The sequence below is a fragment of the Podarcis liolepis genome (assembly GCF_965112155.1).
Source record: "Podarcis liolepis genome assembly, chromosome: 3".
Classification (NCBI taxonomy): Eukaryota; Metazoa; Chordata; class Lepidosauria; order Squamata; family Lacertidae; genus Podarcis; species Podarcis liolepis.
The window spans coordinates 54,193,583-54,265,671 of NC_139557.1; the positions used below are offsets into that span (position 1 = coordinate 54,193,583).

At 41.8% G+C, this 72,089-nt stretch overlaps 1 long non-coding RNA gene across 1 annotated transcript; it reads right to left on the reverse strand.

Moving 5' to 3' along the window:
- Positions 1-8,607: 8,607 nt before the first annotated feature.
- Positions 8,608-43,007, reverse strand: LOC310704464. Its single transcript, XR_014524784.1, has 3 exons — positions 42,687-43,007; positions 41,896-41,972; positions 8,608-8,877 (listed from the first exon to the last, which is right to left on the reverse strand). It is a non-coding gene; the product is annotated as an uncharacterized lncRNA (long non-coding RNA).
- Between the last annotated feature and the right edge of the window lie 29,082 nt (positions 43,008-72,089).

The following is a 72,089-nucleotide window of genomic DNA, read 5'->3' on the forward strand; positions in this document are numbered from 1 at the left end:
ACGCTTCAGGTTACATATGCTTCAGGTTACAGACTCCACTAACCCAGAAATAGTGCTTCAGGTTAAGAACTTTGCTTCCGGATGAGAACAGAAATCATGCTCCGGTGGCACGGCAGCAGCAGGAGGCCCCATTAGCTAAAGTGGTGCTTCAGGTTAAGAACAGTTTCAGGTTAAGAGCGGACCTCCGGAACAAATTAAGTACTTAACCTGAGGTACCACTGTAAATACAGTGACTCCATGCTGCAGGAACAGCAACTGACACTCGGGCAATTAAAAGGGGTTATTAAAGGTGCTGGTGGTGAGAGGGGATTCATTCATTACTTGTCCCCCAGCTGTAATCAACAGGTAGTAATAAAATAGGCAAGGTATGCAAACAGGAAACTCTTAATTAACATAGGAGAAGAACTTTGATGAGCTGAACCTACTTGTTAGAAACACAATAAAAGTATATTGGCTTTGAAGAAGGCAGCTCTGCCTTATATTGCACTATATTAAATATGTTGTGTGAAATCTGTTTTAAATCGACATCCTTCTATTATGGAAAAGCAATGCATCAGCAGTGCAAAGGCTCTGGTGTGGAAGCAATGACTGTGTTTATGCAAAGAGTGCCTATGATGTTACCACTGTGCTTCTGGATCCAGTCATGAAGAAATCAGAAACTGTACCACATATGCAATGCATCAATTAATCCCAACATCCGCTTATCAGCCATTCTTCTGTCTGAATAAATATCATCTTATCTTTGAGCAAAAATAATGGTGGCTTGAGTATGCTCAAGTGTTAGCAGATACAGATCCATCTGTTTTAATGACTTATATCTGCTCAGGCAGCAAATGGGCTTGAATTTCCTATCCCGATTCAAATCCAAGTTTAATCATAATGATGTAATAATTGCTATGTGATCACTGCAATCACACTTTCCATTCTAAAACACTCCACCCTTTCCGCATAAACTGCAGGTTTCAATGCAAAAAAGTGCAAACAAAAACACCTCCTTTCTTTTTCTTTTCTCTTTTCCGCTATTCTGATGCGCGCACAAAGTCTGTAGCCTCATTGATGCCACACTGCTGCGCAAAAATGCTCTCGCTCAAAAGCCAGCGCTCAGCGTAGAATCACATCATGCTTTTAGAATCAATTGTTGCTTGACTGTGTTTTCAGTGTGGGAAAGGAACATTTTCAAAGTTATCTTTTATTTAGAACAAATGACATCTTAGAAATGCTTTTAGAGTCCCGAAAATAAAAACAAAGCACTTTTTTCAAGCGACATTTCACTGTGGCTGCAGTTATTTTTCAAATCCAATTTCCTTTGTCTACACATTTCAGTGCAGATGACATGCCGCTCACATCAACCTGAACATATCCTCCTATGAAATCTTCTTTTATTTATTGTGGTGTAACACTTATCCAAGTAATACAATGATTTCCATTCATAGGGGAGTTGTGTGCAGATCACTCCCGTCATAAAATTGAGAATGTGGGAAGAATTTATGCCTATCTTCCACTTCCAAGTCAGACATGGATATTGCAAGCCACTCCCAGTTTTGGCATTCCTGTCTATGGTGGCCCCAGCCAACGTTATCTTTAATCACATGGGAGCTATTTCTGGGATGAGTCCAGAGAACACCACTCAGTAATGGCAGAAGTTTGAAATAACATGGAACAAACTCACAGTAAAGCTTCTTTCTCTGCTATTACAATGTGCCTCAAATCACACTTCTCTCCCACACTTCCAGGGGAAGGGATTTTCTGCTCAAGTCTTCAGGCTATATTCAGCCCACCCTTTAGGAATGCAGTATCAGCATGCCTATTAAAGGCAGATGTGCCTTCCTTTAGTGGATTACTGTAGCAACCCACCCTCCAATCTATATTTTAAGCAGCATAGGATTAGCCAGTGGCCCTAGGGATCCACTAGCAATGGTTGGGCTCCTATTCCTATCAGAATGGATGGGCTTGGATGTCAGGTTTGTTGTTGTTTAGTCATTTAGTCGTGTCCGACTCTTCGTGACCCCATGGACCAGAGCACACCAGGCACTCCTGTCTTCCACTGCCTCCCGCAGTTTTGTCAAACTCATGCTGGTAGCTTCGAGAACACTGTCCATCCACCTCGTTCTCTGTCGTCCCCTTCTCCTTGTGACCTCCATCTTTCCCAACATCAGGGTCTTTTCCAGGGAGTCTTCTCTTCTCATGAGGTGGCCAAAGTACTGGAGCCTGAGCTTCACGATCTGTCCTTCCAGTGAGCACTCAGGGCTGATTTCCTTAAGAATGGATAGGTTTGATCTTCTTGCATGGGACTCTCAAGAGTCTCCTCCAGCACCATAATTCAAAAGCATCAATTCTTCGGCGATCAGCCTTCTTTATGGTCCAGCTCTCAAGTTTAATTGGCCAAGGCTGGAGGGAAGGAGGGACATGAGGGGCAGTGGCTGTCCTTCCAGGGTTCCCTACCCTTGCATTGGAATAACCAGAGCTGTTTCAGCCCCAAATATAGGCTGGGAACCAGCATGGAATGTAGGGGTAGCCAACGAGAACCATGTACACCACCTTGAACTCAGTGGAAGATAAAGGTGGTATATGAATTTAATAAATAAAATGAAAAAATAAATAAAGCTCAAAATGCCCTCAAAATGTTTTGAACTACAGTTCCCATCACCCCCCGAACTGCAGGACCAAGAAGAAGGGAGTTATAGTCCATAACAACTGGAGGACACCATGTTGTTCACCCCTGGGCTAGATAATCGATGCCATACAAAAGTGATAGCGCAGATTGAGCTACCAAATACCAAATTCAGAGTGAAAATCAGGCCATGTCTTCAGCGGTACAAAACAGCAAACAGGGTTCTGGCTGCTCAGGCAGCAATCCCTCCCATGCACATGCCATGGCCGTCATCATTAAAAGCCTGGCTAATAGCTTCATTTCCTTACCCTTACTATGCCAGTGCTACTGAAGAGGCCAGAGGCCATCTTGGCTGGGAGTCCTGGAAGACCTGCTCCCTGCCTTGCAGGTCTTTTCCACCGGGCCTGGAAGGGCAGGTCCCTGGCAGACTCCAGCTATGAAAGCTAAGGCTGCTGAGCAAACTCTTGGGTGGAGCTCCTGTTTGTCAGGGAGCATTGTTGCTGTTGTTGATTTTACATTTTTTGTATCTTTATTTTAGGTGCCATTATGATTTATGTGGAAATTGTTTCAATTCAGTTGTACACTTTTGGATGTTTTATTTATTGTTCATGACTGCTTTGGTTGTGTATGTAATTTTTGGATTTTTTTTCATGTTGCAAGCTGCCTTGAGCACAGTTTTAACTATGGAAAGGCAGCATACAATAAAATTATGTCTGTCTGTCTGGACTCACTGGTCCCTGGAAATAGTCTGAAGGCATATGAGGGCACTGCCTTGCTTAAGCCGAAGCAGCTCTGGGTCTGGGAATCACATGTACATTGCTTGGGATCCATGATGGAAGAAAGGTGGAGAAAATAAATAAATAAATCTGGGAAATGTATCTCATATGATTTCCCTGTGTTACATAATGGAGGCAGTAAAACCTTGTGAATCAGGCTCTTTCTGATTTGGAGTTAAAATGATTCTGTTGCCATTGTTCATTGGCATTCAAGCAAATGCCACAACATGATATTCAAATCTCCATGTGTTTATTTCACTCAGCACTAATTGCCTTGCTGACAGCCACAACACTACCTCTGCAAAGAGCAGTGTGCATTGTTGTGGACACCCTGCACACTCAGCACTCCTGCCTGCTCTGGGTGCTCTAACCTTCCCAGCAGAACAACAAATCTTTTGATTTCCTTTTTTTCCTTTTTAACCAGCTTTGCTTGAATATAAAAAAACAATTCACTCAACACTTTCCTACATGATTAAAAGAACACAATTTAATCCTTTCAACAGAATGTGGTGTGTGGAGTCCCCCAAATGCTTCAAAGTCCCTTGACGCATGACTCACCACATCCTGATTCAGCTCAAGATACACGTCAAACCATTCACAATATCATTTAAAAGCACACCAGCATAATAAAGAAGGCAGTTTGTGTTTGTTTCACTGCATGGCTCTTTGAACTGGCACCAACATTGCCCCTTCAACGTTGGTGTTATGTACTGAAGTTCTCACCCTGGGCCAGCAGGGGGATACTGTAGATAGTTTTCACTCAGGTCCACATATGCAAATAAGGGATCAAAAGTGACGTTCAGTGATTGGATAGTTACAGAAAATGGTTACTGTTGCGTTCTAGTGGAGCTCTATATAAGCAGGCTGGCTGAACCCTTCAGTTCAGTTCTGTTCTGGCCTGTGAATAAACAAGAGCTGTTTGAAGAATTGCTGTGTCGTCTGATATGTTCACCCACAACCTAACAGTTGGTGTTCCAACTGCACCCATTTGGAGGAAGATCAGAACTTGCCGTGGTGACACAAGTCTTGAGTGCATTAAGATGGGCAATGCAATGCACTCTACATGGCACTGCCTTTGAAGAGTCTCCAGAAAATCCACTTGGTTCAGAATCCACCAATGGTGCTCTCAGGAACATGGAAACATAGCATATTATGCCAGGTTTAGAACAGCTGCATTGTTTACCAATATGTTTCCAGGCCCAATACAAGGTACTGGTTATAAAACCCTAAAAGGCATGACTTCTGGGTTCCTAAAGAACTGTGTCGTCTCATACCATCCTGCCCACAACCTAATATCTGGTGGAGAGACGCATCTCTACTTCCTAACACAGGCTATGGCAATCCTGGTCAGGAGGCATGAGGGGTTCATTGGCTGCACCACAGGTGTGGAATTCTCTTCCATGCATCATTTCCTTTGTGATTACTACTGCCTGGTTCAGATGGGTTTGCTTAGCTTAATGTGGCTGGTCTTTCATACTTTCGACATTCTCTGTTAGCCTATATAGAGACTCTGGTTTTCAACATGTTGCACTGTCTCTTTTATATCTTTCCTGATTTTCCGGCTACCTATCTGTTCCTGATTTTATGTTGCTCTTTATATTTTTAATTGTGTTTTTCCCCGCCTAGGAATGGAACTGTTAGCCATCTTTGTATCTCTATCTCTCCATACTAAAATGTGGTGTGTACTGTATCTTAAATGACTGGATTGTATCCGAGCAAAGAGCCTTTGGCTCTTTGCCCTCTTGTGTGTATTTATGAGTCTGCACCCTGATGACTTGTGTGTGCCCCACAGGTACCCCATAGCAGGCAGTATACTGCCACTGGCAAAGGCAGCGAAAGCACACAGCACCATAACCTAACAATTCAACAGTGCTTTTTTCCTAAAATAAGTATGTTTAGGGGTACTATCATCCTCAGTGTTGTTTTCATGGGATTGTTTCATTCTGCATTTTAATTATGGATGTTTTTAGTTAAATGTTTGTGTAACTGGTTTCTAGACCTTGTAAACCTATTTTGGCAATAAGTAGTATATAAAGTCAACTAAAGACAACTTACCATGCCCTGCCCCCAACCTCTCTCACTGCCAAGGAAAAGCAATAAATGAATAGAAAGAGAACCCACCCAAGTGATGCTAACACAAAACCCCCACACATACACTATGTAAAAGAATTTTATCAGCCCCACCCCTCACCCTTCCCTTCCCTTCCAACCTTATACTGTATACAATATAAATGTCTCACACTAAATGTAACAGATCAGTAGAAATGATTCTATGACCTGAAAAAGAGACAACACACGTACTTTTGTAACCCCCCCCCAAAACCCTTAATAAATATTATTTTTAAAAGAATCTCCCATGTGATTATTTGTCAAAAAAGGAAAGGAAGGAAGAGGTTTGTTCCGTTTTCCAAGAACAGCTATCAGAGCTGTACCCCACTCCCCATATTAGTCCTGAATGATATTACATTTTATATCCCAACCTTCTTCTACAAAGGATTTCAAGACACTATACCCACAGGGCTATACCCAGGAATTTCCCCTTCCAAGCGCCGACAAACTACGGACCAGTACAGCTTGAGCACATTTGTGGCATCAAGTTCCTCTAGACAATGCATGCACGAACGCTTCTGCTGGTAAGATTGAGATCAAGGGAAGAAAATCACTCCAATTGGTCAAAAGGGCAGTGAATGTACAAGACAAGACTGTACACCTGTACAACTCCTCCTACCAATAGCGCCTTGAATATATTTCAGCAGAACCTGATGCTACACTGGTAGTGGTTCACAGGGCAGTAGCTTCAAATGTAAATGACAGCCTGAGACTATGGATGTCCCATTTCCTGCTTTGTATCTCATAAACCTGCCTGGGTGATTTAGTGAAGCTTTGCTGGTATAAATGGTTATTAATAACCCATGCACAACAGTGACAGCTGGTTGTAGTTGCCAAACCAGACAAAAGCAAGCAAGATTTGTGGTCAGCATTCCTCAAACATTTAATGAGAGACAGCTTCCATCCCATAGAGTTTGGCTGCAAGCTGACTCACCCAAAGCTGACTCTCGAGTTTCATCTCTTTCCAAGGGACTCCAATCCCAGTCCCTTAATTTATGATGGGCTTCAGTCTAAGAGCAAAAGTGGTGGCGATATGTAAAAGGAGACAGGAAAGGGGGGGGTTATTTTTACTCTCCATACTCCATGGTTGTTGTTTTTTTTAAAAAAGGAATTTCCTGTTGCTCCATGTGGGTCCATTAACATTTCAGTTAGGAAGCAATGGAATGGCTTATTTGAAAAAGATGTATTTATTTTCCTTCACCACCTGGGGATTTCCAGTGTGGAAATGCAGTGCAATTCATGACAGCTGTCATTCCGTTTCACTTCCACTTTTCCTTTTGCTCATTTTGCTTATGTGAGCTACAAATAAAAGGTTTTAAAAACAAAACAACTAGTTGCCTGTAAATGTCTGGTGTGTGTGTGTGTGTGTGTGTGTGTGTGTGTGTGTGTGTCTGAGTGGAGGAAATTCCAGACTTGCTTGGACATAGTTTCTCACAGAAATTTCCTTGAAATGCAAAATTTCCTAATACTGAGGCCCATCAGCAAGACTCAGTCCCAGAGCCAACCCTACAAGAAGGAAGAGCAACCACAACACTGTGACACTTTAAAAGCTTAAGGTTGTTGGCTGTGACATTTCAGAGACTGTCACAAATGGTTACTAAGGATCTGTTTCACTCTAAAAGTGTCACGTCTGAATATTGTGAATGAAACGTCCGAATGGAGAGGTGGGGCATCTATTTTGAAATCGAATGTACATTTTTATAAATGTGGCTTTTGCATTTGAACCCAACATAACTCGTGTCACTGGTGTTAGCATCTCGCTTGTGATAAACAGCCTTCAATGCTTAAGGGTGGCTGATTGAAAGGTGTCAGTGAAAACGCAAGAAGAGCCCTGCTGGATCAGGCCAATGGCTCATCTACTGCAACATCCTGTTCTCACAGTTGCCAACCAGATGCCTATGTGATACCTGCAAGCAGGACCCAAGCCCAAGGGAAAACCATCCAGAGCAATGTGCACTGGAGAGACATAAGCATGGCCAAAGGGAACTGCCTGAGTATCAAGTTAGGCCATAGCCATAAAGTGTTTTATACAAAGTCAGAGAGTTAATCCATCTAGCTCAGTATTGGCTACACTGACAGGTAGCAGTTCTTCAAACAGGAGACTTTTCCAGGGGTGGAGCAGTAAAATTCTGGACTGTACCATTCAGATTGCAGGTGAATTCTCTCCATGCAAAAAGCTCCTTGCATATGGTTAGCAGGGTGTGTGTGTGTGTGTGTGTGTGTGTGTGTGTGGTTAGCTATATGGTTAACTATCACATCATAGAAAAAGGCTTAGCCTTCTTCATAATATGTTTGTGTAACTGCATGAAATGTGCATTTTAGGTAGATAAATATTACAAAATATGAGGCCCTTCGCCTCATAGTCTGATGTGGCACAGTCAAGAATTCAATTGCTTCAGTCCAACCTATTTTGTATAAAATATAGATCAACTCTCAGTGTTATGGTCCCCATAGGGTGGGCTCTGCAGCTGATTGCAACCCCCACCCCCCACCTTTCCTCTTGCCCGAACTCCATTCATATCCATATAGATCATTTCAAAGTATGGCCATTTCAAGTCCTATAAAAACTCAGTGTGAATGCGAATGCACCATTTGACAGCAAATTGAGTGGTCATCAGAACTTTCCCGCAATGTCTTAAATATTCATAGAGCATGAGGAGGTGCTGTGCAGTCATAAACTCCTTTTGATGTTTACATAAGAGATTGTGAAAGAACTATATATCTCAAAGTCACATAGCAAATACCACAGTTCCCAAAGGGCTTCAGGCAAGCTGCTTTTCCTTGAATCTAAAGAAAAGTCTGCTAGGACCCAAGAGAAGCAAAAACCTTCACAAATGCTTGCACAGGAAGTCCATCCTAACTTGTACAGAGAGATCCCCAGCAAACTCTTCACAAAGGAGAATGAAAACATTCCCACAGACTAAATAGCAGTGCAACTCTATACATGACTACTCAGAGGGGTGTCCCACTGAGTTCAATGGTGCATGCTTCCGGGTAAGTGTGTTTCTGGGATGTGCATATAGGATGTCAGTCTTAGTCAAAGGCTGTGCCTTTCCATATACATAGCCCGAGATTTCTATTATGAATGAACAATGAAGACAGATAACAGCATTTAGAATAGTCACAGTAGATTTATTCAGCCTCTTCTGCCTTCATGAGTTAGGAAGGCTATTTCATGGTACACATATGTTCATTTATGTAAATGTTTGTTCATCACCTTAACAATGTGTGTGTGTGTGTGTGTGTGTGTGTGTGTGTGTCGTGCACACACACATATATAGCTATTCCAGGCATTGTAGAAGAGGAGTTGGTAATGACAAAGACACTAGCCAGTCTGCACCTGCCACAGCTGGATTTGCTTCATTCAAACTGTATCTACATCTGTAGGAGACAGAGAGAAAAAGAGAGAGAGAGAGAGAGAGAGAGAGAGAGAGAATGGATAATGGAGTGAGATATGTTAGGTAAATGAGGAAAGAAGAGTACTTGCATACAATCACTTTAACTCCCAATTTGCTGCAGCTCCCTCCTGTGGTTGGCCTGCTTTAGGTGTCCTGCCTGGCAAGCACCCAGGAGGCAGTGGTCATCTGTCTTGCTGGCCTGGCCTCAGAAGATTCCCTGGGCATTCCCCAACTATAAAAGGTGGTCCTGGCAGCAAGGCCAGGCTTGCTTAGAACATGGCTTCCCCACCCACCCTCTCTCAAGATGAGGTCTTCTGCTGAGAACATGGGTTGCTGCTGCCTGACGGAGCCAGAAACAATTTTAGCTCACACCTAATTGGCCCTTGGTGGTGAGGATTTTGCCTTCCACCCAATAAAAGCTGTCCCAATAAAAGCTGTTTGCATTGTTAGGCATATTTAATACATATTTCTCTCACAGCTCCAGTGGGAAAAGGCACTAGGCAAGATCTGGACCTTAAGTGAGAGCCTCACATGGGGTCTTGGGGACAATGTGTTCGTCCTTGGTCTTTGCCCTGGTTTGGGTGGGGGAGCTTTTGCCGCACAGCCCACATTTCCAGCTGGAACCATGATGCATGGCCTGCACCCCAGTAGGGTTAGGCTGGCAACACCCAGAAAGGTGCCCCAGCAAACAGGTTGAGTGTAGGATCAGACAGTAGGCAGGCTGCACAACCATTGAACCTTGCCCAGTGCTGAGCTAACCTCATGTACTTCTGAAATCAATGGAACCGTGGCCTATTTTTGTCTTTATTTGGTCTGATTTACTCTAATTCTGCTCCTGGAGGCAAGGCATCAGTGCATATGGTGCACAATAGTAAGTATTCACAACATACTATTCAAGAACTGGATATGATTTCCCATTTACTATGGGTACACTCAAAGATCCCCTGAATATTATGGTCCTGTTCACTGGCTGCAAATGTGGGCGCCCATTTCTCTGACTTGCAGGAGGGTGGAATGTGCCCCTTGCCTTTAGCAATGGTGGCATGTGTGGCTTCTTCTACTTTTATCTTAACTTTATTTCGCTATCAGGACCTCCAGGTACATTGGCTCATGCCATGTTCGTGCTGCTGTGTCCTGGATGGGAGAAGAAGAAGAAGAGCTCTCTCTATAAAGTGCTTCTACCACTGCTGACATTCTCAAACAAGGAAATAAATTCTGTCTTCGCTTACCTGACCTGACTATTTCTCTTTTCAGCTTCGTGGCAAGCTACAGAAGAATGATGGTGGCAGGTGAGGCCTGGACCATGATCCTCACTTGCACATTTTTCTGTAATTCTCCCCTCACTATGGTGGCTAATGCTCATTGGGAGTGGTAGAATAGAAGTGAGAGGGGCCAACAATAGGTGGAGACAGAGTCAATGCCAGGTGGAGCCAATTTATTTTAGTTTTGCTCCCATCGTCCTCCTTGTTGAGTCCTATCAAGGCAATGCTAAGATGGAGGAGGAATAAGCTGACAACCATTCCCAGTGCCTGGAGTGGACATAAGTCAGAAAACAGGTGGGTGGGGACTCTGAAGACATACCGAGGTTGGTGGAACAGTTCCCTATTTGCTGTACTAGATCAGCCTCCACTATCCCCTCAGGGGTTGGATGCTGGAGGAAGAAGAAGGCCAACATTTGCCGAGTGATGCTCTGAATGCTCTGAAGAACTGGCCAAGCTGTTCCATCTTGGCTGGCTACTCAAGTGTATTATTAAAGGATACTGGGATATGTTCTCTGGCACACACTTTCAATTTGCTAAGGGAGCTGGCCAAGGGAGGAGCGGATTTGCCAGTCCCCTGAGCACATTGATATTGTAGCATTAACAACATCTAGTTTGAGAAAGGAGGAGTGGAAGAAGGATAGGTCCTCTCGAATCCTGTTTCACCCCAGGGGCTTTTGGTCACTGATTGTTTCATTTTATAACTGAATAAAATAAAAAGTGAAACTTCCTTCCATAGTAGAGAGGACCTGGCTTGCTTCAGTCTATAACAAAAGTAAATAAAATACGTTACAAGAGATTGGTATGCTAATACTTTATTGACGGGCATGCCAGTTAGTCTGAGCTAAAAAAACAACCCCACCCCTGTTCCTAATAAGAAGTTACAGCAGTTTCCCCCACTGGGTTAAAACAGCTAAAACCTTCAGGATTTCCCTTGTGTTTTGAAGCAATTTACTTCTTGAAAACAAATCCCTTACTTCCTCTTCTAGCAAGGGAAAAATGTTTTATTGCTGCACTGCTTGGTTTTGCAGTGCAATGGCATGCTGCCACACACACACACACACACACACACACAGTTTCAATAAACACAAAACAAACTGTCAGCATGGTCATATCTGTATAGTTAAAATGAAAAGCAGAACTTTGGCATTGACCATTAGCTTTCACCAACACAGTTTTTTCAAGATCTTTGTTCATGTGGAGAGCACCACTGGTTCTTCACACTAGTCTTTATGGTGAATCTTCAACTATTTCTATTTTCAATTAAAAAACAAACTGGGGGCAAAATATTACCTGCAGTATTTGTGGAATGCCTCAGTGGGTCATCTTTCCCCACTCTCTCCACTACTGTGTGTTCCCAGTGCCTCCTCCTTCTTTTTTCTGGTTAGGGTTTCTTTCTCCTTCCCTAGAGTAATCCTGGCCATTCTGAGTCCACACAGTGAAGTGGCGACATCAGGTTTGGCCATATGATGATGTCACTAAGGGGGACTGATGCAAATTTAAATGGAAAGCAATGTTTCCAGAACTGGTCACAAAGATGGTCCCAGACAACTGGACTGCCGATTTTCTTCATTTTGAATAAGTGAACACATTTGTTTTCTTTCACTGTAGTCTCTGAAAAATCCCTGAAAGGTGGTTGTCTGAAAATATCCCCATTCAGCAAGCAGCAGTGATTCACCTGCCAGGCGGTCAGGTAAACACCTCTGCCCCAACATGATGTCTCCAAATGTGTTTTAGTCTGTAATTCTCTGTTAAACTTTTGTTCTTATTTATTTATTTTTATTTATACAATTTATACACTTACTTAGCTATATCTAAGCCTTGTACAAAAAACTTAACACAATGAAAAGAAAAACCAGCTAAAATTATAAAAGTAGAAATCAGTTAAAATGCCTGCTAGAATAATAATAATAAAGCCTTCAGTAGGTGCCTGTTGTTTAACTGAAAGGGGGGCTATTTGACCTCAGCTGGAAGAGAGTTCCATAAAACTGGGCCGCATGGCTCCTGGTGGATACAAACCCTACATCTGAGCTATGGGGGAACCACTGACAGTCACACTGCCCCCAAGTACCTCCGTGATCAAGCAGGGGATGGATGGTATTCTGGACCCAAGTCGTTATGAGTCTTGGTAAATTAAAGCAAGAACCTATGCTGTTATCCACTTCAAGAATTAATTTCCAAACTGAAAAGTGGGCTCAAATATATATTAAGGAAATTAATAACCACATCCAGGAAGGCTTAGCTCATATAAAAGATGAAAGGGAAAATTATGTATTTCAAAAAACAAAATACAGGTCTGCTGATGAAACTTAGTCCCATTTTTTGTGGCAACCCTGTGTTCTTCGTAATATTAGATATGCATGGATTTTGTTACTTTATTTTTTCCTTTAAGAACATATTGTATGTTACCGAAGCCTCTAAACACCAAAGCCAACTTCACCAAATTACTGTGCAAAAATATTAGAGATTACCAGGGCTGATGTCTTAAATTTCCACCAAATTGTTTTTGCTCAAATGACATAATTTAACATTATATTTTCCAAAACTGCATATTACATAAAAGTCCGAGATATACCCTTGAGAGTAGTTCAGAGCTGCTCAGCTCTAACTGAGGTGGGATTTAATGCATTGTGTTTTCAGTTCAGAGTGGGGCTAGTTCTTTTACCGTTCTAGTTTGTCTGCTCCTAAAAATCACCAGTGAAGAGTTTCACTAACCAAATATTTGTTTGCAGAAAAAAGCTATTTGCTGGCGTTCGCATAATTGACCACAGTAATTATAGAGAAAGCTATTTGTGTGTTATTTATAATTCTGCTGGATAGCTTGTTTTGGCAATATATAAAATCTAAGTCTTTAATCCACAAGAAACATGTTTTCCAAAGCCTATTTTGAAAATTATGGGGGGGGGGGTTGGGGGGGAGGGGAGGAACTTGCAGTTCCTCATATATTCCATAAACTATACAGTTCTTACTTAGTACTTTGAATTTTAAGGAACTAGATAGCTGTGGATGTTGAATGGCAGTTTATTGAGGCAGCCTATAAACAGGTAATGTGAGCTACCATCACTGCCCAATCAATGTGCCTTAGCAATGACCTGGATGGGCTATATCCAAAGGTGAGAAGGTCATTCAAAATGTCAACAAGGCCAGCTGGAAAGCTTGGATGTAGACAACATCAACTCATTAATAGACTTAAGGCTATATTCAACAGTCATATGGTAAGAATTTTGGTTACCATACCAACCTAGACCAAATTCAAACCAGTGACCTAGGGCTGAAAGACTCCATATCATATTGCCACCCCCCTGGGCCATTCAGACTTTGCAATTGTAGCTTTTAATGCTTGGTTAGGAATTCATGCAAGAGACTAAGAAAATTAAAGCTGTCTACTTCCCTGGTAGTAAGGAAGCAGACCCCCTCCCAAAAGTAGACTCATTTAGAAAGACATATGGAACTTGTCAAGTTTTCGATATTGCTTTTGCATTTTGCTATTGAAGATACCTTAAACTCCACAGATCGGAGTGAAGAATAGTATTCTCTTTGTACACCAGTCATTTTGGGAACGGATTTCTTTCTTTCTTTCTGAATTAAAATGAATTACTAATGTTTTAGTAGCCGTGTTGGTCCCATAAATTAAGACACATAAACCAAAAAGTGCACTCTTATTAAGTTCCATTGTGTTAAATTCCATTGTGTTACTCCAAGGGAAGGGTGCATAGTTTCAGAAGTCCAAATATGGCAGCTAAGATTCCAAAACACACGGTCCTTTCTTCATAATGTAGTTTGCAGCAGGTTTACTCAGATGTCCCATTAACTTCAATGAGCCTCACTCACTAGTGAGTGTGTATAGGAATGCAGCCATAGTCTCTCAGTGGAATCAATATCTTATTTTAATTCCTTCCTGCTCCATGTAGGTGCCATTTTATAGCATTTGACAGATGTAAAAGATAGAATATATATATGCTAGGCTTCCCCCTCTATTTTTATTGTTGCTCTTGTCATTTCCAATTTTTGCTTGGGACAGTTGGTCTGAATGGAATTTCATTCTGTTATTATTATTGTTTATTGAATTTATATACCGCCCTATACCCGCAAGTTTCAGGGCGGTTCACAGCATAAAATCAAAATATAAAACCACCAAATACATAATCAAATTTAAATGTAAAAATGTGAGCAAATCCTGAATTAAGCTCGGGTTGGCTGATTTATCACAAACCACTAACCCACCTTTGAAAAGTGACAGTGTCCCACCATTTCTTCTGAAAGCCACCGCCACCATTCCCCTCTGTTGCAGGATGTTCATCTTTGTTGAAGCCCCCTAAGCTTGCTGGCTACCCCCATGTGAGGTGGAGAACACCAGGTATTCTCTAGTGTAGGACTTCTGCTTGTGCAATGGAATGTTCTCCCCTTCTCCTTCCCCTGTGCACCCCCAAAATCGGCTCTAGGGGTTCCCCCAACCCTCTAGAGCAGATTTGGAGAGTGTGCAGGGTGCAGAGAAGTGGAGAAAGTCTTGTTGCACAAGTGAAAATCCTTGTACTGTCTGGATGCATTCACTGCATATTGCCCTCTGTCCCATTCCCAGTACTGAAGTATGGTCCAACTGCTAGTAAGTTTGGCTTCTGAACATGGAATGAGTGGGTGTCATCTTTTCCTTCATCTCAAGCAGCAAAATGTCTTGGAACAACCCTGGGTCTCTGGGAATGTGCTGCCTATGAATAGTTGGATTAAGCTGTGAAAATTAAATTTGGGCCACCGGGAAATCCGAGGAGAATCCTGTGTGGTGTATTTTGCCTGTTGCACCAATTCCATCCCCACAGTTCTGCAAGGTGAAGATGGGAAATGGGCATAGCTCATGCAAGTCACCTTGTCCACAGGCCATCCTGATGCTAAGGCTTCAGAAACATTATGTGTGTACAAGGTGACAACAAACACCTCAGTAGTTCCAATGTGAGATAAACTGCAGAACTTTCCATTTCTTTGTAGGACAGAAAGGCTTGGCTTCAGGTTGTTTGTTTTAATTTGTTTGTCAGTTAATCTAATTTGCTGATTATTTAAACAGGAATTTAATTCTTACTGATGCATGGGAGCTTGTCTGTTGCAAGAGAAAGTATTTGCAGCTGTCATGCCTGCCAGCTTCTGTTTGGACACTAAAGCAGACTTAACTAATTAGGAGAGCTTTCCATCTGGTAAACTCTGTGTGAGCACAGCTCAGAGCCAAGTTCTGAACCACGGCTGCTACTGGTCAACTGACATAGGCCAAAAAGATGTAGAATGGAAGCTCCTGTCATTTCTTTCTGATATAAGACCACATGAAGAAATGTGGGAGTTAAATATTGTAAACAGCATACATCCTCAGAATAATAAGTGCTATATCACTTTCACCATATGCAAATCATGCAAAGGATCACATCCAGGTTCATTTGTCATTACATGAATCACTATTCTCTGCCTCTAATAGAAAGCTCATGTGCTGTTGACAGGATTGTAGCCAAAGCAGGACCATTGAGGAACAAGAGAGAGATAACAGTGTTCTTGGGTGAACCCCATTTTGGAAGTACTTTTAAAAAAGACACCCAATAGAACAAAGAAGATAAAACAACAGCAGCCCGGTGAGGTCTGAGGAGCCTCAATAGTCACAGACTATCAGTTGGAAAAGAAACAGCTCCCTGTTTGTGGAATGCTCTCATCAGGGAGGTTTGCCTGGCGCCTTCATTATACACCTTTAGGTGCCAGGCAAAACTGTTCCTCTTTCTCAAATTTCCAAATGGGGCTGAAGCTAAGTGATAATGATGTATACAAGACCACGTAGTGCTCAGAGAAAGCACAGGCAGAGCTGCACTGAGCCAGGGCTACATTCGCAGTCCAGGTTAGTTGATTATTCCTGCATTTACAAAAATAAAATAAAAATCCTTGCTGTAGAAACGTAGCATGTGGGATGCAGAGCAATCTATTCTAGATGTCTTCCTGACATACTAGATTTCCACATACAAGGAATTTCCCACAGGGGAAGCATTTCTTTAAACAAACAAACCTTCTTTGCATGCTGAAGTGGTTTAGTCTCAGGGTGGGGATTTTACTGGTAGTATAGATAAACTCAAATGCTATAATAGTGGACTTCCAGTTTGAAATCTATTTATAAAGCAAACATTAATATGCATTGCCTTCTGTGTTTAGAAAACCAGTATGTCAACGCCAAAACATTTTATTTTAGAATCAGAAGATAAAAGTGCTGATAAACAGTATGCTAATCATATTTGTGGAGAAGTAAACAAGTCAGCTAAAGGGTGACCTCACTCAAAGGGATGTGGTTTGGATACTATATGTAACACCCTACACTGAGTAAATAAAATAGCCCTAATAGCAGGAGTAAGAAATGCCTAACCGCAATTTGCATGTTACCAACAAACTTGATTACACTTGCTGCTTGATCCCATTCGGAAGAAAGTCCTGATGTGATCAGTTGGATTTAAGGGCAAATAAGAGTAATTAAAAAATAAATAAACTAGTATATAAATAAATCAAAAGACAAGAGGCTTAAAGCTAGAATTTATAGAAGGTCCCCAGTTCTCCAAATTCAACATCTAATTTCAAATGCATTTTGCCCTAACTGAAAAGTTTCAAGTCACACCTGAAGGTTTGTCAGGTGAATAATAAGCCATGATGTAGTCATAGAACAGTGGTATGTCCTAGGGATGGGCATTTGTGGCCTTAGTATTGAGACAAATCAAAGTCAAATTGTGATGTCAAACTCAGGGCCCCTAAAAAGCCACAGTGTTCTGTTGTTCTGTTTCTGTGATCCGTATGTTAACATAGCTGTATGCCTTCCTATATCTCTTGACTTTAACCAACTAAGTTTTACTCAGAGTTGGTTCACTGAAATTAATCGACCTAAATTAGTCATCTCCATTCATTTCATTGAGTGTATTCTGAGTATGATTAACAATAGAGAGAACACACACTGTTTCCCTAGATCACATCTTATTAGGCAACCAGTGGACATCTTTTAAGTGACTGTCATTAACAGCAGAACAGACTATGCTGTGTGTTGTATTATTTTCTATTCTTATCTCTCATTCATGGGATACAATTAATCTTTTTTCTGTGCAATATTTTAATCTGCCTCTGGCTACCCATAAAACCATTGTTTAAAAAACCCAATAGGCTTCATTTCCTTGCAAAAATTTATTGTAGGAAGAGGAAGACTAATTTATTTTACTAGTGGAAATGGTCACCCTTGTGTCTCCAATCAACAAAAATCTCATAGAACCATTCCCCTTAAGTAAACTAATAAGGCTGCAATCCTATACACTCTTTCCCAGGAGTAAGTCCCATTGAATTCATTGGTCTTACTTCTGAGTAGACATACATACATGGGATTGTGCTGTTAAACTATTAGTGATGATGTGCCACTTAATGGTGATATTTTATCCCATTTCAATGTAATTCCCCAAGGCAACTTTGATATATCTCATCATTCATGGCAATTTGTAAGTGGGAGCTCATTCTCAAGATGAAGGATTTCTCCCACTAGTTTATTCATGGTTGTCTTCATTTTTCCGGTATTCTAATTTTTCCATTGATTAATTAAAATCATTCTCGCTCCACAAACTTAGCTAAAAGAGAGAAAGAGAAAGGAAAGGAAAAGAAGGATAAGCATAAATGCCAAAACATATTTTTTCCCAGGGTTTTCACACAGCTCTAATTCACACTGCAGTCACAAACCAGGATGTGTCTGAAAGAAGTTTGGCGTTTCCTGCTTACGCGTGCTTGGAATGCCTAACCTCTGAGATGTCAAGAAGTCAAGTGGGTCATGGGTACAAGGCCTGATCCACAGGTTATGTTTTTGTGGTTTGCAGATATGAAGCACGTAAACAGCCCTTTGATGGTTTAGGTTTGATAGATTACACAGTTTAAGGAAACCACCAGATTAGCTTGTGGGTGTTTCTGAAAACGAATGGCGTATTTTGCGTTCCTGACTTCAAGGGAATTTTGTAGTTCGTAATGAAAACAAAACAAAAGACATAAAATAAAAAGGGAGGCATATTAGAGCAGGCATTAGATAACGGAGCAATACCTCATCACAACTACAGTTGGAAGAATGGGGTTCTGTTAATCCTTTCACATTTTTATGTGTATTTGATTCCCCCTCTTGTAAAGATGGCCATCAAAACAGATTCAACATTGCAATGAGACATGTCTCAGATATTGTTACACCCAACTGAGACTTTAGGAGCACCCCAGTGTAACTAGCTCTCAATTCATTTCCCTGGGGAAGGAATAAAGCTTGCACATATGAAGGCAAAACAAAAAAGGAGAGGCACACAGGATTGCACCTTCCATTGAAATAAACGAAGAAGCCTCGTTTTGGGGGATTTCATAGGCACATCAGAGTTTCTGCACTCCAAAGAGATTGCTGAATCTGAACAGAGATGTTTGATGCACCCAATGCTGGAAAATATACTGCGGTTTTGGATATTATTATTTTTTGCCTTAAAACGGTGCTCACACATAAAACACCGTGGGAATGAATCTTCAGGGCAACTGCCTTTGCTGGATACACACCCACTTCAAGCACTTCTGTCCCATGTCAGTCAGATGATATTTTTCTCATACATCAACTACTGAGAAGTTTGCTTTTAAAAAAAAATCCATAAAAGAACACTGGGCTGCAGATTACCAGCCTCTATCAAATGCCCATTGCTATTTGTGTGCCATGCACAGTTCTTTCACATACAAACTAAGGGCACATACCATGGGTTGAAGTTGTAAGGACTTTATTGTACTCAATATAACTATCTAATCACAACAAGCAATATATTGATTTGACTGCCCCTGTATTGATCTCCTTTAGGTTATAGATGGAGGAAGGAAAGAGTAGGAGACTGCATACACGCTCCCTTTTATGCTTCATCCAGCACATTCCCACCACTGGTTTGGGAAATGGTGAACATACTGTTATCCACAATGAATATCTATTTTGTCATTTCTTGTGCTATATGTGTTTTGATGCATTTTTATTTTGAGGATTAACTAAGAGGGACAACCATGAGGTGTTGTTATTCTTGTTGTTTGGAGAAAAGGTGGGATATAAATGCAATAAAAAATGATAAATAGAGAGTAAATAAGTCCCAATGAAAATCATGCACAAGGCCGGAATGTGAAGGTCTTAGGAGGCCAATGCTTCTTCTGGTTCAGTAATCAGCACTGGTAGGAGCGAAAAGTATTCACTCCAGCCTAGAAATTGTCCATCCTTTACCTCGTGCTAAATAGACCTTATCACATACCAAAAAAGCCATGGGAACAAGATGGAGCTCTGACAAAAACATCCATGATAGATGACAAATTTATGAGCCTCTTCTAAAATTACCCCATTACCTGGCCTGTGTTCTGGCTTGCCAAGAAAGGAATAGCAGCTCTAGCTTTGCGCTCTGAGGTAAGTTCAGCCAGACAACTCATTTCTTGCCTTTTCTGTCAGTCATTGAAGGCCATTCTATACCAGCAGGCTTTCACTTTAGATAGGGGCATGTTGAGGGCTGGGTTTTTCTTATTCTGAAACATCTGTCTAACTTTATGCTATGAATTTATTTTATTGTGATTTTAATTTATGTCTGCCACACTGAGTGGGGCATAAGCCTCAGAAAAACAGGGTAGAAATATTGGGAGCAAATAAATAATATTTACTTCAAGGCTTCAAATACACTCAAGAGCCTCCTGTTTTCTCCCCCAGAAGAGCATAATCAAGTGTCGTTCTTGTTGTTTTTCACATGACTTTTCATGACCTTCTTCACTCTTTCCTGGAACTTGAATAATATTTCTAAATGTTACTTCCCAACATGGTAATTATGATGTCTTATTTGCCTTTGCATTCGTTTTAATAATACCAATGCTTCATCTTTGTGGGAAGTGCCTTCACATAGCAAAATCTTCACCCCTCCTTCAACATACAGAAATCTAATAAGCCTATATATATATATATATATATATATATATATATATATATATTACCATTGAGAACCTAGCTACTCATGATGGTAATCAAAGGGAGCTGGTAGAAATGTTCAGTATATGTATTTTGTTCCCCGGGGAGTTAAAAAAACAAACAAACCCTCCATCTTCACAGAGATCTTCCAGCTGAAGTCAATGGGAATTTCATCACTTTATCGCTTGACCAATAATAGGATTAGACCCCTGGGCAGTATGTGGCATAAAACGGGTTTTGGTCATAGAACTCAACGTTAGAATAGCATTAGAAACTCTCCTACTGTGTTAGCATCTATCACATCAATACTACACACAAGTCTTTAGTTCCTAAGTAAACATTATTTTTTATCCAGTCAGGTCATATAGAGAGTTCCTTTATTTATAGGAGAGCACAGAAGTATTATTATAGGTCCTTAGAAATATTTTAATTATTTATCTTTCATTTTAAAAAGACTTAGGACTTTGAAATTTCAAATACAGTGGAATCTTGGTTCTTGAACACCTTGGTACTTGAACATTTCGGCTCCCGAATGCCAAAATCCAGAAGTAAGTGTTCCAGTTTTTGAACATTTTTCAGAAGCCAAACGTCTGATGTGGTTGTCGGCTATTGTTTCCAGGGCCTTGGTTTTCAAACATTTTGGAAGTCAAACGGACTTCCGGAACAGATTATGCTCAAGAACCAAGGTACCACTGCATACAATATACTGTGGCAGTCACACTATATGCTCAGTTAGAAAGCAGTGGCTTGCTTTGTACACATTAGAAGTGGATTATGCAACCAGTTTTTACGGGGAGATGTCACTGCAAGGTGGAGTCCTTTCTTTATTCATGATTATAAATGTACTGTCGCACAGTGGGAAATGGTATATGTGCACTGAACACTGATATATGTGCCCCTGGATGCAATAATGCTATTTTATTGCAATACACACAAAAGGGAAACAGAAAGGTCCATGGCTATTACTAGCTCAACTCTTTCCCCTATCAGCATTTTATATAATAATGACTTGCAGCCTGAAAATCCCACAGGAGATAAAAATAACACATGGGTTTGGATCCTAAGCCTTGATTCAATGAATGGAAGAGCTCCTTACATTCAAGGTAGGCTTTCAGTCCATGGTGGATCCAACTGGCAGAAGGATAGAGATAATTTCCACTCATTCCCCTCTTCCTCTGAAGCATCTCTTCTCCGTTGTTGGTAGAAAGATACTCCCACTGGTGGAAAGAAATGTGAACTCCAAGTGTCGTATTCAACTAAGTTGAGTAGACCCATTGAAATTACCAGACTTAACTTCATCATTTATCATTAATTAAAATGGGTCTACTCTGAGTTAAACTTAGTGGAACCTTCCATGTACTTTAGGAGAAAGCTCCCAAGAGGCATCACCCTAAACATCAGTGCCTTTGTGAAATTAAATACTAATCTTCACTCTTATAATTACATGGCCAGCATTTTTCATGCCTCGTGCTACAAAAAGGGTGAACACGGCCATTCCTGACAGCCTCGGAAGCAAAGGATCAAGAAGCAATATGGACACGAAGAGGTGAGCAACAGCCAGCACAGCCATTTCAATTCAATTTATGTATCACTTCACACTGCCGTAAATAGCCCTGAAGCTATTTACAGGGACAACAGCACACAAATAATCAATGAAAGTCCATTTACAGTGAAACAAATATACTAAAAGTATTTGTCGGCAAAAAACACCCAACAAAATAAATAATCACCCCATTCACATAAGGATGAAAATAACAAAAGACGTAATGAAAAGATTGATCATTGACACTGTCCAAATGACTGGGAGAATAGAAATATATTTGCCTGGTGCTGGAAGGATGACAAAGTCATCCTTTGAAATATATTTTTCTTTCAATGGTCTTATATCCTTCTCTTCCTCCTCCTATTATTGTTAGTAATGGTATATTAAACAAGTTATTGGTTTATTATACAAAAAGTTCTTCAAGTGACTTACAACATATTTAAATACAAAAGCATAAGTAATAGTATGTTATGATATGAACACATTTACACAAAAGCATGTGCAATTCAGTAAAAGCAATAATACCCCCCTCACCCCATCGCAGGAGCAGAAAGCTTCAGTGGCACACAAGCTACGAATGTCATCATGGTCTATCAAAAACCTGAGGGGAAATGTTAAGTTTTTACCTGATGAATGTCAGTGGGAACAGTGAGCGGCTAACAATATAAGTGAATCAGATGATCATAAATGACAATTAAAATAAATAAAATCATCATTCACACAACCAGAGGAGCCAACTCTTAGGGGCTGTGGGGGCTTTCACCACCACAACAAAATATTTGATGGGGCTGGCCCCCCACATAGTTGATGGGAGTCTCCATCGAATGGTGTTTGTGCACTGCATCATGTGATCGATTATGCAGGGTGGGGCTTACCTGGGCCCACACAATATTTTATTCAAGTTGGCACCACTGCACAAAATTGTAACAAAACTGCCACAGAGGTGGAAGATTTAGGGTTCATCCATATGTCCACTTGTCTCATACCTAGAAAGCACAGTTTTATACTTGACCCCCCTGATTCTTTCCCAAGGAAAACCTGATCTTTAGTTCTAAATCGGAGCAAACATCAATCCAGAGAAAACCCAGAGCGATTTTCCCCAGGAGAAAGCAGTTAGACAAAAGGAAGTATGGATGAGCCCTTAATAATTACATTCCAAAGGCCTGGAAATGTTTTTTAACTGTGCCTATGTATTGCTAACATGTGGGGTAGCCAAACCTAGCAATTCCATGCCCTCAGCGCCTAGTGCAAAGGGTGCCACCACCACGTTGACCAAAAAGGTTATTTGGGCAACTTCTATTTGTAATGGGGAATCAAATTATTTAGTTTGTTTGTGAGATATACAACTGGCTGGATATTGTTTTTCATTCAGGCTGATGGGAAAGTTTGTGTCACAAAATTAAATTGCAAGAGGCACATGAGGCTTTGGCCTTGAAAAATGTGCTGTCTCCCCAATTGCTTTCCTGAATGTGGCCAAGTATCAAAGAGCAACATCTGCCCTCATTTTAGCTTTAACAGCAAGATGTTGCTTTAGGGTGGTTCTTTAAGATGATCGCTGCCTTCAGGCTTAGTTAAGGCTTTGAACTATGTAGATGCTTGCTGTTCAAAGCCTTTCTTCTCTGCTTCCCCCACCCCCTCAGAAAAAGCAGAAGCTAACAGTTGCCATATTTTTCACTTTTACATCCAGATGCACTGCCCCACCTTTCATATCCTCTCTCTCTTCTCTCCTATTCTCTCTCACCTACCCACCCGACTTCTGCAACCAGGCTCGTAAAACTATCAACCAAACACAACTGAATGTCACATACACACACACTTAAAAATAACATTGTCACATTGGCTTCTTTCTTGTTATCTGGTTGACAGGAAGCAGTTAATAGAAACAATGTGCTCTGCCACTTAAAAAGAATTGGGAATTTTTAAAAAAGAAATCTATCAGACGCAAAAGTATTTCGTGCTTAACAGAGACATGCATCACACACAGAGAAACACACACACACACACACAGAGAGAGAGAGAGAGAGAGAGAGAGAGAGAGAGAGTTTTGATCTGAGTTAAGTAGGTGCAAAAGTATATGACATTGTTGCAATAATTTTGCTCCATGCCAGCGGCAGGGGAATGTGATCCACCACTAGCTATGTTTTCACAAAGGGCTTGGAAAATATTTGAGCAGGGCCTCTTGTATAGTATGCCATTTTTACAATCTAAGTTTTTCTTGGAAGCTACTTTCCGTGTTGGTGCTACTTAAAATTTTGAGATGTGAAAGTTGGATACAGGAAGTGGGGGTGGTGGGGGCTCTATATTTTCCAAGGCTCAAAAAAGAAAAAAAGAAAGGAAGAAGAAGAAAAAAGAAAAGGAAGGGGAGACTTGTTTTTTTAATGGTAGAAAAATTGAAATGATTCTTTTGCAGGCAGGGAAATCCAGAAGTAAAATAATTTTAAAGACTATATAAAGTAATGCTCCTTCCCCTAATAATATGGTTCAGGCTCCCATTCCTGCCAGAACACAGTTGAGTGGGGCCCTGTCAGTGTGCCAGCCAACCTGCAAACTCTTCTACACTTCAAGTCTACTTCTCTCATCCCTAGGTATGGACTGGATGGATCTTGATGCCTCCCCACCCCCCCAATTACATGCCATATTTGGACTTCCCCTGAAGACACGGGGTGTAAACACAGGGCCTAGGTACATTGTCTGCTTTTCAGATCTTTGCATGATTAGTGTCAAGTCTGGAAAGAGTTTTGGGGAATTTGGTTGGATAAAATTAGAAACTCCATGACTGAGAATTCTGAGAGAGGTTTTCAGGTGTGTTCTCCTGCTTTTCCTAATCACACACAGGTCTCAACAGCAGTCAATAAACCCAGGGATGTTTTGTGGGGGACTTGCATGCTTGCTTCCACCACCCCATCTATTTCTTTTACACGTTGTGCATTCTGCTGAATGCCTCAACATGGCTCCTTTCCATGCTGCCTTTAAGTTTTGAGATGAGGCCTTTGCAAGGTGTCCTCAGTGGGACCCAATCCATACCACCTTTCAGGGGGAGAGGACAAAGTGGGCAAAGAGTGTTGCTCCATAAGTTTTGATTTCACTTTGGAAACCAAAGTGAGTGCTGCTATTGAGTGCAGACCATTTTCCTTCCTCTCTGCTTTTGTCTTGTCTTACCCTCCACTGCATAGGAATCAGGTGTGATAGGTGAGGAACAGCTGGTTTGCACTGCAGACATGCCAGGGTTGCCCATTGCTTCTCATGAAAAAGAACTGATGCTCATTAAGGTGTGGAAAGGCAAACACTGCTCTGCTTTCCTATGGAAGACACCAATGCCTTCTGATTTCAGCTATAGATACACAGTTCCCCCAGTGCTTCCATTTAGAAAACTATTTGAAAGCATTTTTTTAAAAAAACATATGAGTGTCTCTAGATCCCCTGCACTCTTTACAAGCTGTAAGTTACATTAGCATGAGAATCGGTCATGCTGGGAATTTATGTAGAAAACACAGATCTTGGGCCATACTGACCTGCCAAGTTAAACCTTCATTTGTTTGCAATAACCATGTTGTGTAATTCCAGAAGCATGGAAGAAATATTACCCAGCCTCCAAACCATCTCATTAGCAAATGTGCTAACAGGAAGACTTTTCCACTGGGTTTAACACCTAGCTCCCAACAGCTTTAAACAAGGAAAGTGAGAAGGTGACACACAAAATGACTTACTGGACAAAGGTTAAGATTTGAATGTTCTAGGTTTTGATTACTGAAAGACTATTTCAGCACCTTAACCTTTCAACTAACCATCTTTAAATATCTAATGGGCTGTAACAAGGCAGATGGAGCAGGCCTGTTTTCTCCTTCTCCGGAGGGTAGGACCCAAACCAATGGATTCAAGTTACAAGAAAGAACATTCCAACTAACCATCAGGAAGAGCTGTTCAACAGTGGAACAGATTCCCACAAGAGGTGGTGGAATCTCCTTCCTTGGAGGTTTCTAAGCAGAGGCTGGAAGGCCATCTGTCATGTGTGATCTAGTTGAGATTCCTTCCTTGCAGGAGGCTGGATTCGATGACCCTTGGGGTCCCTTGCAACTGGTACAATTCTGTGATTCTATGATAACTGACCTATTCAAAAATCCAATTCCCACACAGAATTAGAATATCATGGGAATGGCTGGCCCTCCCCCTCCAACATGCCCTTCCGGCCAACCCTGCTTTCCTTCCCACATTAGAGAACAAACATCTGCTCTGGACAGCCTGGTTTACTTCTCGAGGTTTCTCGTAATTTTAAACTCTGGTCATGTAGTATAGTTATGGGGAAGGCTAGTGGGAGCAAGGTGGCTGGATAAATAGAGAACTACTTGATCCTCTGCATGTCCTGTTCTAGAATATACTAGAAGAGTCTATCCATGGCTTCAATTTGTTTTGGAGGGAATAAGGTCTACTTCCAATGTAATATATTCTTCCTCAGGTATTCTTCTGACAAAAAAAAAAAAAAACAACGGCCCTCGGTTTTCTGTTTGTGGTTATAGTTGCCTCACTATACCTAGCTCACTATACCTGCATAGAATTTCAGACTGGCTTTTGTGAGAAAGAATGTTGAATGCCATTTTATTATTCCTCAATAATACTTATACCCTACTTAATATGCAAAACCTTCATCTGTCTTGAGGAAAACAAAAGAATATCACTTTTAAAAAAAATCTTTAAGCAATACAAAGAATTACATCAATAAAAAGTTCAATAAACATTCAGCGAAGCATCAAAAAATAATAAAACAGAGCAGTTTTATGAATGTTTAGAAGACACATTTTATAGGTAAATCTAAAGTGGGCCACAAAGAAGCAAAAGAATAGCCAATAATTTATTGGTGGCTTTTTGAAGAAAAGAGAGCAAATATGGCATTCCTATGACTGCAACTGACCTTGTAAACAGGAACGAGATTTTCATACACTATCTCAGGGAACATATAAATCCATTCCTTTAGAGAACATTAAAACGTAAATCACAGTCACGCTCATTTGAGGGTGGAGGTTACTATTTAACCAGAACTCTGTGTGCATCATCATGAACAAGACAGAACACAGTTTTGGCAAGCAGAAACGCTGCACGTGTTGTTTTGAGTCCACAGTGGCTTCCAAAGTGCAGCACAATTCTTTCAATTTTCTGTGGTGGCCGAGACTGTATTACTAACAGGAGGGCTCATGAAAGGGAGAGGAAACGAAAAGAACAGAAAGAGCTTAACATGACCCAGGCTGGAATTTTAACAGGATGGCCAAACGGTGGGTCTTGTTAGTCAGTGCACAATGTGTTCTATTAATAATGATACACAAACTATCATTTTGGAATGGTATTAAGTTAGTACTAATAGAGTGGAATGGATACCTGTCCTGGAATCCCTGACCATTAGGTCCAGTCGTGGCCGACTCTGGGGTTGGGGCGCTCATCTCGCTTTATTGGCCGAGGGAGCCGGCATACAGCTTCCAGGTCATGTGGCCAGCATGATTAAGCTGCTTCTGGCGAACCAGAGCAGCGCACGGAAACACCGTTTACCTTCCTGCCGGAGCGGTACCTATTTATCTACTTGCACTTTGACGTGCTTTTGAACTGCTAGGTTGGCAGGATCAGGGACCGAGGAACGGGAGCTCACCCCATCGCGGGGATTCGAACTGCTGACCTTATGTTCGGCAAGTCCTAGGCTCTGTAGTTTAACCCACAGCGCCACCTGCATCCCTGGAATCATAGAATCACAGAATTGAAGAGTTGGAAGGGACCCTGAGGGTCTCTTGTGGACATCCAAGGAAGCTGAAGATTCAGGAGCCAAAAGAAAATACTTCTTCACACAGCAGATAATTAAACTTTTGAATTTGCTCCCACGGGCAGTGATGGCCACCAACCTGGATGGCCATAAAATACATATTCACTAGCCATGATTGTTATGCTTTTCCTCCACAGATGGTGGCAGTTGGCTTCTTAATACAATCGGTGGAAACTGTAGGAAGCCTCACTCAGGTCCTGCTTGGAGGTTTTCTAGAAGCATCTGGTTGATCATCATGAGAACAAATTGCTAGACTAGAAGGGCTATTGGTCTGATCCAGCATGATCTTATTTTGAAGCCTTAGAACTGATCATCATCATCACCATCACCATCAATATAAGATATTTTCTTCTGATGTTTGAAATGTGAGTCCACATTTTTATAAAGCCTTCAGTGAACAGCCAGGAAAGTGGTTCTTCCCAAGAGATATATAGAAGAAAACAAGGGAAAGAAATTGATTGCAACTCACTAACACCTAACACAATGCTGTTTATTTTTATACATTGTTTTTTCATACAAAAGTCTCACAAAATGGTTCAAGTTAATCTATACCCATGCCTGTAGACTATAAGCAAACTATTTCATATGCAGGAAGCATCTGTCGATGCTGGAGGGCAGGGGGTGAAGTGAGAAACAATGGTGCAGTTTAAGGGGGAATGATTGACTGCGGGGAAATCAGGAAGTTCAGGCTGGAGGTGAGATCCACAAGTCCCACTTTAAACATTAATTGCAGGGAATCAGAAGTGTAAGGTACTAGTGCTAATGCAAACTCTACAATTCAAGTAATGTATGAAAAGGCTTTGATTATTTTTTTAAGAAAAACGAAGAAGCCATGTCTTATTCAATAGTGCTTGCCGTCAGATGGAATTAAGCTCGGTTAGAAAAGCAGGCTGAAGTGGGTATTTCAGCACTGATGAGAGCAGAGGATAAGCATCAGTCTTGGATCATTACAGCAGACAACCCACTGGCGGTGCAAGGGCCAAACTACACGTGATGCTTATCTGCACGTACTTTGAGAACAAACTTTTTCTTTCACACAATGTCAGGTCAGGATGCAGGAGTGGGGGGTGAGATCTATGTGAAGACCCTGGAATGGGGTGGGAGGGATTCACTCCTTCCTGCCATGCAAACTGCATGTGGAGGGACTGTTGCAGATTGGTACTATAGCCAGGGACAAGGGTTAAAGCCCCTCACAAACATACCAGTTTCCCATTCTAGATCTGCGTCCCCATGCTGCCAATTTGTGATAAACGTGGCGTGCAGTTTGGCTCTTAGCAATAGAAGTAGCAGCAGCAGTACAATATTTGCACAGCTAAAATATTATGTGATTTGACTGCTACTTTGAGAGCCAACAGGCATTTGCATTAATAAGCAACTATGTGCATTCCACAGCTCAGAATTTAGCTATCATTCCTTTCTGCCTGGATTAAAAGTTATGTGAAACCTGACAGGCTGCAGAGGCTTTAATTTAAAATAGTTCAGTAAAGGACCATATTATTCCACAAATCTGAATTTTTGCTATACAAAAGCATCGCTAAGGGTTTTCACCAGTGAGGCCTAATGAAGTGTGATGTCACAACAGCAGCCTTACTAAAATTTAGGATGAGACATAGTCTCATGCTTTTTGTTCACGAAAACCTCCTATCTCTTCTCAAAACTATTTTAAGAGAAAAAGAAGCAGAAAAAGCCAGCGAACGCAGAGCCTGTAGGGCTCCAAAGGGTGGGGGGCCATGGCTTACTGACATGGCCCATTTCCTTGGAGATAGCTGTGAAGAGTTATTTTATTTTGGCAAGTCAGATGGGCGAGGGCTCTCTGTCAACATGGGACAGGCAATGAGGCAATTTACCGCCTCGTGAAGCCTGTGTAGAATAATGCACTGAAGTCAGAGTCAGTTTTTTATGGAATGTATGACTGGAACAAGAGGCCAGACTATATACGACCCATTAATTTCCCCGCCATCAGTGATATGATGCAATTAGGAATACACCCACAGCACCTGCGTGCATTGTAGCACAGCAGGGCACCTCTGTCAATGACCTTTTCATAGCTCTACACTGTATTTACACAGTCACTAACCAGATTAGGGTTGCTGTGCAGCTGTTTTCGTTCTATTGTTCATGGGTGGCTTTCAAATACTAGCCTTGCCAGGATCCTTGAAACAACAACAGGATGAATCTCCTTCAGGGATACTTCCAACCACATTCTTTCAGTGAAAGGAAGCGGTGTTTTCTGTCTTGCTGTCCTTGAACTCTCAGGCTTTTTATGTCCCCGACTGACCATAAAATGAAACAGATTAATATAATATAATATAATATAATATAATATAATATAATATAATATAATATAATATAATATATAAATTGGTCTGCCCCGCCTTTTAATGCACCCACCTTAAGATACAGCAAAGACATTTCAGATCACCAAGAAAACTGGCAAATCTAGAAACAGGAAAAGCCTCTTTTACTGAAAGCTGAAGGTTTGGGCCAGTGTAATGCCTGCACTCTCTTGGGAGCAAAAAGTTGTTGTGCCCCAAATGGAAAATGAAAGTTTCACCCATCCAGTTTCCCAACAAAGAGGGGACATAGTGAGCTAAGCTGTGCAGATGTCATCAGTCATGAACCCATCTGAGAATGACTGCTGCTGAAGCAACATCTGAGGTTGGATCTCACATGGCCCTGTCCAGGGTACCCTGGCCTTGCCTCTGCTGAAGTCAGTGATCACAACAGAACACACAGAGAGACCTTCATCCTCCATCTAGGCAAGCAAGAGGCATGACCACATATAAGGACACATTCCAGCCAGGCAAAGGTAGTCAAGGAGAGTGCAGAGCAGGGCCGGTGAGGAATGCCACCTGGAGGGTTGGACAAAGAGAACTGAAAGGCTACATTTGGACCCTAGAACTGTGGGTCTGTACCTCTGCTGTATATGTTTCCCACTATGTTCAATGGTGCCGACTCCAAGGTAAGTGCCATAGGATTTCGGCCTTGATAGGTTTGATTAATTGGTTAATCCTGCCAATCAAAATGCTACCCTCACATTTCCTGGCTGGTGTGGCTAATTTACTTCTATTCTTCCTTGCCTTCATAGTTTTTCTTACAGTATCTGACTTTTCTGACATAGGAAATAAAACTGCACAGAAGACATATACTGTATATTATTTCAAGATGGCAGTTCTGCTCCTTGCGAATGATCCAGCATTCCAGGCCACACAATGGCTGGCATTGTTATGACTTCATATTCATATTGTTGGGGTGTTAATGCATTGTTGTACATTTGGCCATCTTGATTACTAGGAACAAGGCCAGAGGGGGAAACATGGCAGAGCAGATCCCTGATAGCCAAAAGTTTTACATCAAATAATTTACTAAGAAGCCATGTACCTTTTACAAATTATTCTGAATAATATTTTAATTTTTAATTTTTGGTAAAAATAGAAAGAAAGAAAGAAAGAAAGAAAGAAAGAAAGAAAGAAAGAAAGAAAGAAAGAAAGAAAGAAATGATTTTTACCTCTGAAATGATTAGAGGCACTCTCTAATGACTGTACTTAAAAACATGCAACACGAGGCTTCTTCTTTTTTTAAAGATTCCCCTGCAATAGGATCTCTGAGCCAGAAAATCTTGGGCTTGATTCCCATGCTGAGTGTACACATTTCCTCTTTGGCAACAAGCAGTGCATCTTAACCTGTCTTGATTGCTTTAATGTCCTGAGGGAGCGCTTCTTATTTAATTAAGAATTAATTTCCTCTATTTAGCCATTTTGGGGCCAGTTCATATGCAATCAAATAGCATAAGATCTACAGTCTGATAAATCACAGCTCTCAGGTAAGGCCCCAAGAGTTCAGATGTTTATCAATACATTGCAACCCTGTAAAATATGACTGGAAACCAGGCCAAAATCAGACTTGCTGATGAAATTTCCAGTGTTTCCTATTTTGGTTAAGAATCTTAAATGTCACTCAGACTGTTCCCTACTCTTCCAAGGACATGGCAATTTGTTTTTTCAACTGACACCCTGATTGTAACACTTGATTGAAAACAAAGACTCATTGACTTCTATGAAACATATTGCCAGTTTGCCATATAGGCAAATGGAGGACTACATATGGAGAAGTGAAAGCGGATTATCAGGTATTGATGTCTCAGGGAGATCAAATTTTTCTTCAAATTTTATCTTAGTCAGCAATTATTTCGTGGTAGCAGGATATGTGTACAAAAAGTTGCTGACTTTACAACTCAATGTGTGCAAATGAATGGTTTTATCTAAAGTAGACCAGTAGTGAAGAGCTGGTTGAAGATAATTGGTATATCTGGTATAATAATCAGAAAAGACTTTGAAGCAATGTGCAAGGCAAAAGTAACATATCTTAGCCATGGGGTGAATGAATCCATACTGTAGGAGGTCATAAAATGTTTATCAAACAGCTTCAAGGCAGTGGCGGAGCTTCATGCTCCGGCACCGGGGGCAGAGAGCAGGTGGGGGCAGGACTGATGCCCGTCCTGGGGGCATAGTGCACCGCCAGCGGTGGCGGGGTGCCCAACGTGGGTGAGGGGACAGCTGCGATGGCACCCTGGGATCATGCTGCCGGGGGTGGGGCACTCCCCCCGCACACCTCTTCCTTCACCAGTGCTTCAAGGTAACTCCAGCTCAAAACTCAACCTCCATTTCACTCACCAGTGCCACACCAGTGCCTCTCCTTTCCTGAGCTTGTGGAATAGGAGCCGCTGTAATGCTTTGAACCCCTCCATTGTAGGCCGAGGTATAAATGTGTAAATAACCATATATCATAAAGACACCACAGTCTCCACTGTGCCTCATTTCCAAGGGAAACACAAACCCTGGTTAAGCGCCTGGAACCCCTGGACTCTTGTACTGCTCGGAGCGTGCAACAATATGTTGTGCTCCAAACTCGCATGAGCCCCAGCCAGCATGGCAAATGGTCAGAAGTGATGGGAGTCAAAGTCCAACAGCATCCAGAGACCTCCATGTTGGCTATGAATGATTTTTAAAGACTCGCAAAAAGAAAGGGCACTCAACTGTTAAACCACGCTCAACTGATTTTGTGAGGAGACTAACTCAGAGGAGGTATTCTCAGCTGAAATAAGTGCCTGCTGTACAAAGGGGGGGGGGATTTTACCTTCCCATTGGCTCATCTTCTCCATTCCCAGCACAGTGTGCTGACCGCCGCACTGTGTCACAAATCCGTCCCACAAGGCACAACACAGCTGCAACAGCAGCAACAGCTTAAAGGTTTGCAAGGCAGGAGGCAAACATCTAATAGAGTTTTCTAAAGCTTTGGAGTGAAGCTCCCACTGTACACATCCAGTGGCCATTGTTATCCAGGTGTTATTCTTATAACCAAAACCATTCCAAGTATTGATTTCGAAAAGACTCACTATGCCAATGAAGGGCAGGGAGAGGAATCACATCATGATCAACCTAAATTCAATAATATTCCATATTTATGTTGAAAGTCATAATTAGGCCCCTTTTCTCCATCCTTATTTGTTCAGCTGTCACAGGGGTCAAGAGGCATTTGATGCCATCAGGAAAATAACAGAAAGAGGAATCTTGGAGTTACAGATGTAATGCAGCCCCTAGCTACTAAAGAAAATAAATGAAGGCTGGAATTTAACATCCTCTTTGTTGGCTTGAAGTAATTGTAGAAGGTTCTTCGAAAGGTCATTTCACTTAAAGGGAAAAAAACCCCATTTCAGAACCATTTTTCCCTCCAGAAATTCCAGTTATCTTTGTAAACACCATCAGTCTTCTCCCACAAAGGGTTCATTCCCAGTTTTGGCTTATCTCTGCAATCCACCACTCAGGTGAAGTGTGTATACTCTACAGGCACTCAGGAGTAATTGATTCTTGCGCCTTTTCAATCCAGACATCTTAAATGGGAGTAAAACTCAACCATTACAAGAACCCAAGTTTTTTGTAGTATGGCTATAAAAATGCTGCTGGTTGCTTTTGCTCCCCCTGTATTTTAAAGATCAAGCTGAAAGTGTGATTTTTGTACACCTAGGCTATAAAACCTTATCACATCAGAGACAAAGGTTCAGCATTGTCCTCTCCTTGCTATTTTAGTTGCTACCTGGAGAGAATTCTCCATGCATAAGAGCATTCAAAATTGTTTTCAAAGTGGTACATTTAATTTTAGTAACTCCAAACACTTCCACCTCAATCTGATGCATGTGTAAATTCAGCTGAACTGTTGAAAAGGCTACTCTGATAAAGATCAGCAAAATGCATTGGGAAATAGTAAATAAATATGGAACCTTATTAGTTTTGCTATTGCATTTTTATTTTCTCATTTTCTTTTGGAGGGTGGTTCATTCCCCTCTTTGTCTGGTCACCTGTATGCAATCCCAGCACATTATTGCTCGTGCTGTGATATTACACGTCCTTAAATTGTCTCTTGAAACATGTCATGAAGGAGTAACTTTGATCCAATGCCGTGGCGACAACCTAAATCATTAAACTTGGCCAGATCACAAAATCTAGACTTGTTTGACTACTTGGCCTACAAAGTGGAATTTTTATTCAAAGACCACTTTGATGAAGTGAGCTCCATCAGCAATGTTCCCATGACACGGAATGTCTGATATAATGAAATATAGCTGAATACAAAGTTCAGTTGAGCCTGCCTCTAGCATCCCATGATTTGGCTTTGTGGAAAGCAGTAAGTGGGTGGCATTCCACTAAGCTTTACTCAGAGTAGCCTAAGGTTAATTAATTTCAGTAGGTCTATCTTAAGTCAAACTTAGCTTAGTACAACCCAGAATGTCTGGTAGCCTGGAAAGCTCAGTTCTGCTGCCTCTGGAAACCCCTCTCTTTTCCTGCTTGGCACCAAGATGTTCAAAATGCAGGGAAAGGAGGATAATTCACTCACCTTCCTAGCAGTTCTGCTAGGAAGAAAGGGTAGAGTGCAAGGACACACTCTAAAACGTATATACCCAAACACAGTGCACACTTCAAAACACTTCCATTCCCAAGCTTTTTTTATGCCTGTATGGTTTGTGGTGAAGTTTTACAGCTGCAAATGCAGTACAGTGTAGATGGTCTGTTCCTCTTTGTAATGTGGGTTTTCATCTCACCTTCCAGCCCACCTGGGTCCTCCTGATGACTAACAGCATAAGAACGTAAAAGATGACAGTCACATTGAAAAAAAATAACACCAAATAAAATAGTATGAAACTTTTTTTAAAGAATACTAATATACATATAAAACTCTCTGAATCCCAATGATAAAACACATTTTGAAAAATGAAGCTACAATGAGAAGTTATCTGAAGAAAACTTCAGCGCTCACTGAAACACATTGCCAGCCCAAGAGATGCAAAGCAAATCAAGTTATCAAGAGCAGTAAATAAAACCTGACAATCCATCAAGGGACTGGGAAGTAAACCTTCAGCTGACATATTTCCCCTGCTTTTCTGCTTTGAGGGAGACCAAATGAAGTTCCTTCCAGTCCATTAAACTCTGCTTGCTAAGAACATTGTCTTGGTTGGTTTGTTGAATCTATTGATTGGCTTCCTACAACTCATCAGGAAAAAAACAACTCTCTGACCTAAAATAACTTTGCATTTTAGGATCTTCTTTGCTAGAGACACTGCTAGCTGTAGCTCTATCACCAGTGTCATCTTCCTTCTGGTAGCAGTGCTGGACCTCAAAGGAAAGGGTGTTGCGGAACACCAAAGACTCACATGAAAAGTGACTGAGGACAGCCAGAAAGAAAAGAAGCCCGAAAGTGGCCATAGTTGTCATGCAGTAATTTTGACATAGTGTTTCTAAGGTGGTTCCCCCATACTCTCAGAAGGCTTGAGGGGGATTTTGAGGCCCCATACATTGGCCTTGCTGGAATTACCTGCAGTTCAGCTCTTCCCCTTACAGACCAGACTCCACACGACTTGCTTTTCCAACTTGCAGCTGTCAGAAGATGGAGACAGACAGCAAGGCTCTCACTCCTTCTCTGACCAGCCTGCACGCCTATATGCTGACATACATTTCATGTTTCATCATGGTTATTCTAATTTATGCAATGTGATGATGGAAATGTTTCTCTCCTTCCTTTTGTTTTCACAGCTTTCGTTCAAATTGGAAGACATTCTGACAGGGATATAGTTTATCCTTTGTATGGTTTTAGGCAATTAATAGGATGGCCATATGTCCTACTTTACAGTGCATATAAGTGTAAAATAAACCATATATATTAAAACACTGCAGTCTCTGACATGCCTGAATTCTCAACAGAAACATGCCTGGAAACCCCTGGAATCTTGCTACCACTCGGCAGAGTTTGGGGTGGTGCACAACCACTGTTGCAATACTTACACCAACTGCTTTTCTTCCAGGCAGCCTGAAAATGGATGCAGGGCTCTCTGGCTCAGGCCTAGATCAGTTCATAATTCAGGAAGGGGGGTGACATGGTGCCATCTAAATATTTTGGACTACAAATCCCACCAGCTCTTGTCAGCATGGACAATGGTCAGGGATGATGGGAGCTGTAGTCCAGCAACATCCAGCTGTAGGCATCACACTAGCTACTCTTGTACATAAGTGACCACTCAAAACATATAATCAACTTAAAATTTCTCACAGAATGTACCTTTTCTTCTTCTTAGAAACACTCTGCAAATGAGATTACGCATGGTGTGGAATACTTTAACTTAACTCTTTCATTAACTGGCCTAAAATCTATAAGGCTTTCCTGCGCTTCTGAATATCACATGAGAAAGAGCTTTCCCTTTTTGTTTTGTTTTAGTAGGAGAATGTTCTTTGCGTACCTTTCCAACAGTGTCCCTGTAGCTTATTCTTCTTGCATGCCAAGAAGCTTTTGGTTTTTTACATTTAACAACAGCCCAAGAAGCAGCAGCACAAATTGCTTCTGAAACTCTCCTGAGTTTTATTTTTAAAGTTTGCCATGTAGCATGAGGAGCTGCCTTTCAACAACACAAGGGAAAACTCCTTTTGGAAGCATAGAATTACTTTCACAGTTTTTTGGTTCTGGGCGATGGAGGAGGTCACTGTTCCCCACCCCTGGTGTCTTAAGAAGAATATTTTGGTAGAAAGCTATCAAAATACCATTGCATATGACCATCCACATTCAGTGCCAGCAGGCCCTGCTCCAGATGTTGGGGTGGTGGATGCTGGGGGTCCTGCCAGGGTGCATTTACCCCAGCAAATGTCCCAGGATGCCAGGGGCTTATGCTAGACTTGGGTGCCAGCTTCCCTGTAATGAATGAGAGCTATGTAAGAGCACTGCACCGATATTAATCTAACTGATTTGCAAGATTTTCTATGCTGCCAACATAAGAAAAAAATACAATGTTGGTAAATAGCAACCGTGAAATCACATTTATAAAACAAGTACAAATGAGTACACCATGAACCAGTGAAGACATCATCATAGCTGGATCATCCCTCAAGGAAAGCCTCGTCAGTCAGCGAAGACTTTAAAAGGAAATGAAAGAGATTTTCAATTCTGTACAAAGTTTATCTGTAGTTTTGAAGCCTCCACAAAGTTGCCTGGGCTTATGCAATGGCAAAGGGAGAGAGGGAGATGTTTGTATTGTTGCTTCTGGAAGAGGCAGGGGAGTTGTCAGTTCTGCTGTGATTAAAACTCACAGGGGGCACAGCTGAAGGCTAGGAAGAGGTTTTTAGGAGATGGGGAATTTCCTTTTCCCCACTCCCTGCACTACAATGCAATAGACCAGGGGTGTTCAACTTCCAAGAGACTGCGATCTACTCCCACTATAAATAAACTGGCAGTGATCTACCCATTGGATTGACCAGAAATGTTGAGCTTTGGGGGGGTGTCACTGGAGATCACACGATCAACCGGGATTGACCAGGGACAGCCCACGATTGACAGGTAGATCTCAATCGACTGGCAAATCTAAAAAAATGCAGTATAAGGATGTAAAATTGGGAAACACTGGCCTGCGAGTGCTCCAATTGGAGAACAGCCTTTGCCAAAGGTGCCCTGGACTTTGAAGAAGCATGAACTCAGAATGAAAGGCAGAAACGAGTGAAGAGGAAAGCATGTTTGGCAAATCCTCACCATGATCAACTCCTGCCCGAAAACCTATGTCCCCACTGTGGAAAGATGTGTGGATCCAGAATTGGCTTCCACAGTCACTTACGGACACACCATTAAGACTGTGTTCATGGAAGACAATCTTACTCGGCCACAAGTGATCACCAAAGAAGATTATCAGCAATTGGAAGACTGAATTCTAAGTCTTGCACAGTACTCCAGGGGTGTTTGTCTGCCTTTTTTAAATTAAAAATGTCATGTGGCTATTTAGGATTGTATCCAATGTCATCATATCATTAGCAGATATTACTGCAGGCTTCCAACTGCACAACATCAGCTCCTAAGAAGAGCCTGCACAATCAGTGGCCCATCTCGTCTAGCATCCTATTCTCACAGTAGTCAATGAGATGCAGTAAGACTTCTCCTCCCTCTATCTCCACACACCCCTACAGTCAGTGCTTTCTTTCCTGGGGGTTCGCAGGGGTACGCATACCCCTAAACATTTTGTGAATCTAAGTTTGGCCTCATTGAGGGGCAGTATTTCAATACGAGTAGGAAAATAAGAGTACCCCAAAACATTGTTTTTAGGGGGAAAAGCACCGCCTATAGCACCCACTAAAATATGCTCCAGAGAGTTGGGGAAACCTCCAGAGCAGATCTGAGTGGGACACATGCTGGGGAATGCCAGGCAGAAGTCCTGCAAAGTCATGGGCATGTTGCCTCCTTACAAAACTTTTGAAAGTGGGTTTTAAAAGATTTTGAGGTGACTGAAAAGATGTTGAGGGAAAAGAGAGGTGGTGGAGAAGTTGCTCAGAACAAAGTGTGGCTAAAGTGAGTGGGCCAAAATCATCAGTAATTTGAAAAACAGGAACATGAGGTAACAATCATGGCCGGAAAAGTGTAGAGTAAGGATGAGCAAAAGCAATGCATAGAACCTGAAGACAGAAACTGTTGCGTGCTTGGCAGAAAAGGAGGCAACAGGTAAGGAAGGGTTAGAACAGAGTCTGACTGCAGAATCCTGCCAACTGCTGCACAGCAAGCCAAAAAGATTAAGCCAGAGCAATAAAGGTGACTGGACTTCACATATTAATTTGAATTACCAACTACATAACCAATCTGGCTGCAAACTTCTAGCACTCATTGTTGTCATTAGCATATCTTTGCATGACAAATAATATTAATAACTTTAACTTTTTTGTTTATGCTTTCTTCTATAGTTTGTCTTTTCAAATGTAAAGTGTGTTGTTGTTATAACAAATGGATAATTGAGCAGTTCAATTAATAGTAAAATCCCAATTGTACAATGGATGTCTAGAGTTGTTTCGCTCTGTAAATTCACACAAGCAAACTGATATATGTTTAAGTGGCCAAGGCTACAAACATGATTTAAAATATCATTATAATTCTCCAGTTTCTGAATTTGAAGCTCCCAAAACCCAGTGAAAATTGAATATACCCAGTTTTGCACATTGGACCGTTTTCATGTTTACCAGTATAGATTCTATACATTGCTTAGGGAAACAAAATGTATAGCGGTGTTTGGTCTCATTTCATGTCAGAATTGTCAACAATCTTGAAAATATGGGTAGTAAAGCTAATAAATAATTAGAATGAATTTGCTACTATGAAAGCACAAAATATGTTGTTTATATGCTTGTGAAAAACTAGAAATGTGTTTTTATTGACAGAATGAATTATATCAATATTAGAACTTCCAAAGCTTCTGCTGTACCACATGCTTGTTTGTGCTTGATAGAAAGAGAAAAATAATTTGCTAGTTATCACACTGTTAAATACATGAGCATAGTTAGCAGCTCATGATGTACATTGCAACATTCAGTAAGACAGTAGGATTGTGTTGGCATATTTTTTATATATAAATGTGTGCAGCTTGAGGATACTGTATGGGCAAGATTTCTGGAGGTGTGTGGCCCACCACATGCATTCTCAATCCTTGCCCTTTCTGGCTTATTTTGTCAGATCTAAACTGAGGTGCTTGGTCACTGAGGTAATAAGGAAAGGTGAAGTCTTGGCAACTTTGAAACAGGTCACAAGAAAACTTCTTCTTTAATAAACCCTGGTGTCATACTTCATTTGTGTGCTGGAGCCTACAATGTCTAGCTTTTAAAAACAGGGGATATAGAAGTGCAGCAGGTATATAGAACACAGCCAGACTTGGCTCATTAGAGAGACTGGATATCATATTATTTGCCTTTTGGAAAATTAGCATAAATGGATGGAGTGCAGTAAAGCCACTTCAGACAGATTGTTTGGGAAAGCCACCAGAAAAGAAAGCAAACATTTTGAATTCGCACAATCTAACTTTAAAATACGGCTTTTAAGGAAATAGCAGTCTATAAATTTTCACTTGTGCTTAAATTATGATACTTTTTTACCCTGTGCAGAAGAGAAGAGACACGACAGAAACACAGCAATTCACATTACCAAAAAATATCCAATTGGCACCAACGAGAGGTTCCCCACCCCCTTATTAATTGCTATGTGTGGAAGCAGGTGATTTTATTTGAGATCACGTCTGGTGTGGGAAGGGTTAAACCTCATCTCCTCACACATCATGGTGCCAATGATAATTGCTCCCTTGCCCCGAATGCACCTAGTGTTTAAATAATAATAATAGTAGCACAACCTGGGTTGCCATATGTCCTCTTTTTCCAGGACATGTCCTCTTTTTCATGGTATGTAAAATGAGAGTTGTCTTAGTGATCTATAGTTAAAAGTAGAAGTCAGCAAATTGTCCTCTGTTTTGCTCTTTAAAATATGGCAATTAGACCTTCAATGGTCTTATGGGAGGCCCTCTTTAGAGGCAACAGCAATTATTGAAATTATAGTGATACCTCGGGTTACATACGCTTCAGGTTACATACGCTTCAGGTTACATACGCTTCAGGTTACAGACTCCGCTAACCCAGAAATAGTACCTCGGGTTAAGAACTTTGGATCAGAATGAGAACAGAAATCGTGCAGCAGCCACGCAGCGGCAGCAGGAGGCCCCATTAGCTAAAGTCCTCCGGAACGAATTAAGTGCTTAATCCGAGGTACCACTGTACTTCAAAATATGGTAGGCCATATTTTGGTGCCTGTATGATCACTGCAGATGGTGACAGCAGCCACAAAATTAAAAGATGCCTGCTTCTTGGGAGAAAACCATTGACAAACCTAGACAGCATCTTAAAAAGCAGAAACATCACCTTGCCAACAAAGGTCCGTATAGTTAAAGCTATGGTTTTACCAGTAGTGATGTATGGAAGTGAGAGCTGGACCATAAAGAAGGCTGATCGCTAAAGAATTGATGCTTTTGAATTATGGTGCTGGAGGAGACTCTTGAGAGTCCCATGGACTGCAAGAAGATCAAACCTATCCATTCTGAAGGAATTCAGCCCTGAGTGCTCACTGGAAGGACAGATCCTGAAGCTGAGGCTCCAATACTTTGGCCACCTCATGAGAAGAGAAGACTCCCTGGAAAAGACCCTGATGTTGGGAAAGATGGAGGGCACAAGGAGAAGGGGACGACAGAGGACGAGATGGTTGGACAGTGTTCTCGAAGCTACCAGCATGAGTTTGACCAAACTGCGGGAGGCAGTGGAAGACAGGAGTGCCTGGCGTGCTCTGGTCCAGGGGGTCACGAAGAGTCGGACACGACTAAACAACAAAAATGGCACCACTTGATAAAAGATGAAATTAAGGAAGTCTATGGGCCTATTCAGGCATTCAAACCTCTTGCATTGTGAATTTTGTGAGGAGAAAAGTGGGGCCATGCTGATTGCAGCCCACCTGCATCTGTGTGCCGCAGCTGAGTGGGAGATCTGAAGCAAGGTGCCTTCTCCACTGGTCTGCAGAAGTCTAAACCAGGCAGTGAGCTTCAGACCTTTCCTCACCAGGCATGTGGATAGTGCAGCATGTGCGGGGGAGGGGGGGAGCAGAACCATCAGGGATATGTCTGTGGGGATGAGGGCAGTGAGCATGGCCCCTCTGCTCCCTTCATAGGGATCGTAACTTATTGCTATAAAATATTAGCACATAATTGTGCTTTAAAAAGGCTATGTAAGCAGCTGTCTTCATTCTATTGTTTTCAACACCTCCTGAAACAAACCAACCCAGACTTGAATGCAAGTTTGTTCATATTTTCCAAACAGTTGATTTCATCTATATTTTGATAATTTGATTGTCTGCCCTTTTATCATCATTTTGAACGACTGTTTTGCACTATTATGTAAACTCCTTAGATATTGTTTTGTTAAATGGTATATAAATCTTGCTGAATAAATCTGTATGACACATTGTGGTGGTGGTGTTCTTACCAGCAATTTAAAAATACAATATTAAATCGGTTTAAAACAAACAATAGTATTCTTTACATAACTCACCTTGATTTATGTCACCATCACTTAGTCTTGAAAGGCTTCCCTCCATAATTTTCTTTACCATGTTTGAATGCCTGATTCTAAGAAATGAGGGGTAAAATTTGGGATCAAAGTTAAATTGGTTTTGTGACATTAGTTCACTTTTACTGGTAAATAGGCATCATTATGGAGATTTTGCCCTGCAGACTTTCAGCAACTAATTTCTGTTTCTTTTCTTTCTTCTTTTAGGGCAGCTGGCAAATAATATGCCGAAAAAGAGCAGTGTTCCCAAGACTTCAGAAAGGGAATTTCCATCCCGTGGTAACAAAAATGATGTAAACTGCAGTTCTTAAGAAATATATTAAGACTAATGCTTTCAAAAATGGGGACACGTCATTTTTAATCATTTGGGCATTATTGCAGTTCAGCTTTCTATCTTGACTTATGGGCAAGTTCTCAGGGTGAAAAGCCTCATAGTATGCAATTCCATTGGAATCCTGTTTAATGAAAGCTTCAGTGTTCATTCAAACAGAGGAACACTGATACAGTCATCATGACACCATTTTTAGCAGAGCCACTCATTTACTAAAAGAGGTTATTTTTAAGAAAATGTACCAAATGTACCAAAATGCTTATAGGAAGAGAGAGCAGTTTGTTGTTTGAAACTGACTTAGAAATACAATGTTAAAAAAATTAAAATTAAAATGGTGTCTAAAAGCAATAAAATCCAGTAGCAATAAAAAAAAAGAAAACAGTAAAAAAAAATCAATGTACAGTCAAGAATCTATCCCAACATCTTGCTGGAAAAGGGTTACCTTGGCCAGGCACCTGAAGGTCATCAAGAAATGAACAAAGGCATCCCTTGGGAGGGCGTTCCATTGTTATGGTACCATCACAGAGGAAGAAGCCTTTTCCTGCTTCACTTAACATTGTGACTTCAAATGCAGAGTGGGCACGATTTACTTCAGCAAGGAAGGAACTAAGCATGAGCATAGCTCTGCCACCGAAATAAATTTGGTTGAAAATTACTTCACTTGGGATGGATGGATCATGCATGCCTATACTTTGTATTGCCTTGAAACTGGTTATATACAAAACAAGAGAATGAGGAATTGTTACAGTATCACCTCCTACAAAAAAAAAAAAAAAAGTCCAGTGCTTCTGTTCTTTAGAAGTCAGGAATTTCCCCTTCTCCCCCTCTTGTTTTCTAGGAATCATAAGACTTTGGGTTGTGGTTTTTAGGAGGAGGAAGCAATCCTAGCAAGACAGCTGCCTGTTTCATGACTCTGATGCACGGCACTAGATCATGTGCTGCTTGAACCTATTTCTACAGTGCCCTGCATTAAAATTTGAATATCCTGTGGCAAAAATTAAAAATGCTTGAAAATGAATAGTATTTAGGTCAATTAGAAACAACTTTTCCCCAAAACCAAACAAACCACAAACAAAGAAACAGTGTATGTACACTGTACTCCAAATGCATTGATGTGAATTCATTTTCCTCGGCCAACCACATATTAGAGCCTGCTGAATAAGCAGTAGACTTTTATCATTGCCTTCTATGGATGGAACTAAGCATTACACTTAAATGCATAGAACTAAATCTGCATGGCAACTTTTGTTCAAGAAAGGCAGGCTGGGGAAGGTACCTCACTTTGAGGGACCTTTCGATTGAAAGGTGGTCTGGAAGTGACCTAGGTAAAGAAATAAGATTTGGAACTGGGAATGTGTGTATATGTTTCTTCATCTGCTACTTCCTTCTGTCTTCCCCACCCCGTGCTATATCAACAAACAGGTCACAGCTAGAGGTTTGTGAGCTGAAACATCTCTCTAGAACACTATGGGAGGTTGGAGAAGACTTAATGGGTGGGGAAGGGTTAAGTATCCCACACACACACACATGCACACTTATTTTCTCCAAAATTAAAAAGGAGGGAGAAAACAGCCTTTTTCTAACAAAAGCGGTGATTCAAGTTTTGATACCTACCTTTGCAAGTAATGTTTAGTTCTGACTCAAGCAAGGCTCAAAAAACTGTTACTGCTTTTTGCCTAGAACGAGCAACTGTTTACATTCTGGAGCATGCTGAAGAGAAGGAATCAGAGTCTGTTCATGAGACCAAGAGCCTTAGATCCAAATCATATATTTCTAATTATACCCTCTGAGATGAATTTAATAATGACAAAGGCTGGAGGTCATTTTGGCTACAAACTACTCAGAGTTAGACGTACTTAAGCTCATTGAACTCAGAGTAGGGCATGCTTAACTATGTGAAGGATGGTGGCCATGACATTGTTTTCGCAGTTTTGGATGATTTCCACAAAACACAAACTGCCTGCCTCTAGAGAATGTGTCTTGTGTAGCATGTACAAATATGAAGCAGAAGCAGAAGAAGCAGTTCCTGAGACTGAAGGCCACCACCTCCCCACAGCTGCCTAAGTCCTTCCTCTCCAGAGTTCCCCCCCCAAAATCCACCAAACTCTTCTCTTCCCTTTTCAAGCCTCTTATGGATCTGGGAGACAAGCAGGAGGAGAACTTGTCACAAAAGGAGGAGGAGCCACCCATGACTCATCCCATTCTCCTGCTTCAGCTTCTGCCTCTGATTCTGGACTTCTCTCTGCCACAAACTCTCCCAGCTCACTATGCTCTGTTACCTTTTCTGCTTCCAACACCTCCACCTCCCGGTCTGCTCCCTCTTCTCCCTCTTCTCCCTCTTCATTGTCCCACCACCAATCTGTGGGGTCTGAGCCTTCTTCCCTTAGGGGTTCCCCACCTGGTTCTTCCCACCATTCTGCTTACGACCATTCCATGGTGCAGTCTTATCCTTTTCCCTTTTTCACATCAAACATACAATTCCTTCCCTTTAAAACTCTCCATGGCCTTGTCCCTCTTAGCCTTTCTGCCCTTGGCTTCCGATATATTCATTTCTGTGATTTTGGTATCCTTCAGCATTAACTGTCCTCAGACCCACTGCTCTCAAAATCTCTAGTCACAACCCAACTTCAGATTGTAAGCACTTTGGGGGCAGGGACCTTACAAATCGTAAGCACTTTGGAACCAGGGGTCTTTGAGACAGAAACATTTTCATAATGGGCTGCAAGTGGATTGATGGTACTATTTAAATAAACTGTGCTATCGTATGCCGTAATAATTGCTCCAACAGGGCATCCTGGTGTAATCTGTCCCTATGGTGCAGGACGCATTTAAATGGATGGTACAGAAGAGCAAAGCTGGGCAGATTTGAAGGCTAAAGCTGGGAACTGCATTAATTACATACTGTCTCTGCTTGAGTTAAATCAGTGCCTTTGCTAGCCTATCATCAGGCACTTTTTACATCTAGAAGGCGAGACTTGCCGTTATTCCTGCAGATGCTCTGAATGTGCACTGATCCTCTTCTGCTACAGCTTTTGTTTTCAGCCCCCCCTTCTTTTTCAATGGTTGCCATAGAATCTCTCAATTATCATATGAAAGGCACGCGCGCGCACGCACACACACAATCCCACAAAAGCCTGTTGCCAAAGCCTCGGACAATTTTGTTGTATTATTTTCATGTAGAAAGAGGAGGGGCCCCTGAAGGAAAATAATTGGTGAGGCTGATGCTAATTCTCCACCTAACTTAGAAGATTGTGATGATGTTGATTACTATTATTTATTCTTTTAAATGTGTGAATTCAATTCTTACTTGATTCCTCCTGATCAGCTGTGTCATAGCTATTATGGGAAATTAATTCACTGAAATACATTTTAATTGCTCTGTGAGTCATGGGACAGACATGCATTTTTCTCACGTTAATGCATTATGCACACAGCTCCAGTTAGAGCTTGCCTGATTTTCACTGAATGTTTCAATTATCAGTTCCCATACCCTCTTGGCGATTGGGGGGGGGGCACACAGCCAGGAAATGGTTAATAAAAGTCCTCTTTGGTATTATTGTTTCAGGACAATTGGCTGCTATTATTTAGGAGTAGAGGCTGTACATTATTGGGGGGGGGGGAATATTCAGAGAGTCCAAAAAGCAACTGAACTTTCTTTTTCCTATATATGTAAGAGGAGCTCCTGTGCCCATAAGTTTTTGGGTTTTTTAATGGATTGGCTCTTGATGTTGCTTTTGAAATAACACATAATCATCAACATCATCACTGCTGGTCAAGGTCCAACTTAAGCACTTTTAAGTTGAATCTAGCCATCCATTTTAAAGGCTACCTTTCAGGCAACATATGCAACAGGGTAATGCTGTAAGAAAATCAAACTATTGTAAAGCCACTATAAAACAGCAACCGGAACTTTTCCATCAAAGTTCACATGAAACATTTTCAAACAGCTCTGAAATCTGAAAGCAAAAAGTCAAGCAAAAACCGCACCTGCTTCATGGGCCCAAGGAGAGGCCCAGAAAGGCGAGTGCTAAGACTCACTTAAAAGCCTGGATCATAGAGGCCATTTGTCATTGGGTTTGAAGGGTGCTTCTTAACTGGGAGGCCACCTTGTTATTTTAATAATATCCTTTTATATTGTCACTACTGAGACTTGCAATAGGAGATGATTCTAACCATGCAAAGGTTTACAGAGGAGCCTGTGCTTCGGGGGGCATTGGACTTATAGACATGTCCTTGCCCTCATCCTCAGCTTAATTCCACACATGCTCAGGCAAACACCTTAACAGGGCTATACTTGTTGCTTGTTTGTTGTGCAGAAATCACCTCATCACATTATGGGTCTTTCCAGCTATCCCCACCCCCACCCCTTGCCTTTGGAAGCCTTATAAGAAGCAGCTGCAGGAGAGAAACCGTGAGCAACATGGGGCAGCTGTGTCTAGGACTAAGAGTGGCTGGGGCAACTGAGCCAGATGGGCAGGGTATGTATGTATGTATGTATGTATGTATGTATGTATAAATAAATAAATAAATAGGTGAAACAGTGAGGCTCCCTTGTTATTTTTGCTACATGATGCGGCATGTTGTTTAAGTAATATTGTTATATTTATAGTATTGAAATGTGATGTTTTGTATGTTATTATATTTTTGTTTTACTACATTATTGTTGTTTTGTAGTGCTTGTTTTGAATGCATCCCTATTTTTTTGTCATAAGCTGCTTACAGCATGTTTTTTTTGTGCAAAAGCCGCTTACAAATTAAATGAATGAATGAATGCTAGGGGTATCTCATTTTCTCAATAACTCATTCTTCAGGTATTCCAGCTCCCATGTGCAGCACCAAGGGACTGCCAGCACCACACCTGATATTTAATGTATTAATAAATTCCTTCCTCCAACATCCACACATCCAGCCCTGCTCCCATGTTGCTCTATATGGGAGTTAGAAGTCTTTAGTAGAATACTCATTGAGATTCAGGGTGACACGTCTACCAGTCTATTGATTGGATCTAACGGACTCTCACTCATCATAGTGCCAAATCTGAAGCCAGTGAATAAACCTGAATATTTTCCCTCTCCTGCAAATGGTGACAGCAGCCACTGTGTACACTTGAAGCTTTCATTGTCTATCTAGCGTAACCCTGTATGAGCCGTCTCAGCACGTGCAAACGTAAGCATCACTTGAGAACTTCTTTATGAAGGCATGTACAAGAGTGAGTGATACATGGCAAATGTCCAGGGTATGGACATTTCTTTTGATGCCCTGATTGTGTGCACCCATAGGCAATCTGACTGGGTGCTGTGGATACAAAATGCTGGACTAGATGGGCCTGGCAGCAAGGCAAAAAATGTATGTGCTTATGAACCAAATGAAGACTGGAGAGGCTGAAAGCTCTTAACTGCTGGAATGGCAAGCAGTCCTTAAAGCAGCTACGCCTGGTGGCATTTATGACCTAGGCTACAAAAGCAGGAAAGGAGTTGCATTCTTTGATAAATGAGTAGACTGTCAAAGTTAAGCATTCATAGGTCCCATTGGTTTGAACAGCGAACTTACGCAGGCTGAAAATGCTCAGCTTTGGCTGGATTGTGTTTCTGTAGTCACTATATTCCATTTTTACTGTGATGTTAGGAATTATCTATATAGGAAAGAAAGCATGCCTTGAATTTTCCATGGAGATAGGGAGACAAAAACATGGACAGGCAGAGTGACTTCAGATAAGAAATCTTTACCAGACCAAGGCTGTTAAATGGTTTCTGTCATAAACATGGCCATCAAAGAAACGAAACCAGCTGAATTTCTCATTATTCATTCCAAGTGCCTCATCTATGGTCCACCCTTACAGAATATGTACATTTTTCCATATATTGTGCAATATCTTGGCTGCTTCTTAAGCATGACACTTATGCTAGCAATGCAGCTGGCGAATCACACCAAGTGATTGTGTTTGAGAGTTAATCCTATGCATCTCTACTCAGAGTCTTTTTTTAGTTTTAAATTGTTTCCCAATCTTCTTCGTTATGTGAAGGAAACATTTGTTTTTACTGAGCCTGAAGAGTTCTACTTTTCTTCCCTCTGTGTATCATCCCACCTTATCTGAACACAAATGACCAACAATGGCATGGAGGAAATCTTACACTCTCCCCACCAGTGTGGACTTCAGGCCAGGTGTGCTGGAATGTACTCATCCATCCCAAGCAGGCTGAGGCGCTTCTGCACCCCACGCCTCAGGTGTGCATGCTATTCCTAGCAGAAGCAAAGGGGATGCACAAGGAGGTTCAGAGAACAATGGAGTTCAGGATGGATATGAATGTGTCATTGGCGTATCTAGAATGGCTAGACTAGAGGTAGCCAAAATGGGGACCTCTAGATGTTTTGGCTTTCGACTGTTATCACCCCTGGATATTAGCAATGCTGGCCAGGTCTGATGAGAGCAGTAATCTACAGTGTCTGGAGGACACTAGGTTGGCTAAAATTAAGAAAAAATGCCCACTTGAAACATTCAAGAAGCCAGACAACTCTATCAACATTCAGATTGTTTTGTCCATCTGTCAAATGCAAATGAAGGCAGGGAATACAAATCTAATCTGAATCCTCTTTAAAGATATATCTTCCCTATCTCCCAGGACTTCTTTCAAGTCTTCTGTAGTGATAATGGAAAATTTTGTTTTGTTTTTTTTTAAAGATATTTATTGAAAGTTTTTAAGACATAACAAAAAAGAAAAATAAACATACAAAATAAAAAACAGTTAAAAACTGTTTTCAATAACATAACTTCCATACACTTATTTCCTCGGACCTCCTCGGACCTCCCTTCTTTGTATTCCAGTTCAATTTGTTAGTTCAGCAAATCCTTACCATTAAACTTTTACCCATTTGTGAAACCTTTTTTTTTTCATATCTCTTAAAACATTACAGCTGGAAACCGCTTAGTTTCTATCCAACATCCTTCTAACATTCATTAATTTTACAATGTTTCTGTAAGTAGTCTTTGAATTTCTTCCAGTCTTCTTTCACTGACTCTTCTCCCTGTTCTCGGATTCTGATAATGGAAAATTTTGGCATGGAAGGGGGAATCAGGAACAATCTCCTGCAGTTGAGAATTCCCGGGCTGCGTCTAAATTGCTTCCAAAATTCCATAATAGCCCATAAGGGATTCAACCCCAGTGCTCCTCTTTAGCAGCCCTCCCTTTTCCCAAGGAAATGTATAATTGCGAAGGGAAAAACCCCCAGCAAAAAGTGTCAACTAATGCTTTTGAATTATGGTGCTGGAGGAGACTCTTGAGAGTCCCATGAACTGCAAGAAAATCAAACGTATCCATTCTTAAGGAAATCAGCCCTGAGTGCTCACTGGAAGGACAGATCGTGAAGCTGAGGCTCCAATACTTTGGCCACCTCATGAGAAGAGAAGACTCCCTGGAAAAGACCCTGATGTTGGGAAAGATGGAGGGCACAAGGAGAAGGGGACGACAGAGGACAAGATGGTTGGATAGTGTTCTCGAGGCTACCAGCATGAGTTTGACCAGGCTACGGGGGGCGGTGGAGGACAGGGGTGCCTGGCGTGCTCTGGTCCGTGGGATCACGAAGAGTCGGACACGACTAAATGACTAAACAACAACAAGAAGAAGAAGGAATAAAGACTTGTAGGGGCAACATCCCTAAGGCCCAGATACACCATAGCCTGTTCATCAGTGTTTCTTGCCATGTGGATGCATGAGAATTGTAGTTTCCAATGTTAACAGGGGTGGGAGAGAAATCCATTCAGTTCACATTTTAATGTCTACCTAGTTAGCAATTCCAGAACCAGTATGTGAACTGAAACACAGCTACCAGCTGAAATTTGCACTTCTCTGAATTTGGTGATACATTTCTCCAACCGAAAAGCATAACTGTGGGAAAGTGTGCACAAAAATCCATATATTAAAATTCAGTACTTTAAGGTGTATATTAGGAGAAACTCACATAAAATGCTGAATTTTCATGTTTATTTTATTTTATTTTATTTTATTGCAAACTGATGTGGAAGTAGAGTTAATTGAATTTAAGATTGGGGGAAAATCAGAAATGAATTAAACTGAGATTGACATATTGATTCATCCCTACCTCCAACTTTAATAAATTGAGCTAGGAGGCATTTAAAATTATAGTTCCTAGGCATCACAGCAGCAAAGGATGCTCCTGAGAATGCCAGGCCTTAAAGATGACGTTCATGAAACCTCTGCTGCCTCCGTCCAGCACTCCTTAGTCACCGTTGCCCCCCCCCACACACACACTTTGTGAGCATAAGGACATAGGAAGAGCCTGTTGGACCAGACCAAAGGCCAACCAGACGTCTATGTGATGCCCTCAAGCAGACCTGAGCACAACAGTGCTTTCCCCAGCAACTGGCATTCAGAGGCATACTGCCTCCAACAGCAGAGGTAGAACATAGTCAGAGCGGTTATTATGAGCTTGCTTGGCTAACAAAAATAAACTTTGTGGCTAGTGAGAATAAGCTTGCTTGGAATGGGGGTGGGGGAAAATCACTTGGAGACTTGATCTTTCAAAGCTTTTCAGAGAACCCTCAGAAAGGCCTTGAGTATTTTCCAGGAATTTTCTGTGACATCTCAGAAATACCAAGCTAATTATGAGGGTAGCTAGAGGGAGCTTTCCCATCCACTGTGTGAGGTTTTAACCCCAGCCAAACCAATGAAAATTTCCCCTTCCTTTGCAGAAGCTGGTCTGCAAACCTTCTTTGTTCCCAGAGTAACTGAACATTCCAAGCCATTACACTGGTTCAGCCAGTCAACCCATACAATACAGATGTCATCTTTTGGGCACATCAGTCAGCAGTATTTTTGTAAAGCCTGGAGTTTCTGTGATTGAGGAAGACAAGCATTTCATTGTATCTTTGTGAGACATTTTTATTTTTAAAAAGGTCTTATCCATTGCTTGCCATTTGAGCATAACAGAAAGATGCTTGAAATTAAACATGTTTGCCAAGATTGTTTTTAACCACACAGAAACATTTTGCAGCCTCCAAGAGTTTGGGGTTGTTCTTCCTGTGATGTGCAGCTGGAAATCAGAGTTTGCATGAAGGTGGCAAATCACATTGGAAATTCAACGCTGCAGAGAGGAATGCTTAAAGAACAGGGAAATGGACTTGAAAACTGGTGATCTGTATCCCATGATCTTAGAACCAGCACTTCTGTGAGGTGAATGTGATAAAATGCAATAATGTTAGTTGCTCGCCTCACCTGTCACAGATTACCAAGCAACATCCCTCTTAAAAAGCACTGTCCAAGTGACAGGGCCAGCCCAAGACATTTTGGCAACTGAGGCAAACCACAGAATGGTGCCCCCTTCCCTGCTAGGGAAGAGGGCGTGAGTGAAGATCTACATCAGGAACAAGTGGGACATCAGGAACTAGTACACATGCATAAGATTGCACCCTTACTTTGGAGTAAATGTTTGTAGAATTTCAGACTAAGACTTGGCTAACTGAACTTCCATAGGGCACACCCACTGCTTGCATATGGCCACCAGAGAGCGAATGCATCCCTTGGGCCAAAAAAAGGTTACCTGCCCCATCCCCAGTCTAAAAAGGTCAAGCACTGAACAGAGCACATTGTTCTAGGAGGAAAGGTGGGATAAGAATGTAACAGAACAAAAAGCCCTGAGTAACTAGACCTTCACTAAGTTGTCAAAAATATTTTAGTTGACTTCTGAGTCTCTTGGGCTTGCCAATCAAAAGGTCGGTGGTTTAAATCAGCACAATGGGGTGAGCTCCCGTTGCTCTGTCCCAGCTTCTTTGAAAGCATACCAGTGCAAGTAGATTCATAGGTACTGCTGTGGCAGGAAGGTAAATGGCATTTCTGTGCGCTCTGGTATCCATCACGGTGTTCTGTTGCTCCAGAAGCGGTTTAGTAATGCTGGCCACATGACCTGGAAAGCTGTCTATGGACAAATGCTGGCTCCCTTGGCCTGAAAGCAAGATGAGTGCTACAACCCCATAGTCGCCTTGACTGGACTTAACTGTCCAGGAGTCCCTTACCTTACCTTTACCTTCCTTACTCCTAGAACATAACATTTTCCCCTTCCCGAAAGCCAAATATGACTTAACACAAAGTGGACTAAACTGGCCCATGTTTAAAAGGCCATCTGCTGAAGCTGTGTGATTGCAGCAAGCACAACTCCACATTTACTATATACTATATAATACTAGAAGCATACAAAATTTGGAACACTCTAGACTGCACATGTGGGTTCAAATTCGGACAGTGTGTGCGTTTTCATAGTCATAGGGAAGCTAACTGGTCTCTCCTAAGTTTTCATTTTGCACTCTAATGGATTTTACATTCTCCAGTGTATGTTGCCCAGATCTGTAACCCTATTTCATTCCTGCACTCATTGCCATTTAGAAGAGATGGACCTTAATTCAGCCCATTTGGTGAGAGAGGGTGGTCAGCTGACCCTGCTCCCCCCTTTTCTACTGCAACTCCTCTTCAGGCACTAGTTTCCCATTTTGTCCCCATTAACATTTTGCAGTTGCCTGTCCCTTTTTTAAAAAATGGCAATAAATTTTAGACATTTCAGTGCCAAATCTTGGCTCATTACAGGTGATCGATCTGCATTAAGTGAGTGTGAAAAGAGAAATGAATCCTAAATACATGTGAAACTGCTATCGAGGGAAGAGACTTTTGTCACCAGTTAGGCAATGAGCACAGAAACACTCTGAGGCCTCTGAGTGTGTACATGCATCCACTTTGCAAGCAGGTTGTCTGCATCACCCTGCCAAAAGGCAATGAGGATTTGATGCAAGAATTTGTTGTAATGAGTAGCCATTCATTTGCCTACAGTGCACTGCTTTTGCAGGTATTTGGAGATGAAACATTTGATCTCACTGCCAGCATGTGAGGTTAATTCTGATTATGGTAGGTGGGTGTGAAATTACAGTAAAATTACAGTGGTACCTCGGGTTACAGACACTTCAGGTTACAGACTCCACTAACCAAGAAATAGTACCTCGGGTTAAGAACTTTGCTTCAGGATGAGAACAGAAATCGTGCAGCAGCGGTGCGGCAGCAGTGGGAGCCCCCATTAGCTAAAGTGGTACCTCAGGTTAAGAACAGTTTCAGGTTAAGAACGGACCTCCGGAACAAATTAAGTTCTTAACCCGAGGTACCACTGTACTTTCATCACTTGCAGGATGAATAGTTTCCCATGTGTCTGGTTACATCTACACCATAATAAGTGGCCACGTGGTCAGTTGTTGCCTGTATCTACCCACTGTCAAGAGCCCGTGTGGTGTAGCAGTTAGAGTGTTGGACTAGATCCCGGGAGACCAGTGTCCAAATCTCCACTCAGCCATGAAGCTCACTGGGTGACCTTGGGCCAGTCACCACCTCTCCACCCCACCCACCTCAAGGGGTTGTTGTGAGGAGAAAATAGGGAGAAGGATAATAATCTATGCCACCTTGAGCTCCTGGGAGGAAAGATGGGATATAATAATAATAATAATAATAATAATAATAATAATAATGCAGAAAAACATCAATTGACTAGTCACCGAAGCTAGTTCAGAAGATATTTTTAGGTCAATTGCAAGCATGTCCAATGGCCAGGTATTGTGGGAGCTGTAGTTCAGAAATATCTGCTACAGGCTCCCTAAAAAAAGGTAAAGGTAAAGGACCAGTCTTGACAGACTCTAGGGTTGTGCGCCCATCTCACTCTAGAGGCCAGGGGCCAGCGCTGTCCGGAGACACTTCTGGGTCACGTGGCCAGCGTGACAAAGCTGCTCTGGCGAGCCAGCACCAGCGCAGCACACAGAAACGCCGTTTACCTTCCCGCTAGAAAGTGATACCTATTTATCTACTTGCACTTTAGGGGTGCTTTCGAACTGCAAGGTGGGCAGGAGCTGGGACCGTAGACAGGAGCTCACCCTGCCGTGGGGATTCGAACCGCCGACCATGCGATCGGCAAGCCCTAGGCGCTGAGGATTTACCCACAGTGCCACCCGCATCCCTTTCACAGGCTCCCTGAACCTGGTTTAAATTATAGTAATTATTTCTAAATTTGCATACACCTACAATTTAGCATGTACTAGTTTTATGAAAACTTGTGTCCTCTGATTTGGCAATGCATTTCCCTTTTTTGGCCATGCCTGACTCTACCACAAACACCACAGCAAAAAATGGAATCCCAAAGACAGACCTATGAAAATATTAATACTGAGGCGGGTTTGGTCAGGAGAATGCAGTTCTGGAAGCACTCCAATCTCAAGCCCTTCAGGGCTTTTAAGGTAAGGACCAACACCTTAGATAGTGCTCTTAAAGAGATGGTAGCCAATGCAGCTTTTAAAGACTGCCATGATGTGATCCATTTGAGCAGTACCAGTTAGGTTGATCACGTGCAAAAGCAAGCAAGGCTCCTGTGCACCTTTAAGGTTGCACAGAAGGGGGAAATTTCAGTGAGCACTGCTTGCAAGATAAGCTACATCTGCAGAAATAACCTCTTCTACATTACTATGAAAGGTTCAATAGCCCTGCCCCACATTCGCATCGGACCACCCTAGTTCCAATGAGTAATTGTGCCACTGTACTTTCTCCTAATTGAAGTTTATGAACAATCTTCAAAGGCAGCCCTGCACAGCAACACATTACAGTAGTCCACAGTTGCCACAGCATACCATCTGATGCCTTGCTGTAGCTTGAGCTTTCATAGACAAGATGCTTGAAGTAGATACTGACTGAGATAAAGATATGGACACACTTGCAAGATATGTGTCATTTGGGAGTGGGAATCTGTTCGATGAGGTGACATTAAAAGAAAGGGACACGTCCAGAAAGCAAAGCCCGTGTGGCATTTGTCCTTAGAGAGAACTGGACTCAGAATTGCTTCCTCCTGTTTCTAATCCTCCACCACCACCCTTCTGTTATAGTGTAACAGAGACAGACTGTAGCTAATGTGTGAAGGCAGAAATGATTTTCCATCTGAGCGCCTCCCCTCACATGTGATGGGGAAAGCAGCGATCGACGCGTTGTAATGTATATTTATGAAGTTGTGTTGAGTTGACGAGAGAAGTGGAGATGAGGGGGCTGGCAGAAAGAAAACCAATTGTCAAATTTACCAAAGCCGATGTGCAAAAAGGATTTTGTATATAGATATATATAAAAAAGAGCAAACACAGAAACATTGATTTAAAGGTACATTTGTATACCTGGGCTAAATATATTCCCGACTTCCGCATCTATTCGATAGTGTCATGTCTGCTCTGAATGTCTGCTAAGTATATTGCAGAGAGGGGGGAGGGCTTCCTATAAAAAGCAGCAAGTGTGCTTAATCTTGGAATCCTCTAGGAGTGCTTCTTCTTGGGCTCTGGTACAGCAAATCGGGTTGCCATGGTAAAATGGGTCAGCACAGCGAGCAAGTCAGTATGAGCAACTGAAATCAGGCTCACAATGCTGAGATAGCAGCACAGGCCCGAGCAGACAGTAATCTAGTGGAGAATCTAGGTCACTGGGATTCTTTGAAGCTGCAGCTGTCCGTGTCGGACCACTCGCTCTCAGTCAGGGCTCACAAAAGAGTCACGGCGGCTGGGCTTCTGATTAACGGTTACAATGCACGGGTTACAACGCACGGCCCCGGTTGCACGCTTTGTCTTCGGCGGGAACAATTCGCTATTTTAGATTTCGTTTTACGATTGCGTATGTGTGGCGTGTGTGCGTGCACATACACATCCAGAAAGGGTATGCAGAGGTGACACATCTCCGTTCCCACAGATACATACCTCTTTATTATGCATTTGCATGACAGTACAAATTAAAGCTTTCTTTTCTGAAGGATAATACATTGAATTGTTTACTTCACTCCAAAGCAGAGACAAACATCCATCTGCAAACAAGATGCCACGTTCTTCCATCCTTCCCTTTCCAGACTACATGCAGCCACATTTCTAAGCCAAACACTTATCAAAATGGAGGGGGAATTAAGTTGCTTCACAAAATTGACAGACCTCTGCATGTCGCCACACATCTTCATTTCCATCCCTAATATCTCCATCACCATCTACACACACATAAATTCGCTGGCATCTAATCAGAGGTGTAGAACCTTTTTCTTAAAAACCAGTTCAATAATTACATTGGACTAATTGTGGAATAATTTGGATTTAATTTTACTCCAGATATACCCACTCAAATCAGCAGGCCTAACTTAGTCATATTCATTCATTCCAGTAGGCCTGCACTGGGTGAAACTTGGTTGAATACCACGCATCATCGGGGGGCAGGAATCAAACCCTGGTCTGTTCAGCAAACCCCTTTACACATTTTGAGAGTGTTTCCCATGCATAGCTGACTTTTATGTTTTTAATTGTTATTATTTATCCATCACATCCTATTATTTAGAAATGGCCCCTTTTAAGCAACAGCTTCACAGATGTATGCTGGAAACTGCTTGTGAAAGTAAGAATCGTCTTGGTTGCTTCTCTGGATGGTGGCCAATGTGGAGAAGACTCATGTATTAGCAGATGAACTGCCTGCCTTGTAACATCCTCATTACACAATAAAATACATATGGATGTTAGCAAGGATGAAATTGTGGGAAGGATTTAATGAAGTTTCTCAGGCATCAATAACACAAAGGAAACAGTTATTGTTTTTTAAAAAAAATCATTGCTATATCAATATATGCATACACAGAGATTGAACACAATTTTGGAGCTCTTTCAAAGCTCCAAACTTGGTTCCAAACTATTCAAAAATCTACATTTTAAAGTTAGGATTAAGGAATGCATTAATTGCACTAATTAAACAATTAACATTTTGTGGTTCAAGTGCTATAGAATATTTATGAGAGCCCAAAAATGGGCTAGAGAACAGAGCGTTAGTGGGTAAAAACAAACAAACAAACAATCAAAGCTGGGCACTGCCCTGTCCCCCAGCTTGCCTCCTGGCATTCGGTGCCATTTCCAGGTGCATCTGAGCCAGGTCAGGCAGGTGGGTGGGTGGGCAAGCAGGCTGGTAGCAGGCAGCAGTTGAAGGCAAGGGCAGGAAGTGGATGAGCGGGCAGAAACTTCTCATGCACGGGGGGGGGGGTGAGAGGCGAGGGATAAAGGTGCACTCTGCAGAAGTGCAGGGAGGAGGGAGAAGTGTGGAGAGGGGCAACAAGGGCAAGCAGGTATATGCCTACCTCTCACCTGCTTGCTTTTAAAGATGACTAAGGACTTACCTGGATTACTTTGTAAGAAAAAGTAATTCTGTCTCAAGTCTAGCTTCACAGAAATTTGCACCCTAACAACCCCGTCCACAATGTCCTATGCCACTAGCCATGTCCCAAACACCTGTCTGTTGACCACAGGCATCTGAAAAAGGAATCCCATGTGCCTTCAGCTCTCTCTCTCTCTCTCTCTCTCTCTCTCTCTCTCTGTGTGTGTGTGTGTGTGTGTGTAGGTTTCCACACAACTTGAGGAATCCCAATCATGCAATGCTCCCAGTTGCACTGAAGCCTATACTCATACAGTTAGGCTTCCCTTTTTTGGTTGTTTATGTTCAGTGTGTGGCTCAATGTTGAGGTGGGCCAAGTGGTTTTGATGTCCTGCTCTGCCTCCGCACATTTTGCCTTCATGTTGAGGCTTGTAGCCTCAGAGTGCTCTGAACTCCCTGCTCAACTAGTATCATGAGAAAGTAAATCAAAGCGGAAAGACATGGAGAGAAACCCCAAAGGACGCTTCTCAGAAGTAGGTATCAGTGTGTTCAATAGGATTTATACCCTATAAGACTAGTTTAGGATCACAGCCTAAAGATTACTACTTTATAAATCAAGTTCTATGTAAATTGCAGCACTGCTGTGGGTAATTCACCTTCCATAAACACATATAAAAAGTTTCAGTCCACATGCCTAAGGAGAACCTGCAGTGAATGGTACCAACTTACTGTTACCATTCTACGGAAAGCATGATTATCACTATATACAATTAAATGGACCAGTATTTTAGGTAATCGTGACAAAGGCACAAATCCTTTCCCTTAAAAATAAAGGGTGATGGCTTGACTTGTATAAATAACATTGCTGTTGTTAGTGACCAGAATTAACTGTAGTTTAACAAACCCAAAAGTCAGCTGGTTGCACAAAGTGTATATGGAAGTATATATACATATATAAGACATATATGTCAGCTGGTCTTGTGTGGACATTTGAATGTGTACACGCACATATATAGATATATTTGATTCTCATCATTCTTGTGTTTCAACAATGAGAAAAATTCAAGCGTATTCCTTTCTGTAAACTTTATCTTCAACATGTTTTTGTAAGATAAGATCCATATACTTTGGGCTTAAGTCCCTCAATTATTTTGTCATTCTAAATAGCCTTTAGAATCAATATGAAGCAACACAAATGACTGAAATATTTGCTCAGGCAGGCTTCTTCTTGCAAAATCAACAAACTCCACTTGGTTCAAAAGAGTCTGCAATTGAGGTCAACAGCCTATTGGTACAGAGCATAGCTCAGAGGATACCTCCTTAGGTATCTGTAGATGTGTGTTAAAAGATCTCCTGCGATGCTGATAAAATTCTTTCCATTCTTTAAACGCCTAGATAAACAACACTGAAGCATCACAGATACGGCTTGCCTTCCAGACCATCCTACCTGTGGCTGGTATTCTGGCATGACATTCCATTTGTATTTTTGATGAGGCAATATTGCAAGCCAAGCGTGGAGCCCAGTGTACATTTTGAAGGAAATGCCAAGCCCCTCTGTCTGTGGGATTCCCATACATCATCCAAATGAGAGCTGCCCCCAACACTGAAATGAATGAATGAAGAACCTATTGCCCTGAATGTACATACCGCTGATCATTGGATAGGCAGTAGAATCAGCAATGCATTGAGCAAGAAGTCAGCGTGAAAACCGTGGATAGCTCAGTCACTAGTGTGTGAGACTCTTACTCTTGGAGTCCTGGGTTCGAGCCCCACGTTGGGCAAAGGATTTCCTGTATTGCAGGGGGTTGTACTAGATGACCGCCTGAGCACCTCCCAACTCTACCTTTCTAATATTCAATTAACTCTTTTAAGATAAACCGGATAGACAAAATGGGAGAGAGGATAAATGACAACCCAAAAGAAGAGTAAGAGAAAAATAAGTAATAAATGTAAACAAGAGAGGGAGAATGAACATATAACTCACATATATTGCTAATTCGTGTTCAGCTTTATTGCCCAGAAATGGTAATCTGGGGATTGCATGCCATTTGATGAAGAAACCTCTATGACAAAATTCCAGGGAGAGCTGTGTTAATCCATGGAAGGAAAATTGCTAGATAAATTCAGGGTTAGGTCACATTCCATTATTAAAGAGCTAAGAGTTTAAGATGTCATATCTTCCTCTCTGGTCAAACACCTCTTGGAAAAAACTAACACAAAGGAGCAATTCATTCTTTATTTGCAATTTTGTGACAATTCTGTATAATCAGGATGCAGCAGATGTTTAATATAAGGGGAATGATTTTTCTCAGATGCAAAATATCCCAAAGGATACTTGCTGAGTTTTCACTCTCTTTCTTTCTTGATCTCTCCAGGGAACTACCAAGAGGTCAACTTCTAGGAGGGGTGGACATCCCCCCCCCCAAAAAAAATCTGACAAGCCAAGAAAAAAACTGAGTTGGGAGGGGACGATAGGATTTTTTTGTTGCTTTGTGAAACCCAGAAAGCTGGAATTTCTACATAAGTCACTTTAGCCCAGGTCTGCAATAAATTGTGATCCACAAAGTGGAATACAGCCTTCCCAAGCCATACATGGCCAATCCACCTGGGGTTTGGAAAAGGTCATATTTGTTTGCTGCCTACCTGTCTGCTACTGCAAATAAAATAAATGAGGATGGCATCCAGAAGGACAGAACAGGGGGCTGGCAGGGGCTGCATGTGGCTTGATGAATCACAAGTTGTGCCTGCCTGCTTTAACCTTGAAGGCACCCAATCACTCTTCTGTTACTGATAGCTTCACCCCTATTGAGTGACATGTTTCTTTAACAATTATCCCGCATGCAAGCTGTCTGATTTTAGGCATTCCCCACTCAAGTAGCCTATTTTCTCAGAAGGGCAATCTCTTCTAGAATTGTACGTATTCACAAGGTACCTCTTAACTGTGGTTTGCATTTCTTTCCTCTCCAAATATTTAAGAGGCATATCTTAAGGAACATATCTGTCATATATAGCCCTCCCTGGAATATTCTTAGGAAAGGTTAGCACTCTGGCTAGGAGAAATATTTATATTCCATTTTACAACATAACATCTCTTTTCGAATGAACAGGGATCAAAATGGACATGAATCCCCTTTTGGATAATTGGCTGCTTTTGCATTCATTATTCTTGTCACTGCGCTAAGTACAATACCAGACAAGGAAATCTTATGAATGTGCTAATATGGCAAAAAATAAATAAATATCAATGATTGTGACAAAACTGCAAAGTTCATAAAGGTGATTTAAGTTAGTCCACCCACTGATTTCCAGTACATTAAGAATGACTGGAGCTTGAGTTCGGCATGGCTAGGGTTGTGCTGTTAGTTGGCTTCACCCCAGAGAATGCTGGAAGGCAGCCACAAAGGCTTAAAGAATAGGATTGCTAATGGCGTACTTAAATTTAAATGAAGAGTTTGGCTAGAATCTGTGACAGAAATTTTCCCATGTCATCAGTGTAGACACATTAGGCTATTATTAAAACAAAACAAACTTCCTTGGCCACTGGGTTGAGCAAACTGGGTTACAAATATTTCTGCCATGGTTAATTTGTTTTCAGCTACACTTTAGATTCTAAAGTTTAGAAAGTTCTTCCAAGGCAGTTACATTATACTGCTAGCTGTCAAATACCAATTTTGTAGAAAGCAAGTGTCACCACTGTGCCAGAAGTGGATTTTATTAAGATCACATTACAGTGGGATCCTATGAAATGATAATGAATGCCAAAACAAAGTTCACCAGTAGTTTCCCAGTTGGAGATAACAAGAAACAGCAAAGCTACAATCCTAATTACATCGCCTTGGAAGCAAGCCCCATCTGTTTCACTGGACCCTCCTTGCATCTCAAGCAAGTCAGCCTGAGTTCCCAACCTAATAATATTACACTTTCAGCCAATTACCAATTACCCAAACTGCCTCATGCCACCATGATTGTAATCCTCAACAGAGTTCTGTTCCCCAAAAGAACTTGGGAAATATTGTTATTCCTTGTCCTAAGCTATTCACAGCTGTGCCCAAGTGTGAGGAAGCAAGCAGAGTGTTGCTCTTGGAGCAGGGAGAGCTGAGTTCAATTCAGCCAGCCATAAGGCTCCCTATATAGCACTGGTCTTGTCAGTAACTGCAATGAGCTGCTCCACACACTCATCTGACTGAGGGTTGTGGTTTAAAGGCATACATAAGCCATTGTGTGCAAGATAAATACCATATTGCAATAGAGCAAGAATGTTATTGAAAAGCTTTCTTTCTTTTTAAAACAAATGTTTTTACACCTGCAAGCGGGGGGAGTTTGGATACTGAGTCGTCCATATTGATTTCCCACTTACATCGACTGAGCTGCCAATAGCTGTGAATGTGTAAAGTGACACAAATAAGCCCGGTGGCTGTGGTTTTTTTCCTGTGGGATCAGCAAAGAATTTTACTTGTGTTTTTGTTTTCTGAAAGCAACATCATTTCACACCATGTTGTGTGACTCCACACCCTTTTGGAACGTGAATGTCTGCGAAATTGATATTCTTGCCCCATATTGAATTTCATTATGGTTTGTGTAGTTTATTTAGCCTGTGAGCCTATACAGTGGTACCTCGGGTTACAGACGCTTCAGGTTACAGACTCCGCTAACCCAGAAATAGTACCTTGGGTTAACAACTTTGCTTCAGGATGAGAACAGAAATCGTGCGGTGGTGGTGGGAGGCCCCATTAGCTAAAGTTGTACCTCAGGTTAAGAACAGTTTCAGGTTAAGAACGGACCTCCGGAATGAATTAAGTTCTTAACCCAAGGTACCACTGTACAAACCTACCTGAAAGTAAGTCCAATTGCAAACTACAGAGCTTACTTCTGAGTATACATGTATAGTATTTCACCATTAGTTTTGTATTTTGTCCAGAAGGGTCTCATTTAAATTCTTAACTGAGCAGACATCAATCCTTTCACTATGCGTGATCATGTTTTCACTTGGAAAACTTGCTTTTCACACACTGAGCAATTTTTATCTAGTCGCTTCCAGACAACCTAGATCTTTAAATCATAATATATTCTTTTAAAAATAAATATTCAGACTTCAGCTTTAGTGAGCAGCCTGATAGTAGTGGAGCTAGTGGCAGAGGCTGCCACCCAATAAACATCCCAAACAGTTGCTCATGAGATGCTGTTCTGGAAATGTCACAACAACTTTTGAAATATGCAGAGATAGCCAGACTGTCAGGATGCTGTCAGTGGCTCCCGGCTGGTTGCCCAGGAAAAGTTTCTTAGAATCCCTTTTTATCTCAGTCTTTACAGAGAAAGGCTATAAAACCCAGCCTCTTGGATAAGGGCGTTGTCCCAGGGTGAATCTCCACCCCCCCCATCTCTCCCACTTCCTCATTCATCATCAATATCACCTCCGCTTTGGGTGCTGCTAAGTGCCCTCTGTCTTTGAGCTCTTTGCTCTCCTACTTTTAAGGCTTGCCAGGGTCTGGGAGATGGTGGGTCTGGAATGCTTGCTAATGACAATATGTAAGCCAGATGCTGCTCAGGCTCTGCCTGCTGCTCCTCTCCCATTATTTCCCAACTTTTCCCCTCATCTGCCTCTGAACTGTGACCTCCCACACACCACTGTTGTAAATCTATACTGTCTTCCTCTTCCTCCTCCCTGGAAGGGTCAGGATGGGGAGGTGGTCTCCACCATTCCTGCTCCTCTGCCCAGCCCCTGACACAGACAATTTGCACCTTGTGATCTTTTTCTATGTTGGCTCTTGAACAAAGACATGAACATGTACTCTGCTTTTTTTATGTAATCTGGGTAAAAGTCAGAATTAAAGTAGAATTAAAATTAATCCTCATGAATTTTCATGATTTTACATATGGCTCCCCCCCCCACACACCCAAACCATCTAATTAAAACTTACAGTGATAAAAATCACAGATCTGTTTTTGGGCAGCAATACAAAAACATTGATCCAAGGCATAAGTCCACATGGATATTCATGATTTCACCCCCATAGGATAGCAACAAAACCAACAACAAATCACACTGAATATCTGTGGCCACAGAGCTGAATTGGGATGGGGGAGGAAAATTTATTCAGTTCACATTTAAAGATGACTCCATCAAATCTGCATTTTTTTGAAACAATATGAGAACCTACACACAACCATCCTTCAAAATTCGTACTTATCCAAATTTTGTGATGCAGTTCACCGAACAATAAATGTTTCTAAAAATACATATACTCAAAAAAGGAATATATCAGTAAAAGCAACATACAAAAGGGCATTATTTAAAGAGAATTTTCTTGCAAAAATATACTCATTAGTTAAAGCTACATACAAAAATACATTTATTAGGCGAAACTTGAAGGAACTTGCTGAATGAATTGCTGCTGAAATGCAGAGGGCAGAATTTAAGATTGGAAAAATATGAAACTGAGAGGAGCAACATTGACAGATCCTTCCACACTTATAGGTGACGGGTTGATCTGATGGTGGGTCTGAGTGGATCGCTCATAAAACAAATAATTATAAGAATCAGCATGTCTTCTTTGTGCCATGGCAGTGCTAGAAAACACCAGATCCATGTTTTTTCCTGTTCATTTGATGATGCATATGGGGAAATAAAAGTTATTCAATTTCAATGGTATCCATTTCACTCATCTGATGTATTCGTCTAGGTGCCTGCACACCTCTTGCTCTGTCCAACCAGCATGGCCAATGGACAGGAAAGGTGGGGGTTCTATTCCAGCAATATCTGAGGGGCCACATGGCACAGGCAACTCCCCACTCTGTAGCTAAAGTAACATTAAAACATTTGCTTTAGCAAATTTCAAAATCTCTCTAGGGTATAAGAGTACAGTATAAGAATATTATAAAGAGGGGTCAGAAGTGCAGAGCTGGCATCAGTGCGAGCAAGGTAGATGAGGCAGGAGCAAAAGAGCCTGAGATGCAGCAGTCAAAAAAGACTCTTCTCTTACGCATTGCGGGGTTTGGGCCTTGCTCCAGGCTCTTTCCTGTAACATTCCATCATCGCTTGCCTGCTCTGAAGTTAGCATCCAGGCTGCTTAGTGTCCCAGCCACAGCTTGGGTGAGGAAAAGGGCAAAGCCAAAGGGAGAAAAAAGAAGCTTTTGTGACTTTCTCTTTTTGAACTTTGTTGGCAACTGAGACTGAGCTTTGTCACAGCCTATTGGCCTGTGACAGAGGTTTGGGGAGATGGGCATTCTTTGAGATACAGAGCACAAAGGGAGAAAATGAAAGGAGAACTGTAGTTGAGCTGATTGGGAAATTAAATGTGTGCCTACGCAGAAGTATAAAAAAAAGACCAGGGGAAATATATCCATTTTAATTGGGGTTGCCACCTGCTTTCATTTCAAGGGTTCTTCTCATCTGAGTGCAATACTTCCTTCATGAAACACTTGTGAGAGCTTAAGGTCTTCTTCAAAAGCCATTCCTAATGTCCACCACCTATTTATTTAAGTAGCCTTTTGTTATCTGAAAGTATCACATTAGTGTATGGATAAACCAAGGCTGATAACTCAAAAAATATTCCTGATTGCTAGAAGTATCTTATATCAGTAGACTTCCAGGCCCAGATGACACCTTTGACCCTGCACTCTAGGCTGGTACCTGAATGAGCTCCCCCTCACACAGCCCTTTTTTCACTTCTAACATAGAATGAAACTCTCCAAATTTTTATGAATGGTGTCACAGTCTGTTTTTAGAACTAAAGGTACAATGCCATTCAGGGTTTGGGAGAGCTGCTGTGACTCAGAATCTCCGAAGTGAGAGGGGCACTAAGAATAGGGGGGTAGCAGCAGCCTTCAGGTCCCATATTAATTGGCAGAAATGGAAGGAAGATTTTATGAGGGTTGGATATAATGACTTTAAATTATATTGTGCCATGGATGGTCACAGAACAATGACACATAGTCCTCTTGTTTAACTTGAGAGACACAGACAAAAGTTTCAGGACCACAATGTAATGAAAAGCTACACTGAGCTTAATTTGTTAGTATATATTGTGTGTGTGTGTGTATGTATGTATGTGTGCGCATGCATGTGTGTGTGAAAGAGAGAGAATTTGGAGTAGATGTCACATTAATGTACCAAGTGCTTATTTCTTTACAAAAATTTTGACACTAAAGCAAATGAGATGCAGCAGATTGGCTTTGAAGTTTGGAGTTTGTTTTTCCACTTCCCAAAACTCAAAAGTAGGATAGGAATCAAAAGCAATCAAATATAAAGGAAGCATTCACCAAAAAACAAACAAAACAAAAACTACTTCATGAAGGAAGACCACAAATCACAGAGTTTAGATACAGTTTCCTGATGCTGTCACTGTGCCCCAGATGTAAAACTCTGCAACAAGCTTGCTCTATATTGGTAAAAGAAGAGCAAAATATATCAGTCTGGCAGATGCCACACCATGTGCTGAGTAGAACACACTGGTGTTCTGCTTTTTTGTGTGGTCCCCACTCAATGTGGGTCATTCTGAGGAACATCAGATGTGACTGAATGATTCAGTGATTTCATTTGGTAACCAGAGGTGCACCAGAATCATGGTGAGGGACCATAGCTCGGTGGCAGAGCGCATTCTTTGCTGGCATCTTCAACTAAATCTGGGAAAGACTTCTATATGAGATCCTGGGCAGCCACTGAGCTTAGATGGACCTATGACCTGCCTTGGTATAAGGTAGCTTCCTATGTACCTACCCTCAGAGGATGCCTGCTCAGAACAGTGACTCACAAATAACCAGTGTTCTCTTTTTACACTTGTAAACACACCCCTAATTTTAACTAGGAGGTGGATAGCATGTCTCAGAAACAAAAGTATCAAACACACTGGATGAAGAATCTAATCACCATGGCCTCTCACAAGCTTATTACCTCCCACATTAGAATAGCCAATAACTTCAGGTTGAAATAATAATTCCAGCATCCCTACATGTGCATGTAAATGTGTGTCTAAATGTGCACTGGACAACTCTCATCAAGTAAAGCAGGTCAAGAACTGTCATGCTGAGTGCTGGGAGAGCCAATCAGAGCCCCGGGAAGCTGCAAGCCAGAGTGAACCAGAGAGGCACCGCAGTGGCAGTAGCGAGTGACAAGGAAGCACTGCTCTGCCAACTGCTCAGCTCTCCCACTGCCCTCAGCCCATCTTCCCCACCAGTTACCTGTGGAAGTAGTGGTCCAAATCATGCCACCCAGGAGCCAGCAGACCAGGGGTGCCAACCAGTGGAGTGATTTTTGCACCTCTCCTCAGGCCTGTGTGCCCAGTAGAGGTCAGTTTCAATGCCTCTGAACACACCTTTCTCCTCTCTTCTCTCCTCCACACTGCATTGTCATGTCATAGATCAGGACTAGATATTCTTTGTTGTCTACCCAACCTGCCTACTAGAGCACATGCCACATTCCCTCTCCCCAGATCTAGGCCTGCACTAGATGCAGGAGTATCCAGCAATTTGTAATCCTCACTGGACTCCTCGTCAGTAGTGCCCAATACAGCTATGGACACAGAAGACCCTTCAATACCGAGAAGCATCAAAGATGGCATTGTAGCATTAGAATGTGAATTTCCTTTTTCTTCTGTGGAGAAGCCATGTCTTGAGAGTCCTGCAGTTGACAGTAAAATGCCAGGCCACCCCTCCATCGGACAGGGTAAGTCAACCACCTCAGGCAGCTAACGTGAGGTGTCATGAAGAGGAGGAAAACTAATATCTATTTAATTTAATATGATTATACTGTACTTGTTACTGCCAAGGAAGGAGGGAGGCACCTGTGGGATTTGTTGCCTTGAGTGACAAAATAACTCGAGTAGCCTTGGGAAGGTTGTGCCTTGAGAGTTGCCATTTCTGCTCTGCCCTGGCAGCAAATCATCTTAGGCCAGTCCTGCCTTAAACACACATGCCAGGCAGGCACTATAGCCTAACTTGTATTGTAGCAATCAAAAATCTTCAGCCGTTCCTTCAACCCTAGGCAAAGCTGTCACTGCTCACAACCATAGGCGCTTCTGCACGAGGACTGGAGAAGCCAAAATACAGCTCCCCTGCTGTGTACTTATTTATTTGTATGGAAACAAACTGTCTTTTGTAGGACTGACAGAGAATTCTTACAACCAGCTTTGCCTGATCTAATGGCTGAAGCATGAAAGAATTTGAAAGGGGCCACCCCAAAATACCAGGGAGACTTCTGGGCATAAATATTCACAATGATGTACAGTAAGCAAGTGATGAAGCGTGCACAGAATGAAGCTTGTTTCATGGCACTATATAAAGATGTCTCATAAGCACTTTGTCTCTTTTATGCTTCTCTCCCCCCCTGCCCCCAACCTTGGTCATAGCCAATAAAACACCCAAACAAAATTTAACTGTGTTACAATACTGGGCATCATTCATTTGCTGTTTGTGCCATACTTTTTTTAAGGCAAATGAACAAATGTTCGTATCAGTAGGGATGGGGGACAAATTTGGCTTCCAAAGCAGACTTACCTGCTGGACTTCCCATCACAGAGCTACTATCCTCAGTGTTGTTTCTGAAGAGGGATCGATTGTTAAACCACTCTGATAGCTCTGGGAGAGGAATAGGGGCCTTCTAAAAACTCTCAGGACCCTGAATAAACCACAGCTCCCATAATTTTATGGGGGAAGCCATTACTGTTTAAAGTGGTATCGTAGTGCTTTAAATATATTGTGTGAATGAGGCCTTGGTCAAATCTGGACAGATCATGACCCTGAACAGGGCACTTTAGAATCCGCAGTCCAGCAAATTTCTTTAAGAGTTAATCTGATGGCTGCAGCACAGCCTGTGTGTGATCCTTTAAAAAAGTTCCAGAGAAGTATTCCAGTCTGAGCAAGTATCACACAGGGTTTCTTGCTGCTACATTTTCCAAATAGAGTAGAGGAGCATGTCCTGCTTGGAGCAATGGGGACTTCCTGATGTTCAGTCAAAGGGAATTTGCCAGGTCAATTCAAAACATTCATTTGTATTACTACTACTACTCCCTCTTCTGCTACCAGTGCCATCATGATACTTGGTATTCACATAGGACTTGAGGATGTTCAGATTGCCTCACATACATTAGTCCAAAAGTAAACCAGGAGCAGAGTTGGATAGAAACCTGTGGGCTACTGAAAGACATGTCACTGATGCCGCCACCCTTCCTCATTTTTGAGCAGTTCAAAGCTGTTGGGGTTTTCGCTAATGCACATGTATCCTTCCAGGACTGTTGGATATTGTCCTGCCAGAGAACTCATCATTTGCAAGAAGGTGGGGTTTTCTAAATTGGTAGCTGTGAGTTCCTAACTCATCAGCAATTGGAAAGAGAATAGAAAAGAAAGACTCATATGGTGGATTTTTACCGAAACTAAGCTGGAAAACATGAAGGAAATTATAGACTCTGTGGTGTTTTTTTCATAACAGTAAAGATATATGGTGGGGTGGTTTTGGTACTACTTTCATTCCCATAATTCCTGGAATGCCACTTTTATTAGAACCCTGAAACTACTGGACACTGTCTTCTCTTGGTGTAGTTAGGAAGAATATGTCGTTCTGTCCATAGACAGCTTCAAAGTATGAAAGATAATGTGTTGGTAGACTAAAGTATGGCTAGCTGGAACTGCACAAACACGTTGGCTCCTAGATTGGAATTTACATCTGCATACCAAAATTAACAAGAAGTCTGAAAAATTGCCCTGATATAGATTGGACATGCCAGCAGGAGAGCCATCATCACATTCCACATGTTGTTGTTCTTGTTGTTTTCAAAAAGTGAATACAGCCATTGGGATTATATTGTTGGAGAAGCAGTGATAACTCTTCTCTCTGGCCCTTGTCCCAGTTTAAAACCCATCTTGCTCAATACTGCATTTTTATTTTTATTTTGTGCTAGGGAGGGTTACAGATAACTCGCATGTTTTACCCCACATGGCAAACAGTAGATTTGATGGGACAAGTTAAACCAGAGGAAATTACCAGAGGGAGCCATATTAATCTCTCCTCTCCAGCTCATCATAAGAGTTTCAAATTGCTCTCTCACTGCATTTACCTTGCTTAAAAACAACACAGGAGAACTGAAGAAGTGTGCATGCACACGAAAGCTCATACCAAGAACTAACTTAGTTGGTCTTTAAGGTGCTACTGGAAGGATTTTTTTTATTTTGACTATGGCAGACCAACACGGCTACCTATCTGTAACAGGAGAACTGATCATGGATCCCTCAACTTCACATCCAGTTTGCACCTCTGTGTACAAATGCATGTGTCTATGTGTTATTTTGTAATCACTTGCTGCTGTTCTGTGCTCATTGCCTCACCAGTCACATAAACACTTATCTACGTCTTGCTTCCCTAATCAGATGGAGTTTCAGGATTCAATGAAAAACAAGGAGGAGTGGATGTGATCCAAGCTGAGTAATCATTTACACTAATGTTTCAGAAACATCCTTTTGTTGCCAAGCCACCTACCCCTTTTAATCATTGTGTTAGGGACAAAGGATTCACATTGGATATTCACTGTGAGCCAATAATAGGCCAGCTTTACCTCAGAGAGACATTGCTGTATGTTCCACCTATGATGCTGTGGTTGCTATGGTATGTCCTTGTTCTTTTTGCTGAATGGCACAGCAGAAGATCACGTACAATTCTGCTTACATGAGCAATCCACAAAGTACACTGGGCCAGACTGTAACATGCAGACAAGCCACATCCCTGTGGTAAACTTACTGCTTTTTCCTAGTCTCCATGAAATGCAGGGCAAGTCTGCAACAAGGAACCATTTCAAATTTCTAAAAAGATTGGAATGGGATAAAGCTTACCTTCCACATAACTATCCTTTGCCATCTTAAACTACTGTGACAAAGTCACAACTGATTAAATGACCCCTTTGCTCCTGGCAGCCATGACACTGTCTGGCTTAGTGCCCTGCTTGTGGGAAAGAAGGTCAACTGATTCATTCAGTTTGAAGCACAGTCTGCCAGTTCTTGCACTCCACTGGTGGAGTGGCACTTTTGTGTTGACAGCAAATGAACCGAATCATGCATTCTGGGAAGAGGGCTGAATGCCGCTACTTGGAATCTGCCACTATAGTGTCCAAGGGCTCCCCCAGAAGACCTATTTATTGAGCATTCATATGAATTGTTTGCATAAATATTATGCATATGTTGAACTATGTCCAGTCTTCATTGAGCATTTGTTCTGATTTGTTTGTGGGGAGGTTATATGACAACAAGTATTCACCCGCATTTGCTTGCATGGTGTTTATGTCATTGTTGTTTAGTCATTTAGTTGTGTCCGACTCTTTGTGACCCCATGGACCAGAGCACGCCAGGCACTCCTGTCTTCCACTGCCTCCCGCAGTTTGGTCAAACTCATGCTGGTAGCTTCGAGAACACTGTCCAACCATCTCACCCTCTGTCGTCCCCTTCTCCTTGTGCCCTCAGTCTTTCCCAACATCAGGGTCTTTTCCAGGGAGTCTTCTCTTCTCATGAGGTGGCCAAAGTATTGGAGCCTCAACTTCACGATATGTCCTTCCAGTGAGCACCCAGGGCTGATTTCCTTCAGAATGGAGAGGTTTGATCTTCTTGTATTCCATAGGACTCTCAAGAGTCTCCTCCAGCACCATAATTCAAAAGCATCAATTCTTCGGCGATCAACCTTCTTTATGGTCCAGCTCTCACTTCCATGCATCACTACTGGGAAAACCATAGCTTTAACTATACAGACCTTTATTGGCAAGGTGATGTCTCTTTTCAGTGCAGTCAGTCGCTCTATTCTGGTTTCTTTAAGCGCACCAGGGCAACAGAGTGCTTTAATCCACTTTAATTGCCCAAAAGTACATTTCTGGTGTGCCCTTGAATCCATTCTGCAAATTACTGATGGTCTGGATGATCTTCATTTTCAAGGAGGGTTGACTCACTTGACAGCTCTGCATATTTGTAGCCACGTAGTCGCTCCTATTCCTTGTTTATGGCAAGTAGATTACAGTGGCTGTATGCATGTAGATTAACTATTTGGCTACTGGTAACAACCAAGGTTACCCAGAATTACAGAGTGCATCACTTGGTGCCAATGCTGTACCTAAAGTGTTGGTAGTAATGATGCCCAGAGAGTGTGCCAACCAGTGTGATGTTATTGGACCATGCTGAATGGAGCTAGTCACTTTTCAGGTGCAGCACCTGCCCCATGACCCCTCACTTCCATCATTAGAAAGGAATACCATCCACTAACGGTGTGGTTTCCACACCATCTCAGTCACCACTTGGCATCAGTGACATAATACCATCTTTAAATTAATACTTATTACATTTATGTCCTACCTTTCCTCTAAGGAGGTCAAAGTGATACAGAGGGTTCCTCCCATCCCACTCTTATTTTATCCTCACAGCCACCGTGTGTGAGAAAGTGACTGACCCAAGATCACTAGACTGCATGGATTTTGCCATTCTCACTCCTGCATGGACTGCCAGTGGCTGGTATCTCGCTGATCACAAAGAGGAAACCATCATGTGCAAGCAGAAGAAACTGGCACGATAACCAGGGCTGTTCTCACAGACAGACAGACAGACAGACAGACAGACAGTAAAAAGGCCTCTTGAGCTTTACTGTCAAGCAGGAGCAGTCAAAGCCAGTCTCCTAAGGCTCAGGCAGTGGATCCTAGGAAATCAAG